Here is a 72089-nt window from a genome sequence, read left to right on the forward strand (position 1 = left end):
AAGATAGAAAATTGTGTGGCACCAGTAACATTTCACCAATTTAAGTCTAGTACGGATATTGCAGCGGACAAACTACTGCGAAAAAAAATTGCTAAGGATTTTCAAATGGAGGTGGCCGAGTTTGTAATAACCCAGACATGTACCAGGCAATTTGTATCACGTCCGAGCATTGTGGTGCACAAATCTGGAAATGAATAAGTGATTGTGGTGTTCTTGAAACAAAACGAGTAAAAGTTTTTTCAGTATTAAAAAATAATAATAATAATAAATAACATGCAATATATTGTGCATTTATGTTATAGAGACTTTAACCAGTAGTGACAGATTTTGTTCGGACAACAGGGGTTGGTCTAACAAAGGTCATAGTTTTTAAGAATAAAAATATTCCCTTGATCCATAATGTAATTTACTATATCGATAATTTTGAAGTGCATATTATTGACACTTAGTATCTGTTGTTTTCACTTCAGAATTTATTACCCCCCCCCCCCCCACTTTGGATTAAAAATTCAGTTTATTGTCTAAATACTGTATAAGCTCAAATTAACACTTTTTTCCTTATTCATAGTAATTCTCCCAGATTATGAAGAACTACTTACAACACATTTGTTTAATAATTCACTTAACACACTTAAAAAAATGTAATATTCTGAAATGTATATTATCACGAATGAAATTCTAAAATTTACGTTTAATTTTGTTGTAAAGTTGTGGTTTCTCTGAATAAAGCTATCTACTTTCTACTTCGTAAGCTTGATGGCAATTCTTCAATTTAACACGCACAAGCAAAGGATTAATGCAAAGCATCTTTCACACGCATTGCATATGACCCAAAATGGAAATGAAATGCTTGACAAGATACAGACGATGAAATAACATATTGTTTTAAATTTCTTGCCAGGTCTTTAAATTTGGTGATTTTTCTTGAGATTTCAGCAGACTTTAAGACCCCATATCTCGAAAACGAGGGGACGAGGGCATGCATTTCATGGGTCAAAAAAATGGCTAAATATTGCCTTTCAAATGCAACCATTTTGAACTTTTTTCATGATTACTGAAGTTGTAATGTTCCCTGATGAGTATAGTAGACCAATTTTTCATTAAATAATGATGTGAAATTGTGTTACATTTATTGTAAACAATTCTATTTAATTTTGTTAAAATACATAGATTTATTGCTTCCTTGGTTAAATATTTGTATAGTTTATAACCCATCTCACATTATCCTGATTTTGGATTGTCCAGCTTGCTTTTGGTCCGAATTAAAGCCCTAGTTCGTAAATTAAGCAGCAACATGTCCACCATCTTGGGGTTAAATGCTACTTTCTTTGTATGTCAGCTATAATAAAGTAGCGTGTTTTGCATGCTACTTCAAGAAAGCATTGTTTATCCCCAAAATGGCAGACGTGTCACTAATTACTCTATGATTCAGGGCCAGGTTCGGATAAACCAGGTTGCACTGTAATAAATTAAAACTGGTACAAATGCTAATGATAACACTAGGCAATAAGTATTACATTTTTATAGGGTTTAGATACTTGTAATGGCAAATTTTAAAATTGTGTTCATATAATATCAAATAATTTAAACTGAGATAAAATTTGGGAAAGTATCAGTAAATTGCAAAATAAATACAGTCTACAAAACATGATAGACAGTAGCCATTGCTGTAGAATAAGAACAACATGCAAGAACATAAAACCTTCTTTTTTTTGAATAAAAATATATTAATGACATGTCATATAACTGATTTAGAAATGTCTACCATCCCTGATTATAGTAGTGTAAAAGCACATCATGTTGAGACTGTCTACTTCAGGGCTACAGTGAAGGTTTTAACTAGCAGTGTAGATTTAAAAATCAGTAATTAGTGTGGATCTAAAAATTGGGTGTTGGTGATTATGAAAGGTTAGATGTAATTCATTGCAAGAGAAGAGGAAGAAATAGGAATGTCTAAAAATAGATTTTTTACTTGTAGGGTTAAAATAAGTGCATTTATCCACACAGTTAATTTTCAGCAATGTTTTTTTTTTTTTTTTAAGTTTGAAAGGTTGCGGATAAGTTGCCTGCATATAATCAGGAGTTTAATGTATTAATGATTCGCAACCCTAATTCATAAAGTATAATAAGTATTCATTCAGAAAGTAAGACATTCCGTAGAAAACCCAGTCCCAGTAGTATGTCTAATATAAGAAAAATACGATGTAACGTTTCTTCGGTTTATCGCACAAAATTGCAGATAACTGTACACACCTGCTTTGGGGTTTCACGGAATCCCTTCTTCAATGTAACTAAGCAGGGATGTAAGACAGAACAGCGTTAGAGGAAGCACAAATTTGCAAATAACAGCAGACACGTGTTTCGGCGTTACAGGGAACGCTTTTTTCAATGCAAAAAATAATGAGCTTATGGATGAAAAGACGGGTATAATGCTTTACACTCTCAAGCATATTTTAGACATACAGCATATACCCTCAAGCTTCAAAAATTTTCATAATTCAGATTCCATCATTGCATTTTAAAATTTTCCTAAAGCAATGAAATGATATAGCTACCAGTTACAATTTTTACCAAAAGGCCCTTATTGCTGCACATAAAGATTAGTTGTTAATTGTTACAGTGGTAGTTAATTAAAATCATTTTTTTAAACAAAAGCAAAATATGAAACTTTAATTTTACCAGCTTTTATTTTTTTCTTATTCCTGGAAAACCCAGAACTTTATCAACCTTGGGTTGTACCCTTAAGAATTTCTGGACACATTATGTATATGATTGCATACACATATGTGCATAATGGATTACTGGGAGTATACACTCAGAAAAACTGATGGGAACATCACTGCAACTAAGTGTAAGTGTTTGAGGTAAAACATTGTTATATTTTATTTTACTTTTCAAGCTCAAAGGTATTTATTTAATTTTTATTCAATTCTTAGTAAGTCTGACTCATAAATATCAAAAAGAAGAGCAGGCAATATCAAATACCTACATTTAATCATGAAATTTACAATGTTAAAGTACATTTACAGAAAGTTGCCTTAGTTGTTACTAACAATTTCATCAACAAGCAAAGTTCATAGGCTCAAAATATCACAAAGAACTTTTGCTTGAGCCAGTTTTATAAAAGCTGCATGGATGCTTAAAAACTTTCCAAGTCTTACAGCATTTAAAACGCAGCACGAAACAATGTCATCAGTAACAGACACCTCAAAAAGTTGATGATTACATTAAACACAAATTCCACGCTATCATTTCTGGAGGAATGGGTTCCACATCCAGGGTCAGAGGTGAAGTTTCATTTTCAAGCTCTACAGTTTGGTCTCTTAGAATTTTCCATGTGTGCAGAATTGCATGGACTCGTGACAGACTTGCTGTATCGCCTAGTCTATCATAAACCCGCATAAGTCCTCTGTAGTCATATTCTAATCCACTATAGCCTTCACCATACAGAGTTATGCCTAGAAGGTACAACATTAAAAATTAATATAACCAAAAAAAGCAAATAAAGTACATTAAACCCCTCAGGATGGTATAGGTTAATCCAGAAGTAAACTTTTCAATTGACAAAAGATGCAACTGTTCTCATTTATAATATTCAAAGACTTTATCAAGACACCATTATTCTCACGCATAAATCAATCTCAATATTTTCAGGTGGAAAATCGGGACAAAATCGAAAACCAGCATTTAAGTCGAGCCCCTACTTACTGAAAATAATCGGGAATATTTTGCCGCGATTTTTGAACATAAAAAAAATTAAATGTAATGAACATTCTTAAGATTGAAAATGTGGGATACTCATACTTTTGTATAAAAAAGGTTTCTGTGATCTCGTCTTTTGTAAAGGATCTCTTTGTGGTTACGACTGTTGCTATTTGATGCTTTTATTTCGAATTAATATCCAAAAAGTTTTGTGCTGTAGTCATATTTCATTCATTTTTTTTATTTAAGTGTTAATTTCTACATGACCAACTATAGGGAAAATAGAGTTTTCACCATGTCTGAGATAAATTGACAACCTCTCAAAGCTTCCTTGAGCAGTCCAAAGAGATGAAAGTCTGAGGGAGCGAGATCTGGCTATAGGGAGAGGGTATTCCAGGGTCTTAAAGCACAACCTGTTGATTGTTTCCACTGTGCGGCGGCGTGTTGTCTTGCAACAACAAAACTTTCTTCGCAAGTAGACCACTGCGTTTGTTTCAAATCACTGGCTTCAGATGTGAAAAAAAATATGACTATTCCTTTTTGCTCTACTTTGGTGCAATCTGATAGTGAAGCTGACATGCTTATGCTGTTGTAGCTAGATGAAAACTGACGCAATCACGATTAAATTCCGCACACATGGCCAAACATGCACCAACTTAACACACGCGCATGCAGCCACCTCCTACCTTAGTTTAATAAAGTTGCAGAATGAAAAGTGTAGGTAATTTTTGGATCTATCCTTGCATGAAAAGTCTGCAGCAAATTGTTCATATTAAAAGTAATCTTTACTAATAATAAAGTTGAAAGACCTGGATGTCTGTGACACGCATAGCGCCTAGACCGTTTGGCCGATTTTCATTAAATTTGGCACACAGTTAGTTTGTAGCATAGGGGTGTGCACCTCGAAGCAATTTTTCGAAAATTCGATTTTGTTCCTTTAATATTCTTATTTTAAGAACATTTTACTGAGCAAATTATCACAACGTGGACAATTAAATTATGAAATTATCTTAACGTGAAACCGTAACATGAGCAAGCAAATGAATACAGCAAATTGGCGAGAAAATCATCATCCAATATTTGTAAATATAGAGGCGAACAAAATGACATTTTAACTTTCTACAACGGGCAAAGCCATGAGGGAACCACTAGTATTTTAATAAATTACTGTTAGAAATATAAAACAGAAAAAATATCTAGCACGTCTTACCAATCTCAATTGATCTTAAATACAGTGCTTCTGCCTCTTCATAAAGTTTCATATCATAGTTATAAAGAGACGCCAAGTGACCAACTGAAAGTGCCACTTCATAATCCTGAGGACCCAATATGGCTTCTTTGATTTCAATTGCTCTTAGATGCATGGCACGAGCTTCCTAAAGTAAAAACAGTAGTTTAGTTTCCATGAAGCACAGGATTCTTTGATCTTTTGACCGAAACAAAACACACTGACCAGGGACATGTAAATTATATTTTTTATTATTTAGTATAAACAAAATCCTCCACAATAGCTTTTAACAAAGTATACTGTAAATATACAGGGTGTTCCGTTTTAACCTGCAAAACCTCTATTTTCGCTACCGTTTGGCCTAGATGCATACTTCCTATTGCAAAAATGTTCAAAATCAGATGCGAAGTTAAGACATTGAAAGTTTGAAACAAAAATAAAAATGAGTCAAAAAATTAAAAAAATTAACTTCTTATACAAGTCCAAGGTCCCCTAACTTACATTTAGAGAAATAATCTCCATTGAAAACTATTACTGACACAAAAAACTTGACATTTGTGCAACGAAAACTCAAGGAGATATTCCAGTTCAAAGTTTTGAGGGACTGTACAGAAGATAAGATTGGAACTTATCGCCCTTTCAGATTTATTGCTATTTAAAAATTCATGCATATGTCATGCCGTGATACACAAAAACACACTACAAAACCTCGAACAATTTGAAACACCACTCTATGCACACATATCATTTTATATAAACACTTGTTAACTGCTATATTTCCCCCCAAAATGTGTTATTGATGGCGAGTGTAAAGTGGTGTTAGTCACAAAACGCTGAGTTTGATATCTCGGTGAATATTGGTTGTATTAATTTCTACGTTTTGCGTTAGAATTGATTTTTGATGGAGATTATTTCCCTAAACATAAGTTAGAGGACTTGTGGCCTGTATAAAAAGTTAAATTTTGTATTTTTTTGCTCATTTTCATTTTTACTTCAAATTTTCAATACCTTAACTCTGCCTCTGAGTTTGAACTTTTTTGCAATTGGAAGTATGCATCTAGGACTAACGGTTGTGAAAACAGAGGTCTTGCAGATTAAAACGGAACAGCCTGTATATTCTTGCTCCTCTTGTAATTTTCACAGCCCATAATGGGCCTTAGCATACTACACAACGATTATCACAGAGGATTACAGGATTGCAGCCCAGGACTATTATTATGAATAAATAAATTATTTTTCTTAATTGTATTATGTGGCAATATACAGCAGTTACACAAGCAGTAAATGCATTTATTAAATATTAGAGCTAATGCTGTACATAACTGCAATTATTTATTATAAAGTATTTTACCTACTTAATATTTAGCAGATACGATTTTCTGAACTACAAAACTATATACAGTCTATTTCGGTTAATTACGCCACATTGGGACAGGACCATTTTGGTCCTAATAATCGGCTGGTCCGTTTAAGCGAACAGATCTTGTGTAGCTTGACCGAACATGCTATACAAACTTTTAAAAGCCCTCATGATTATTGTATATGGTGAGTATACAAAGAAGAAAAATTGCTGTTTACGAAATTTTTTTATTAAAAAATAAATTAAAATAAAGCGAATGTTCTTTTTACACTTGTTTAAGAACTTATCGGACTTAAGAACTAATCGGTCATTTGAATTTACAACGAAATGTAAATTAGGTATTTTACAGTTCAACTTTTTTTTTGAACAAAATTACATATTATTGAGTGTGCTAGCTTAACTGAAGAAATTTGAAACTTCACTGAACTTTTGATCCGTGCTAGAACAGTGCCGAGCAATGGGAGTGCAACGCGAGTTATGTTAAGCTTTTTTTCCTGTAAATATTGCTAGGTTTAATTGAAAGTTTCAAGTAACGATTATTAATTTTTATAGCACTAGCAATTAAGTTCATTGACCCACTTAAAACTCCCTTCAAGTGTGACATTTGAACTTTTTTTCCCCAGTTTTTTCTTGTATTTCCAGGTCAAATTAAACAGATTTTTCGTCCCAATAAGCAAATAATATTAAACTTGTGTAATGGGATTTGATCCGGTCCTTTAAGATTTCGTCCAAATAAGTGGCTCGTTCGACTAACTGTTGGTCCAATTAAACAGGAGTGGAAGATTTTAACTTTTTTTTCCATTTTTTTTTTCTTGTATTTCTATGTCTAATTAAACAGATTTTTGGTCCCAATAAGCAAATAATATTAGACTTGTGTAGTGGGATTTGTTTTGGTTCCTTAATATTTTGTCCAAATAAGTGGCTGGTCCGACTAACCGGTAGTCCAATTAAACAGATTTCACTATAAAGCATACACAATGAATTTACATTAAAATTGCTGCAAGGGGAAGCTTAAGATTAAATTATAGACCCCAAGCTCTAATTTGGCCTAATAGGGTTCTAAGAGGAATAGGTCTCTGACCTCTGTCTTTCAGTGCAAAGTTGCCACTCAACTTTGGGGAAAAAATTCCCTGTTTTCCCTGTATGAAAATAACACATTAAAAATGAGTGAACAGATGTTTGAAAAAGAAAATTAACATCCTGATAATTTCACCACACATGAAATAAAATCAAAACAATAAATATTTTAATAAATAAGGGGAAATAAAAAAGAATTTGTAATAACTGAAATAATAGCATGGTGATTGAATATATTTAACTCTTTATGCAAGGTAAAAAAAAAGCCCTCTTAACCATTCATTACTTGGACCTAAAAGTGCAAAAGTTAAGCAGAACAATGAATATTGACGACTAATTTCATACACTTTAAACGAAATTATCATGAAATTCAAGATACATGTTTAAAAAAAAAATTAAAAGATTGTTTTTATGATCAACATTTTAATATTTACTTTTTAAAAAAAAGAAGCAAAATTACTATTTTTTATTTTACTTACCAATACTGTTATTACTATTTATTTATTTATGTTTTGGTAGTTTATATATTTGTACATTGATTTTTGTAACTTTAAATTTAAAAAAAAAAATCCCTGTATTTTCCAGGTCTTTGAGGAAAATTTCAAAATTCCCTGGATTTTCCCTGTTTTTTTGTTTATTTTTGAATTTCCTGTGTTTTCCCTGTTTCTTCCGGTTTCCTTGTGGCGTGGCAACCCTGAATAGGATAAATCATACCCTTATAGAACATGCTTTCACTATTGAGACTTCTTTGTTTTTTAAGAAGAAAAGGAAGCAACTTTAAAGGTCTGGCATTGCTCAAAATTCGAGAAGGAAATATAGAAAATTGATTTCAAAAAGATGATTTGAATTTTGTTAACACAAAATAATGTATATATAAGCATACTATATCAAATTAGGCAAAAAATTATAACTGTGTGTAAAATTGTTCATACCGTACTGGATATAAAACTACAGTCACAAAAATAAAGTATTTCGGAGCAAAGTATGACAGGCAACCATTTTTTTGAATCTGGCATAGATATGTATTGTATTTATTTGATCATTTGCATTTCATTAATATTTATTCATTTTAATCACGCCAAATTCTGACTATGCTGTATTTTTTAAAAAGCTAAACATTTTTTTATTTGTATCTCATTATACTACCATGCTAAGCACAAATGTTAAATACAGCCGAGTCCAAAATGAGAAATTGCCGTTTAAAGTTTTGCACCTCCATGTATTTGATTCAGATGCAACTTTTTCAGATTTTTAAAAAAAATATTTTCCATTGACAAATGACCATAAAACATTGTATTTAAGTGAAATATGTGACAAAGAATTACTTGGTGACCTTAACTCAATTTTGATGAAAAGTGCAGATACCACTTTTGTGCTTAGCACGGCAGTATACTTGATGTTAAGCTCGGGATTTAATTTGCATAGCAGCTCATAGAACCTTAGCTCCAGTACTTCTTTTTAATTTTATGCTAATTTCAACATTTTAGGCATAATTCAGGCTATCTACAAGTAAAAATATATTGTGGGGACTGCACGGCTCCTGCACTTCTTTCGGTAGAAATTAAGCCCTGGTAGTGTTAAATAAAATCTAAAAATTTTCAATCTCAAACACATTTCAACCTTATACAAATGCAATAATTTTTGCAAATGAGGTGAAAGAAAGCTAATACTTTTCTTTACAGAGTAAAAGAAAGAAAGATGGAAAAGAAATCTTAAACCTCAAATCTATTCATAGATTGATAAAGCCTCCCTAGATTTCCATAATGTTTTGCAGTTTGTATGTTAAGTTCACCAAAGGATTTTCGAGTCAGGCTGAGAGCTGATGTGTGGAGTTCTTCTGCTTCCCGAAGCAAATCTTCAGCCGTTTCTTTGTCATGGGTATCAATGGCGATTTCTTCTAAAATGAGAGCTTTAAAGAGAGCAATACACAAATTTAGCACAGAATAAAAGGGCAATATAGGGAAAAGTGAAATAATAAAATATTTTCACATTTTGTAGTGCCACCTATCTAGCAATATTGTAATTTTGTTTTTAATAATTACGGAAAGGGTCATTTTGACCTCAATCAAACTTTTTTTTGCTAACTACTCGTCTGTAAAGTCAGACCAAACAACGTAAGTAGAAGCACAAATTTGTAAATTACAGCAGACACGTGTTTCGGCGTTACAGGGAACACCTTTTTCAATGCAAAAATAATGAGCTTATGGATGAAAAGACATCCGACAAAAGCTTTTGTCGGATGTCTTTTCATCCATAAGCTCATTATTTTTGCATTGAAAAAGGTGTTCCCTGTAACGCCGAAACACGTGTCTGCTGTAATTTACAAATTTGTGCTTCTACTTACGTTGTTTGGTCTGACTTTACTATTCAGCACAAAGGTATTTATTTATCTTACTCGTCTGTATTTACAGAAAGAGCTTAATCCTTCCTTGACTTTTCCTAAATCATTCTGCTGTGTAATAATAAAATGTTTTCAAGAAAATTGTAATTCTTTTAAACCCAAACTAAAGGGTTACAACTAAAAGTGCGGGCAGGTGTCATTTTGACCCCTTTGAGAAAAAAAGAACTGCAAATACATTTACTGATGCTGAAACAAAGCAGAGACTAAAAAATGTCCCTTAGAACATATCAGTTTAAGAACCTGAAGCATTTATTATATTTTTGTACATAAAAAGAAACATTAGCCGCTAGCTTCTGAAATGCCACTGAAACAGCGCTGGTTTTTTGAAGAGCATTTTAAACTTTTTAAAAATATTTTATTATGTACCCTGAAAATCACTGTATTCTTTAATTAAACTGCACTTATTATAAATATGTTTATTTTAAACTAATTTTTACAAATATTTAACATTATGTAGGGAATTATGAAGATTTCTTCTCAGTGGTTAAAATGGTCCTCATCGTATTTCTAGGTATAAAAAGATCTCCGTAATTCTAGTGTTAAACATATAATTGATTCAAGTCAAGAAACAAATAGCTCTAAAGATAGAGGCATATAATAATGCAAGTTATTTTCAATATTTTGAGGTACATCAAAATTTATATTTGTTATTATAGCATGATAAACTTTTTGTAGTAAACATTTTAAACATTAATTGAGCTTTACTGCTGTTCAGTGCATGACTTATTTTGTTGATATTAGGTATGTTTTGATTTAAAATGATTAATACAATTTGTCAAGTGCATATGAACGAAAATGAAATACAATACGTTTCAAAATTAGCTTCCACTTTATAATTTCAAAAATTTATTTTAAAAAAAGAAATGTGATGACTATTTATTATTAATGGCGCTGTTGATCATTGTTTAATTTAACATTCAATAATCAGTTTTTTTTTTTTTTTTCAATTTAAGACAACATTAATAATTCGCTTAGTCTTGTATAATTGATTTTATTTTCCACTTTTTCGAGGTATCTTTACAAATGAAACCATTCAAAACAAGCATTTAAATCTTTTTAGGAACTAAAAATTTATTCTAATTAATGGGATTTTGTTCCTTTTTTAATTAAAATTTTATAAGTAAAATACCTCTTAGATTAAACTGAGAAATTAAACTGCGCAATATGTTTACCTTTCACCCTTTTGGCAGCTGTGAGCAAAAAATGGTCTTCTTCAAGAAGATGACTCATAATTGATAGAGCTTTATCTGTATGATCTCTGAAATTAAAATCAGTATTAAATGTTCATATTATTTTGTCTTACAAATACAATACCAAAGACAACATTAAAAATCGATGCTTTTTTTTTTTTTTTTTGTGAATGAAGTTTAATTTTAGTTCAAAAGAATCCTCAAATTTTATTTAAATTTCTCCTTTATTGTTGCACATATTATGTATTCAAAATTATTAATATTTTTTCAATTTCTTTAAAGAAAAAATATCTTTCTGAATTTTTCAAAACTTCTAAGTATAAGAAACCCTCTATAAGACGGGTCTTACTTCAGGTATTGGTGATTCTCAAAATAGGAGACTTTTTCAAAAAATAAAATCTTGATGAAAATAATGAGGTTTTATATACATTTTGATTTCCCTACTCTTCATGGCCCCAACATTTACAGAGCAAATACAAATATGGAGAGATACAAATTTTGATTAATGTAGATCATTGAGAAGGGCAGGAATGCAAATATCATTCACTCATATACTTATGGCAGTAAAATACCATAATAAATGATCCGAAAGCAATAAGATTGGTCATAAAAAGTGTTACAGAGTGGCGACAGGAAATGTGAAAAAAAGTTCCCTGACTTTTCCCTGATTTCCCTGATTAAGTTAACCAAATTAGGGGTTAACTTAATCAGGGAACCGAACTTAGACTCACAGGTCTATAATTGCGGGAAATTATAGACCTGTGAGTCTAACTTCGGTGGTTTGCAAAATTTTTGAAACATTGATGAAAATTAAGATAGTAAATTTTCTAGAGACTAATAATCTATTGACTAGTTTTCAGTACGGTTTTAGGAAAGGTAAATCTTGTGCAACTAATTTATTACATTTCTATGACAAAGTTACCATGGCTTTGGACAATAAGAAGCCTGTAGATGTTGTTTACATTGATTTTCAAAAAGCTTTTGATAAGGTACCGCATGTTGCTCTACTTAGCAAATTAGCTGATATAGGAATAGGAGGGAAAACTTTCATTTGGGTAAAAAATTGGCTGACCGGAAGGAAACAAAGAGTAGTTGTAAGGGGAAATTATTCTAACTGGAGTGAGGTCTTAAGCGGGGTTCCTCAAGGATCAGTGTTAGGGCCTGTTTTGTTCATTGTCTTTATGAACGATATTCACAAAAATATTTCTGGGAACATGAACTGTTTTGCTGATGATGTCAAAGTTATGGGGACTGTAGAAAATGAAGAACAAGCAAATCAGCTGCAAGAGGATCTAGATCATATTACGGAGCGGGCTGATAAATGGGGTATGACTGTTAATGTTGGGAAATGTCAAGTGCTACATTTAGGGCATGGAAATAAGTGTACAAGTTATTATTTGCAAGGTTCAGTCATTAGTCAGGCAGACAAAATTACTGATCTGGGGGTCCTAATAAGTCAGGATTTAAAGTTTAGCCAACAGTGCAGCATTGCTAGCAACAAAGCCAATAAGATGCTTGGGTCTTATCTTAAGAAAGACATTAATGTATTGGAAAGGGTTCAAAGGCGGGCTACAAGGCTAATAAGTGGACTTTCCCACTTAGATTATGATTCCAGGCTTAGAAGGCTAAAAATGTACAGTCTTGAGCAAAGAAGAGACCGAGGGGACATGATTCAGCAGTTTAAATTTATTAAAACGAAAGATGTTACGGGGCTAAAGTTTAGCACTGAAAACAGGACAAGGGGTCATTGTTTTAAGCTATTTAAATCTCAGGCTAACATGGATATTAGGAAAAATTATTATTTTAGCAGGGTAGTGGAACCTTGGAACAGCTTACCGGAAGAGGTGGTAATGAGCAAAGGAGTAGACAGTTTTAAGAGGGCCATTGATCTTCACTGGGGATTGTAAATTGACTAGGACCAGTCTAGCTGGGCCCAGAGCCTGTTGCTGGTCGTCACTTTTGTATTTGTATTTATAAATTTCCCTGATTTACGTTACCAATGATGATGGTTTCCTTTCTTTGCTCTACTTGAAATCCATTGTATGTTTGTATAAAATGCAGTATTTTAAATGTTTTAAGTTGTGTAAAGTTGTTGAACTAAAGATATATTTTAAAAAGACGCTACTTTTTGAATAAAATGGTTTAAAAAAAACATATCAAGTCAATTTTTTTTTGAAAAAAAAAACCCCCTACAAAACAGTATAGTAATTTTTTCTACATGGAAAGATTATAGAAAATTAAAAAAAAAAAAAAAAACTTTACTTCCAGAAACCACTTAGCATAAGAATTTTAAGAAAATATTTAAATCACTCTTAAAAATATAAGTGTATTTATCATAGAACTAAAAAGTAATTAAAGTTATTTTGAACTAAATTTTCAAACAGTATAATAATGGTTGCAAGAATAACAAGTAATAGTGAAAGAATAGAAGTAATGTAGTTATTCTTACATAACTAATTGACACATTTATGCAAAACAGATGAAACCATTTGACAACCATTCATAGGGAGCTTTTCTCTAATCAAGAACATAGGTTTTAATGAATGAATACAGCATTTTAACAATAAAAAAATAAAGATATTTACTTAAGTACACAAGTTAACTCTATTTCAAATGATTTCAGTATGTAATGAAAATAAATCTTAGATTGCTTTTGTAACAAACAACTTTAAAATGCAAGGGAAAAAAAAAACAGAAAAAGAAAGCAATTTATTAATTTCAAAATATATAAAAGAATACAATTTGGTTATAAAATAAAAGAATCATTTAAGTCTGAAGAAAAGAAAACCTTTATAATCTGTGGCAACAAAAAATAGTATAAAGGCAAAAAACAAAGTTTTTTTTAATTGAAAGTTCAATTTTAGCAATTAAATTAAAAACGTGAAGAAGTAATAACTTTTAAGCTTCAGGGTGGAGACAGGAACTGTGAAAAAAAGTTGCCTGACTTTTCCCTGATTAAGTTCACCAAATTTCCCTGATTTACGTTACCAATGATAATGGTTTTCTTTCTTTGCTCTACTTGAAATCCATTGTATATCTGTATAAAATCCAGTATTTTTAACGTTTTAAGCTGTGTAAAGTTGTTGAACTAAAGATATATTTTCAAAAGATGTTACTTTTTTTAATAAAATGGTTAAAAAAATATATCAAGTCAATCTTTGGGGGGGGGGGGGACTACAAAACAGTACATTAAATTTTTCTACAATGGAAAAATTATAGAAAATTAAAAAAAAATAAAAATACTTCACTTCCAGAAACCACTTAGCATGAGAATTTTAAGAAACTATTAAAATTACTCTTAAAAACATATGTGTATTTAAGATAGAACTAAAAAGTAATTAAAGTCATTTTGAACTAAGTTTTCAAGTATAATAATTGTTGCAAGAATAACAAGTAATAGTGAAAGAATAGAATATTTATGCAAAACAGATGAAACCATTTGACATCCATTCATAGGGAGCTTTTCTCTAATCAAGAACATAGGTTTTAATGAATGAATACAGCATTTTACGATAAATAAAAAAAATTACTTAAGTACACAAGTTAACTCTATTTAAAATCATTTCAGTATGTAATGAAAAAAAAAACTTAGATTGCTTTTGTAACAAAAAACTATGAAATGCAAGAAAAAAAAAGCAATTAGTTAATTTCAAAACATATAAAAGAATAAAACTTGGTTATAAAATTAAAGAATCAATTAAGTCTGAAGAAAAGAAAACCTTTATAATCTGCGGTGCCAACAAATAGTATAACGGCAAAAAACAAAGTTTTTTTATTGAAAGTTCAGTTTTAGCAATTAAATTGAAAATGCAAAGAAATGATAACTTTCAAGCTTTTATAGTATTAATTCAAAAACCATAGATTTCTTCTTGAGATCGTGATTACAGTACGCTAATCACTTCAAGACAACGAAATAAAGGCAAAGAAGCTAAGGCATTAATGAAGGCTTCCTTTTTGCCTGTATGGTTGTTTATTTTACGTAGCATTGAAAGCGTAAAAGGAAATTTCAAGCTAGGTAAAATAAACAACCTAACAGACACAGAAGCAATCTTAGGAAGTTCATCCTTTGGTTAATAAGTAAGATTCAATACTTTGACGTTGAGGAAAAAAGATGCACAAATATGCGGCAGTGTATAATCACACCTCATTAATTTTACTTTTTTTTTTTAACAGATCATTGGCAGAAAATGCGTAGGGAATCAGAGTACTTAATTTTGTAAAGCAAAAAAAAAAAATTTTTCTTCATAAAATAAATTTTCCCTGATTTTTTGTTATTTTTTCAAAATTCCCTGATATTTCCCTGACTTTTCCCTGATTAATAAAGTTCCCTGACTTTTCCCTGATTTCCCTGATCTGTCGCCACCCTGAGCTTTTATCAGTATTAATTCAAAAACCAAAGATTTCTTCTTGAAATCGTGATTACAGTTTGCTAATTCAAGACAATGGAATAAAGGCAAAGGAGCTAGGCATTAATGAGGGCTTCCTCTTTGCCTGTATGGTTGTTTATTTTACGTAGCATTGAAAGCATGAAAGGAAATTTCAAGCTAGGTAAAATGAACAACTTAACAGACACAGAAGCAACCTTAGGAAGTTCATCCTGCGGTTAATAAGTAAGATTCAATACTTTAACGTTGAGGAAAAAAGATGCACAAATATGCGGCAGTGTATAATCGCAACTCATTAATTTTACTTTTTTTTTTCTTTTTTAAACAGATAATTAGCGGAAAATGCATAGGGAATTAGAGTACTTAAATTTGTAAAGCAAATAAAAAAATAGTTTTCTTCATAAAATTTATTTTCCCTGATTTTTTGTTATTTTTTCGAAATTCCCTGATATTTCCCTGATCTCCCTGATCTGTCGCCACCCTGTGTTACAAATACGAAAGCATTTATTAAAATAAAGAAAAATTGCGGGATTTTCCAAGAATACTAAAAGATCAAAACAAATAAAAGTGGGAGTCTCCGATTAATTGGAAGAGTTGGAAACTCAGATAACCTATCTTTTAATATTTATATTTAAAACTATATAGTTGAGACTATTTTGTTACCTAGCATCCTTGAAACGGCCAGAGGTGTATTCATGAACATAAGAGGCATAAGCTAAATCACCATGGGCTAAGGCTACATGAAGATTTTTGCCACCAAAAAAACTCGCATGCAAATCTAAGGCAGTCTAGAAAATTGGAAAAAAAAAAAACACATAAATAGTTGAATTTTGATCAAATTTAAAGCAACTATAAGAACAACTTCAAATAGGAACTTACTTGGTATACCCGAACAGAATGACTTATGGAATCAATGTTTAAAAGATAAAAACCATAATCACTGAGAGTGTTAGCCATTAGTAAACCTCGATTTCCATATGTTCTCCTGAAATTGAAATATGCAACTTTCATAAGACTTGTTAAATTCTACAAAACACATGAGCTGTCCCCCTCCCTTTTTTTCTCCTTCAATGTAGAAATTCAGCAGAATTAAGAAGAAAAAATCATACAAAACCACCAGCAAGTTTATAATTTTTAGCACTTTTTAGTAATTTTAAGACAAGTATTGCAATGGAGAAAAAAAAAGTTCAGGTGAACTTATTTGCTTTCTTTAATTTTATCTCTGCTCAAAAAGTAAATGTATTAGCATGCAAAAGTATGGGCAGGATTGAAATTGCTCATTCTGAGCAAGTTTTGCAAGGGGAGCCTGTGACATACTAGGCTAAGACTAAGGCTCCGTGTGATCACAAGATACTTCCATAATTGACAAGTACTAAGGTTCTTTGTGATGTCAAGACACTAATAACACTAATAGACCAAGAGCTGAGCCCCCAAAACGCGATTTATCTCTTTTATGGCTTGTGGCCGGTTAAAATAATAAAAAAATGCAATTAAAAATTTTGACTCGAATCCCCCCCCCCCCCCCACTAATTTTGGGTCACACAGCTGCGTGGGTGGATGAAAGGTCAAAAAAAAAAAAAGAAAAATATTAAAGTGATGAGTTAAATGGCTAAAAATTATATAATATTAAATTAATAAGAAAAAACACGTAGCGAATTTCTCCCCCAGCTATGTTGGGACGAATGTGGTGGCCCCCAGGGGTAAAGTATCGCTTATAAAACTTTTAAAAAAATGATCACTTTTGTGGGGGGGAATTTTACAGGGTATTAGTTTCATTATTTTGATTGCCAAAAAAAAATTTTTTTGTTCCTCTTTATTTGGTCCACGTCAAGTATTATTGGAACTTACCCATGACTGTTTAAATTGCAACCCCCCCCCCCCCCCAAAGTTTGAACGTTTATTCGATAAAAAAAAACTCGTAGCAATCACCCTCCACACCTATGGAGGGGGTTGCTACATGATGCGCGGTTTTACAATGTGGTGCCCCCCCCCAGGGGTGAATTATCGATTGATTAAATTAAAAATAAATGATTACTTTCGTGGAGGGAATTTTACAAAGCATACATTTAATTGTTTTAATTGCAAAACAAAATTTCTACTCCCCAGCAATAATGAGTCGACTAGTTGCATTGCCAGGCATTGCACGGTCCACCTCAAAAATGTACGTGCATTCGGCGTTCCAAGCATTTTATACAATTATATATATTTTCCCGTTTTCATTACATTTCTTATTGCTGCTCCACTCCTATTAGTCAAAGCGCAATGTTATATGAGCCGCTCAGAAGCCAATGCGGTTAAGTCCATTTTTGGATATTTTCTGATTTTTGGAAATTTTGATAAAATAAATGTTAATCTTCATAGTTATTAAAGGATTTACTCGTTGGTTATTTTTTTCTAGGTTAGACAGCCCTTTTTTTAATAGCTTCTGAACATGTTGTATAATAATTTCAGAAGCCATTGTGAATAAGTCCACCTTTTATTAATATTTTTTTACATAAACTTTGAAATAAAAATTAAATTATTCTTCTTTCGATAACCGTTGGCAACACTGAAAAACAAGAAATTCATTATACAAGAAGTCATAATCCCAGTGGCAGATACTTGAATTCAGATTTTTCTATTGCAAAAATGTATAACCTGTATGTCGAACAATGTAATGTAGAGCAAATTGTACCAGTAAAGGAAAAGTTTTATTACCATATATTTTCGACAAAATTTAACTTACATTTTAAGCAACCTTCAAAAGATACTTGTGCAACATCCGAATATTTTGTAATAAAAAAGCAATCTACAATAGATGAAGAAAAAAATGCAGCTGAAGTTGAACATGACGAACACTTGCGAGATGCAGAAATTGCCCGCAATAGTATGGCTAATGATCGACTAAGAGCTTCAGACGCAATATGCATGTTCAGTTTTGATTTCGAAAAAGCATTACCATTTCCGAAACTATCAACATCAGTGGCTTATTACAAGAGAAACTTATTTGTATACAATCTTCGTTGCCATGATTTAAAGACTAACGAGGGCTACATGTATGTTTGGCCTATAACCCAAGCATCGCGGGGTTCATAAGAAGTGTCATCGTGTTTATCTAAACACATTAAATTGTACGCAAAGGATTTTCAAAAAATCATAATGTATTCAGATTTATGTTCAGGACAGAATCGAAATATAAAAACTGTGTTAAGTTTAATGAAATTGGTTCAGAGTGAAGATATAAAGGCTGAATCAATTGAGCTTAAATTTTTATTAAGTGGGCACAGTTATTTGCCCAATGATGCTGATTTTGCAGTTATAGAAGCTTATGCAAAAAAATTCTGTATATTTATAACCCTAGTGACTGGTATCATAATACAAAATAGTAAAAGGAAGAACCCTTTCAGAGTTGTCGAAAAGAATCCATGAGAATTTCTTTTCACAAGACCATTGGAAGAAGCTGTTACCAACAGAAAAAAAAATCAACAAGTGGATTAACAGTCAATTGGCTTAATATGATATGCATAAAATTGGAACCCAAGCAGCATTAAGTTCAAACATAATTTTGACGAGGATGATACCTTTCATGTAATTGATTTTAAATAAATAAATAAAAAAAAGGTAGGCCAGTGAATTTAAAAAATGTAACTCAACCTATATTCAGAATAATTTCAAAAGAAACAAAAAAAGACATCATATGTTCAGTAAAGTATATACCTCCAATTAAACACTACTTTTACAGGACATTAAGGACAACACATGGAGATCAAGATTTACATTTAAATAACTTGTAAGAAGATGGTTTTTGTTATGATGAATAAACATAAAACTTATGACAATAAATGTTATTTTATTATTTTTACATAAATTTCTTATATTTTTCATCTGCCAAAAGGTATAAGTCCTAAAATTTTTAAGATGCTGTCATTATTTCAATAAGTACTTACGTTTTTATTTACACATCGTGTACATATCTTGTTTTTTTGCAGAGTTTACATTTCGAAAAAAGATTTTATACACTTTTCTAATTAAATTAATAAACCAAGAATTTTAATAACTAATGTATCAAAAAACATTAATTTTCTCAATTTTTGTGTTTTGGACTTAACCGCATTGGCTTCTGAGCGGCTCATATAGCCTATAGCCTTCTCAATAAATGGACTATTCAACACAAAATGAATTTTTCAGTTCGAACCCGTCGTCCCTGTAGACCAAGAGCTGAGCCCCCAACACACGGTTTATCTGTTTTATGGCGGGTGGCCGGTTAAAATAATAAAAAAATGTAATTAAAAATTTTGGCTCTAATCCCCCCCTCCCCTCCGCCCACTATTTTTGGGTCACACGCTGCATGGGTGGATGAAAGGTCAAAATAAAAGAAAAATATTAACATGATAAGTGAAATGGCTAAACATTATATAATAACATTAAATTAATAAAAAAAACACGTAACAAATCCCCTCTCCAGCTATGTTGGGGCCGAATGTGGGAGCTCCCCCCCCCCCAGAAGTGAATATCGATTGTTAAAATTTAAAAAAAAAAAGATCACTTTCGTGGGGTTGGGGATGGGGAACTTTACAGGGTATTTGTTTCATTATTTTGATTTCCAAAAAATCTCTCTCCCCCCCCCCCCCCAGTAACTATGGGTCAATTTGTCAAAAAAAAAGTTTTTTGTTTCTCTTTATTTGGTCCGAGTCGAGTACTATTCGAACTTTCGCATGACCTCTTAAATTGTAAAAAACAATTGCAATTATTTATTCGGTAAAAAAAACACGTAGAAAATCCCCCCCCCCAGCTATGTTAGGGCGAACTTGTTGCCCCCCCAGGAGTGAATTATCGATTGATTAAATAAAAAAAAAGATTACTTTCGTAGAGAGGGGAGATTTTCTCAGAGTTTACATTTGATTGTAGCAGGAAAAAAAATCCCCCCCGCCAAAAAAAATGTTTTTAATTTAAATTAGAAATTTTTAAATATTTTTCAAAATGAAAGGAAGCAATTCAGCGTCCGTACACCTGATTCTACCATTGTGTGCTCAGCATGAAAAAAAGGAAGGGGAAAGTATACGCCTATGATGATTTCTTCTTGCTGTTTCGAGGGCAGTTTCGTCAGTGATCAACTGTAGCCAACACAGTGAAGTCGTTATAACTGTTGGTTTTTCTTTTCGGAGCACGCTGTACCGCATTCTTAAACTGAAAACTTGAAAAATCCTTTTTTCAAAAATATATTTTGATGTTTTTATATATGAGTGTTTTAAAGGGTAATTTTAAGTGTAGCCAGCCACCGGATAAAAGATGATGTTTTGACAGAAAGTTTATTTAAAGGATTAAAAGTTTCAAAGATTTGAAAACACTGAAAACTGAAATTCCGTGATTTAGATTTTTCCGAGTTCTTAACAGAAGCAGATTTATATCATCGAGATTGCAGGAACATTTTTATCAAACTAGATAGACACTATCACAACCAATATGCCGAAGGTAAATAAATCTATATGAATTTCCAAATTATTATTTTAAATATTCATTTAATGCATTGGATTAACGCATTAACATTTACAAGTAAAAAAATCGTTATTGCAATTTTAACATAAAATCACTTTTATTTGTGAAATAAACTCATAATTACTGGGGTAGGGGGAGATTTTTTTTCTTTTTTGCAATTAAAACAATCAAATGTACACTCTGTAAAATTCCCTGACGACAGTTATTTGTTTTTTATTTAATCAATCGTTAGTTCACCCCTGAGGGGCACCACATTGTAAAACTGCGCACCGCCTAGCAACCCCCCCCCCCCAAATAGATGGGGGGGGGGGAATTTGCTACGAGTTTTTTTAACGAATAAACATTCAAACTTTGTTTTTTGCAATTTAAGCGGTCAGGCTAAAGTGCGAATAGTACTCGACTCGGACCAAATAAAGAGGAACAAAAAAAAAATTTTTTTTTTGACAAATTGATCCATAGTTACTGGAGGGGGAGGGGGGATTTTTTTTTTTTTTTTTTTGCAATTAAAACAATTAAATGTATGCTCTGTAAAATTTCCTCCACGAAAGTGATCATTTATTTTTAATTTAATCAATCGATAATTTACCCCAAGGGGGGGGGGGGCACCACGTTGTAAAACCGCGCACCTCGTCGCAACCCCTTCCATAGGTTTGGAGGGGGGATTGCTACGAGTTTTTTTTATTGAATAAACGTTCAAACTTGGGGTTTTTTTTTGCAATTTAAACAGTCATACGTAAGTTCGAATAATACTCGACGTGGACCAAATAAAGAGGAACAAAAGAAATATTTTTTTGACAAATTGACCCATAGTTACTGGGGGGGAATTTTTTTTGGCAATCCAAATAATGAAACTAATACCCTGTAAAATTCCCCCCCCCATGAAAGTGATAATTTTTTTTTAAGTTTTATAATCGATACTTTAACCCCTGGGGGTCACCACGTTCGCCCCAACATAGCTGGGGGAGAAATTGGCTACGTGTTTTTTCTTATTAATTTAATGTTATTATATAATTTTTAGCCATTTAACTCATCACTTTAATATTTTTCTTTTTTTTTGACCTTTCATCCACCCACGCAGCCGTGTGACCCAAAATTAGTGGGGGGATTCCAGCCAAAGTTTTTAATTGCATTTTTTTATTATTTTAACCGGCCACAAGCCATAAAAGAGATAAATCACGTTTTGGGGGCTCAGCTCTTGGTCTATAGAGATGGTTTCACAATATTTTTATGCAACTTAGTCTGAGCAAGCAAGGGCATCCATATGGAGGGCGGGGGGGGGGGGGGGGGGGGGGGGGGGCAAGGGGGCTCAAGCCCCCCCCCCTTTTAAAATTAGAACTTCCTTGCTTTTAGTACTTTTTTTTGGCAAAAATGTAAAAACGTTTCTTGTCCAGCAATTAATGAATAAGTTATTAAAAATGTCAAATTTTAATAACTCTAATATGTACTGAAATCGGTTTCTATGAGGAAAATATCTGAGCCCCCCCCCCCCTTAAAATTTTGCATATGAGTGCCCTTGTGAGCAAGTACTTGATTCAATAACAAGTATGACAACAGATACTACTGATAGAAGCTGTTGTACTTTATAATGACTTCAAATTGACTTCAAAGTAGAGAACATTATCGTAGTGAATTATGCCAAAGTCGTGACTAGTTACAGAACTAAACTTGCACATATTAGTTTTGCTTTTACCAAGAAGGAAATTGAATGCAGCTGTAAAAGCAATTAAAATCCCTTCCAGTGACCTCAGAAGGGAGCAAATTTATAGATGAAAAATTGAGACAAGCTATTTTGAAGTTGATCCCAAAGTAATGGTTTCATTCCACACTTTTGCTACCCTCAGGCCAAAGGATGAAAAACATTTAGTATGTCATATTTAAACCTAAAACTTTCTACAATGTAGTTTCAGGTGTATCTAAAACTGCATCTGAAAAGTACACTTCTAAACAATTTGTCGAAGCTCAAGTTAGGAGTTAAAAGGCAACATTAGTAGTTGTCGCTGGTCAGATGGCGACTAAATGGGAAGAAATGGCGAGTGAAAAATTTGCTGTCAATCACAATTTCAAAAAAGCAATTTAATACCTCAAAGTGCACACAAAGTATGAAGTACAATTTTTTGAACCTAATTTATTTCAAAAAAAAAAAAAAAACATTATTGGAGATAATAAATTTTACAAAATTAAATATATATAGCATTGTACACTTTCAGTACAAAAATGGGCTGCTATTTCACAAAAATGGGTAATAATGGAATTGTTACTACTGGCCACTGGCAACAAAAGAACCTTGCTTGTTTTGCCCTCTATGGGGAACACAAGTGTACTTCAACAACCTTGGCAACAACATTACGTATCTACATATTATACAAATACTAATACAGCTCTGAGAAAATATTTTACAAACCCAAAATTTATCACAATTTTACAACTATTCACTTGTCCCAAGAAATTTATTTAAAGCAATACAATTTCTTTTCATTTTTACGCACTGAGGCAATTTCTTTTTTTTTTTTTTTGAACATGACATAAAGTCAAAGTAGGTCTTTAACAAGAATTCCAGCAGTTGGCATTGCAAATCAGAGGCAAGAAGTTGGGAAAACCTTTTTTCTTCTATTGTAATTTCATCTTCCCCTGCTATTGCTTTTATTTGATATAAAATAATGAATTAGTTTAAAATGGTCAGTGGACCTTACAATTTGAATTTTTGGATGTTTGTGCCTCTTTTATTTAGAGCAAAGCAAAAATGAAATGCATGTTAGTATTGATAAAATGAAATAAAATATCCTTCAAACACTATCTAAGCAAACTTAAACTTAAGATTACTTCAAAGTGATTGCTTAAATCATTTCGTTATCTTTAGAAGGCACATGGAAATCTTACCTCATATGAATTAAAATAATTCTGAAAGTAAATTAAGTGAAAATTAAATTATTAAAATCATAAACTAAAGCCATTTTTAATAAATCATTCACTAATGACTATGTTGAAATGTTTTTATATTTATGCTCGAAATTTAAATAAAAAAACTAGTAGTGCTATCCAGAGGGGGTCTTGAGCCTCCCCTTGGGTGCCCTTATGGGCACCCATGGCATTACAGTAGAAATTTAAGCAATATATGTAGTACAGTGAAACCTGTGTAAGTTGACCACTTGCGGGGAACTACTTTAGTGGTCAACTTAAACAGGTGGTCAACTTACAAAGGTTGATTTATATGATAAGGGCTAATTCCGTGCCTGAAAATAGCGGTCAACTTAAACAGGTGGTAAACTTCACAGGTTTTACTGTATAATTAATTTTATTTACAGGAGATATGCATTATCTCAGAGGCGTTTGGATGAGTGGACGTTCGGATTACAAAGGTTAGAGTTAAAGAGGTTCTACTCTAATATAGTATTTTAATTTTATGCACTTTTTATCTGGTAGCATACAATATACATTCAATTTATGCAGCTCAAAACTTTGCTTTCAATCAGACCTAGATAATATAGATGAACAGGTGAACGCTGTTCGCAGAAAATTTTCAAAGATTTCAGACAATTTTACAATGTTTTAACACATTTCTGTATTACTACTTTTTTTGGTGAGCGACAAATGTTGGTCGCAAATTTTGAAGTTCCATCAATTAATAATATTGAAAAAGGAGCAAATAACATACTGATATCATTGTAGTTCTCTATTTTCTTTCACCTTGATATTTTTGCTATTGGCCATGATATAAGACTAGGGAGAAGTACAGCGGTTTTTGCAGAAAACTTTAAAGAAACTATTTGAGTTCACAGACAGTTTTGAATTTTATCTAGGTTTGCTTTCAATATAGCTCACTATGGAAATATACATATCATATACAGTACCTAGTTTTTAATGCTTTTTGATTTTATGAACTCACACTTTACTTTTTTCACGGTCTCAAAGTTTATAAAAAAATTTTGAAAAAAAAATAGAACCGACTTCAAAATTGCTCTAAAAAGTGAAAAATAATTTTATTCTTTAAACACCTTCGATAATACTTTTAAACATAATTTTTGAAGTTGGCGCAAAAACGATCGATAAAATCATTCACAGCCATAACTCAACTACAAGTATAAATTTAACCAGGTCCAGTTTCTTCACTACCACATGCATTACGCATTGATGACAGCATATTTGAGTAACGATATAAATGTTTCGTTCCTAACTTTGGATGATTTTTTGATAAAAATATGAACGAAGCATGGTTACAATGGATTTTACTTTTTGTTTTTGCGCCAACTTCAAAAATTATGTTTAAAAGTATTATCGAAGGTGTTTAAAGAATAAAATTATTTTTCACTTTTTAGAGCAATTTTGAAGTCGGTTCTATTTTTTTTTCAAAATTTTTTTATTTCATTCTTTTTAGTGTAAATGTAGATATTTCAGTAAAAGTAAGAAGTTACCTAGTAAGAAGTGCGGCTCTATATCACTGTATTGCTTTAGAAAAGCCTTTATTCAAAATTATCATTACAATTACTATTAATGTTACAGTTATATGGCACCAAACTTTTATAACAATGAGTTTCATTTTGTCGCGTAGATGAAGATAGCGAAGACAATGTGAAAGCCAAATGAAGCGAATACTCATTAGTCTCGACTCGAGATCTTTATTCAGAACCACGAATGAACGTTACATCTCCTTATATACAACTTGAAAAAGTGCTGGAACTTTCCAGACTTGAAAAGATACAGAAATTAATAGAACATTCGAGAAAATACGGGAAACAGTAGAAACGAAATTTTAGTAAAATTCACTTTGTCCTAGTCGGGATTTGAACCCGGGTTGCTCGTGTGGGAGACGAGAATTCTACCACTGAGCCACCGTTATCCACGGATGAAAAGAGCGAACTTCGCTACAATATGATTTTAATCATTTAATAGGGAAATTTACTGTTTTTTGCCCATAACTTTTTATCTAAAGAGCAAATATGGTCAAACAAAGTAATGGGACCTAAGTTGAGCCATCCTCTATCCATTAAAAAAAGAATCATCAAAATCGGTTCACTAGGTGAGACGCTATGAGTGGACAAACAAAAAAAAAAAAACATACATACGGTATGAACTGATAACCGCCTCCTTTTTGAAGTCGGTTAAAAATGGAGCATCAACTGTGTTTCCACCTTTTTACTTTACATTATTAATTTGATTAAGGAAACTGGATTGGACAATGAATGAACAAAATTACATTGATTACTATTAAGTAGTACAAAAATTGATTCACTGATTATAAAGAAACTACTAAAACGAAAAAAACAACTATTACCTAACTAATAACATTGCTTGTTTTATTAATACCCCAGCTTTCTTAAACTGTCGCTTCAACACACAAGCCTGCAATTCAAACAGAACATGAGTCAAGTAAACAATACAATTACAATAAGGAATAATAAAAAAAATTCATCACATAGGTCTAACATTAACAGAAGAAAGCTTGCATTGAAAATACAGCAAATCATGAGCATTCGGATCAACCCTAGTTATATGGTTGACACAGAGCTGTTTTAAAAGTATATAATTAAAACTAAGTTTTGAAAAACAAAATCTATGCTTGGGATTAGTTATTCCTTTTTCTCTTCATCTTCTGTTAAAAATAATTATGTAGACACTAACATTTTTGTAAGTAATTAACAATTTAATTTGTGCTATCCCTTGTAACAAAATACCAATAAGTACATGATGACATAATGAATACAGTACCTGCCACTAATAAAATCGCTGGTTTATAAAATTAGCCGCTTTTTAAAATCTTATCTGTAAAAACAGAAGCATTGCACTATCAAAACCTGTTAAAACCATCCTTTAATAAAATCCCTGTCGCCGTTTTATAAAGTCATTTTTGGACATCATACTTTTTTAAAAAATGATAAAGAAGCACCAAGAAGTGAAGGAATTCATCTCAGAAGATGAGAAAATCTTGATGCCAAATTTCCCCTCTTCAATAGATGTTAGAAAAACGCTTGATGTTACATGATGTACATTAGAGTAAAGAGGAAAATATAATGCTGAAAGTTACAAAGCATTTTTCTCACTTTCAAACGATTTTGAATCTTTACACTCCAATTCTGTTGAAATATTGGCATATTGTTAAATATTGGTGTGAACCATATGAAAAACAAAAATATGTTAACTCATGTTTAAAACATCAACTGTATTTTGAAACACTTAAAACAAAAATAAATGAAGTATATGGTTTCGTTTTTAGAGTATTTAAACTTCAAAACCTTTTATTTTTTAGACGAGTGTAGGCATGCTGGTTTACAAAATCAGTCGCTTTATAAACTCAAATGTCCTCAGAATGAATTCGATTTTAATAAGCCACAGGCACTGTACAGGCTTATATTCAAAAACTGAGAAAATGACTCAGAATCAAAATCAAATTATTTAAGTTTCAATAAATTGATTTATATACACCATTTAGCAAATAAGACAAGTGAAAAAATTAAATTTACAGCTATGTTTGAAATAATGTGATACAATTTACACACAAGAGGAAAAAGGAAAATATACTTACTTTGGAAGCTTGTCGTAAAACATTAATTATTTCCTGAAAAGAAATTATTTTTCTAATTAATGGTTAAATAACTAAAATCACCTTTAAAAGTCAACAAGGTGAAGAATTTTATTTTTCTGTATCATAAAGGGAATATTCTGTTAATTTAAAAAACTCAATTATTTCAATTAAGCCAGAAGTTTTGATACATGGGAACTAATGACACATTTCTCACTTAACACAGTTGAACTCTTTTAATAGAACTACATTTAATAGGAAATCACAGTTTAAATGAACATTTTAATTGCTGAGTTTTGTTTGCTATTTAATTCGCTCAAAAATTTAAAGTCTTGGTTAAGAGATACTGTAACTTTCTCTTCCAGAAATTTCTTTTAGAATTATATTCATCATTTTGTGAAGTTGTAGAAGGCCCACTGTGTTTAGAGAAGAAAATGTTAAATCTTTTGTATATAAACTAAAGCTCATACACTTGCTAATCAGAAGACATTTCAATTTGCTTGGAGATGCGAATGTCTATCTTTCGATGTGGATTACAATGTGTCCGTAACTGCTGATTGTTATCTTGTTTTTTTTAATGTTTTCCAAAGACATCAAATTTTTAGAAATAAGGTAAATGTTTCTCAATGGAGTAATAATTAGATTACAAGGTAAGTTATAATAATAATTAGATTACAGTAATAATTAGAAGTCCTAAGTGCATATTAGCAATAATAAATATAAGTAATCAATTTTTAAAAGTATTTCTCCATTCACTCAAAGCATCACTTATTTACAGTTATAAATAACAGCTACTGCGAGCAAATTTGTGGAGCTTTGAAATTCATATTAACTGAGTTCAAATGTATAATAATAGAACACTTTTGGCAAATCAACAAATAACTTTATTCTACTTCCAGTGATAATAGTAAAGAATTCTCTTAAAACTGCCACTGATTTTCAACTAAAAGAACAAATAAATAGGTAGTATGGATCAAGTTTTCCATCAAAAGCTGATGTCCCTCAACATCACAATATGAATAACATGCACTGCAGCAAACTGATGCAGTATGTGGTTCAAATCTTATTGATATACATTGTCACAAACTTTTTAAATGGATCAGAATCAAAAAGATTTAAAACTGTTCCACTTTAGGTACTGAAATATTTTAATACTTTCATTTCATAAAACACATAATTACAGAAATTCATTCTTTTCAGAAATAAATGGATATTTTTCCATTTTGGCATCTCTAAAAATGGAATGAAAGTAACAGCTTAAATGGACTATCTCTTGGCATTAAATCACCAAGTTGATGACAAATTTGGCCTTGAAGAAGAGATGCCTGATGCAGAATCATTTTGGCAATATTCATTTAGCCTCAAATTAGCCACTGACAAGGGGCACCTCCAAACTTAAATTTTGAATAGGGACTAATTCTAATTTTTCCGAATGAAACTGAATTTTACCAAAAGATAAAAAAGGAGACTGCAGAAGAACCTATATCTTTTGAGAAGAGGGGTTAGGCATCATTGAAAAGAAATGCAATGCTGTCCTCAATTTTGTCAAATTGTCAAACAAATTAGCTGAATAAGAAAATTTTTTGCGATGTCACAGTGGCTTCCTGGAACCTCCCATGAACCCTCTCAATGAGTTTGAGTATATATCTCTAAGTTAGAGACAAAAAATTACTAATGTTATTTTCCCATCTATTAATGTTTTATAGGAGTTTTTTCACCGGGAACTTCTCTAGTTCAGATAATGTGTACATTTTTTCATTTCATGGTTTGCGGCTCCCAAGGGTTTGAAGAGGGACAGGCAGATATTGTCTCTGACAGAGTTTTTAGCAGAGTAACAATTGCAACATTAATCCTAGGATTGTACTAAGATTAGAAATTGGTGATTTCCTGTACATTTAAAGCAATAGAATTCAGAGTGAAATAATATTTTTTGGAAGGGAAAGTGCTTCACGAAAAAAACAAAAAGTATGTTGAAAAGCAAAAAAAAAATCCTCCAAGTATAATGCAATATAATAATGGTACTTACTACAGGATCTAACGAAGAATTCAAAGCTTTTAAAGCTTGCAAACTCCAATTATGAGCCTAAAATACAACATTTAATAAAATTAATGGCCATAAGTAATGCAGAGAATCTAAATGAAAACAAGCTTATTTTTTACTCACTTCATCAAAGTTACTCTGCCCAAAAAAGAAGGCAGAAAATTCCCCATAAATGCTTGCCAAATTCACTGGTACATTTAGTCTCTGAATTTCCTTAATGCCTCGTAGAGCTTCGTGAAAAGTTTCCTTGCCACTTTTAAAATCACAATATAGTGTCGTAACTCGAAGCAATCTAAAATACACATGAAAATTTCATTGCACAAAACCTTTGCTTTTAATATCTAATTTATATTAATAAAATAATATCAAATATACTGCCGTGGGAAGGTAAAGCACAGTATCTGCAATTTTTTTCTTTTTTTGTCATCTATCGTACCGTAGCTTTACTGTACAAGCTTGCTCATTTGGTATCTGTTGAAAATAAAGCAGGAAAAAACGTTAAATTACAAAAAATTTCTTTACTGTTGGTATTAAATACAAAACGTGTTTCTTTAAATATCTCGATAACTCATTTTTGCAGATACCTGCCCACAGCAGTATGACACTATTGTTGGGGCAAACCTAACCTGGCAGCATTGTGAAGGCTATGTAGATCCTAATCTCAGCATTGCGATGCTGCCAGGTTGGGTTTTCCATGACTATAGGGACTAATAAGTTAAATATTATAGAAATCACAAATGTGCTTGAAACATTTGTACCATAGAACCATAAATAACTATGAGTCAAGAGATAAAAACATAGATGAAAACACAAAAAGATAGTTAAGTAAGATAAAAATTATACAGTGAAATCCCGCTATAATGAATAAGAATACAACGAAATTTCTATTTCAATGAAGTGAATTTTTAGTCCCAATTTAATTGCTATTACATTGACTGGATTCCATTACAACAAACAAAAGTTATGGCCCTTTAAAATTCGTTTTAACGAGATTTCACTGTATATATAAACCATGAAACAAAACATAAGTTAGAAAGACAGTATCTCTCTCAACTTTTTATACATACAAAATGTAAATCATTTACAGACAATCATTAACTTAAACTTAAGTTTTTACAAAATGAAGAAATAAGTTTTGCAACAAAGTAACAGCAATAACCAATTTAGACACAGCCAAAATGGCACATTGACTGCAGACGTGTTTTGAAGTTTCAAGGAACCCCTTTCGCAATGCAAAGAAGTATAAGCTTTTGGATGAAAAGTCATCAGATATCTGCAATCAACTTGCTAATTTGTGCCGCATCTACGCTGGTTACTACGGTTACTTAAAGTTTTTGAAGTAAATTGAAACAAAAAAGTTATATTATACTTTTGAATTTTAGAAAAAAAAAATAAGAAGAATTTTATAAGAATACAAACCTAACATAACATTCTAAAGTGATCGTCCAGCAATCATCTTGTTTACATAACTCCAAACAGGAAGAAAAAACTACCCTACTTTCCGAAAACCATCCAGCATCCATTAAAAAACCACCTGCAACAAAAAAAAAAAATCAAATGAGGGGGCATAATCATTTCCAACAAAGAAAAAATATTTACGTTTGTACAGCTTATAATATAATTTGCATTTGTATCGCTAAGTCATGACTAATATGATATTCTAAAATCCAAAGGTATCAGAAGGTAAACCTTATATTACCACTCAAATAAAAATGCTTTGTTAAAGCAGAGAAACGCTTTAGATTTACAGTGGTATATGTAACATATTGAAGCTAATCAGGTAAAGTTATTACGAAGTTTGTCATTCTGTGTTATGATGTATGTTCAAAAAAATGTGATTTGTAAAAAATAAACAAGCTAATACAGTGAAACCTGTGTAAGTTGACCACTTGCAGTGCACTACTTTAGAGGTCAACTTACAAGGGTGGTCAACTTCACAGGTTTTACTATAACAGCTTTTCAGATAGCTGAAAGGTTAATTTTACTGAATTTGTTCATTCATGATTGTTTGAAATAGGTTCAATTCATGGGCACCCATATGCAAAATTGTAAGGGGGGGCTCAGATATTTTAACCATGGGTTTAGCATGATATTTTCCCCATGAAAACCAATTTCAGGACAAATTAGAGTCATTAAAATTGGACATTTTTAATTACTTATTCATTAATGGCTGGGGAAGAAATATTTTTACATTTTTGCAAAGAAAAAAATACTAAAAACAAGAAAGTTCTAATATCTGAGGGGGGCTCGAGCCCCCCCCCCCTTGCCCCCCTACATGGGCGCCCTTGGTTCAATTTCATCATGCATGGACTCCTCAGGTTCTTATCGAAAAAAATGTGTGCTACCGAATCAGCATCCATGGTTCGCTTCTCAAATGTGAAAAAAAAATCCATTTCTTAAGGTGTCGAGAAGAAATGGGAGGTCAACAACAATGTTGAATGGAGAAAGATCATGGGGTAAAATAGAAGAACCAGATCAAAGCACTTTCAAAACTGAAATTCATCAAAAAAAAAAAAAAAAAAATGGTGCTATTCGTCAGCTTTTACTGAATAATAAAAAGATCAGTAACGCTAAAATGTGCCATATAAAATGGGAGAATTGAATTGTTCATGAAAAAATCAAAGGCCAGAACTGATCAATAGAAAAGGTGTAGTGTTCTACCAAGATAATGAGAAATTTCACACAAGCTTGTTAAATCACTAAAGCTTTCACAGCTTGGATGGGATACACTACTACACCCACCATATACTCCAGATTTGGCACCTTCTGATTTTTACTCTCTCAGTCTTTACAAAAAAGTTGTAAACAGTAAAATCTTTACATTAAATGTATCAGTTTTTAGCCAGCAAAGAACAAACATTTCATGAGTGGAATGATACTTCCATATTTTCCTGTATATTTTTTGTGGCGGCGTATAATCCGCAGGACTTAAAATCAACCTGAAGAAAAAAACAACCTTTGTATAATCCGCGGCTGCGTTTAATAATGATGCAATGCAAAAAATGAAGTTTTGACTTAACATACAATTTTAAGAACTAAATTTAAAACGTAAAGAAGTAATAAATTTTGAGGTATATTCAATATTAAAAAACAAAAAAATCTAAAAAATAAAGATTTCTTCACAAAATTCTCATTATAGTATGCTAATTACTTGAAGACAAAGAGTCAAAAAAGGAACAAACAGTCTAATCTTGTGCAGAAGACTTCGTCGTTTACTGTATGTTGTTTATTTTACATAGCCTGAACCATGTAAGAACATTCAAGCTGTGTAAAATAACCAACATACTGGCAGGGCTTACGATCTCTAATGGCGAATCCTGCCGGAAATATTAAGGTTCAATACGTTGGTGTTGAGAAAAAAAATGCACAGGTAATCTGTGGCAGCATATAATCCACACCTCATTAATTGTACACTTTTATAACAGATAATCCGTGGATTATATACAGCAAAAAATGTGGTGCAACACGAAAGATAGCAAAAAATACTGAACAAGAATGGGCAACATGCAATTCGATAAAATATTTATTAACTGAAAAAAAAAGGATTTTATTTTCATTACAAAAGCAAAATTAATTTCTAAACAACCTAATAAAATCACAGACAGATTAAATGTAGTTAAAAATAAATCAATAAAACTATAAAAAATATTTCGTTGAGGACAAACATACCTAATTGTAAACCAAATTTAATATTATCCTTTCTGGAAGAAGGCTGATTTTGAGCTGTAGCACAATGTTCTCTATAAGCTTGAGCAAGTTCAGCAGCCGTCCTGCGACGATAATCCATTAATGCTTGGAAACAGTTGTGTAGTAAACCCCTAGTAAAGTACAATATCATTGATTATTCTACATGAAAAAGAGTGGAAATTTTTATAAATTAGACAATATGTGCAAATAAAATCCATAATATACACGTATGTTCCCTATCATAAGGCGCAGCGAAGGGGTTGGGGGGTGTTTTCACCCCCAAAACCAGGGGGTGTAAAAAAAGAGCAGGGATGTAGTTTTGGCCAGACGAAACTCAGTTTGGCCATGCCCACTGGCCAAAACCTATTAAAACCGGTCAAAACTGGATTTAACCACCATAGAGCTGGCCAAAACTGTATTATATAAAAGCAGACTAATATGTGTATACATACAGCTTGCATGCATAATATTGCACATTTTAATGCATGATTAAAAGAAATAGGATGCGTTTTTATCATAATTGAAATAATTTTTAATACTGATTTATTGATTAAATACAACTTTTCTTTAACAATAAAAATTATTCACAACAAAGATAAAGGGACACTCATGTAGTAGGAATACTAAACAGCCTACAGTATAAGCTAATAGCTATTCTTCACAAAACTTGTAACATGTATTCAGTGTATTAAAAAATAAGTAATTTACTTTGGTTAAATTTGAAATTCATTTTGTGTGCATAAAACTTTGAAACAAGAATTTATTGCGCTATTTACACAGTTTGAAACTTATGATCTGATTAACCATTTGGAACAGTCATTTATTACTTGCATAGGGTGTAAAATGAACTGTTTGCTGAAATAATGATTAGTGACTAGCTATAGGATTCATGTTTCATATTTCTTTTACTTACTTACTCATTTATTTTTATTTTAAATTTTATTATTTCCTATATCCACCTCTAGTGGCCAAAACTGGGAAAACTAATTTTATCCAAGCTGGTTTTAACCGGTTTTATCCGTGGTTAAAACCACCACTGGCCGAAACTCTGACAACCCTACCCCAGAACTATTTTTTCATTTTATATTCATGCTATTTTTTGTATCAACCTACTTCCTACCTTTTCCAAGGCATCATATTTCATGCCACTTGGCAAGTGTTATCGACATAAACATTTCAATATATATTTATTGCTTGGGGACAAAATGTCGCCACCGAAATGTCGCGGGACAAAATGTCGCCTGCCCAAAATGTCGCCGGGCTAAAATGTCGCCGAGCTAAAATGTCGGCTGTCCAAAATGTCGCCGATCCAAAATGTCGTTGTGCCAAAATGTCGCCGTGTCAAAATGTCGCCGGTCCAAAATGTCGCCGTGCCAAAATGTTGCCGGTCCAAAATGTCGCCGGGCCAAAATGTCGCCAGCCAAAATATCGTAGATCCAAAATTTGCTCATTCAGTTGATAAGAAAAATGCAAATGTACAAAAATGCTGTTTAACACCAAATTTGCGAATAAATGATAACTGCCTTTAATGAATGCCTCTGTTAAATATGGGACTGGACTAATTGAGTTTCTTGATAAATTCTAAAAAAATTATTCCGTTTTGATTCGCAACTCTCGGCTGTTTTTCGACAAGCAAATAAAATACAAGCGTTACGTTATCTTATTTCTTGTGACTCGCTATCTACCAACTGTAAAACGTTCTGGCGGCGTTTAGTTCTGACGTTCGCTAAATTATTTTAAACTTTTCTTCAAGAATAGTGTGCGTTTGTATGTGACCGATTTTTTGGGGCCATTCTACTTCAAAACCTGTAGTAAGAATTCGAACGATAACCGCAAGTACCCATATATGATTTAGGGCTGAGTGGTTTTTTGCGTCAATTCGTTCAAGCTGGTGGAGTAGTAACTGAACGTTTTCATCAATATGCGTGACTGTCATTGCTCAAAAAATGATGAACGGAATCAAATAAAATGTTTGGAAGCAGCAGGGGGATAGATTTAGGGGCCAATAACATCAGAGGGTGGAGCAATCGAATGTTTTTTTTTCCTTTCCTTTATATTATCTGTGACTGATATATTTCAAAAAGTAATACAGTAGACCCTCGTTTTAAGCGAGTTTATTTTACGCGGTTCAAGATTTGACACCTTTATTTTAATTTACGCGGATCAGTTTCGGTTTTACGCAGATGCGGCAATGTAAACAGGTAACAGTTTCTTCTTTTTCAAAACCCAAGCTCCTAAAGATTGCAGATTACACGTAACAAACTGCATTTTGGCGTGCTAATAATCGAACTTGGGTCCTTGGAGACATTTCGTGTGATTGGTTCCAGAGCTTTTTCCAGAAGTAAAGTATTAAGCTCACACAGTTCAGAACTCACTGGAAGCAGAGCTTTTAGGAGTAACAAAGGAGGTCAAAACTAAGAGGATACCGACTCCGGTGACACACAACCAAAAACGCTCACATTGAAAATTTTGAACCATTCGTAGACAATAGAAATGATCTTTCTGATTTGTTAGTGAAGGAAGATTCTATCAAGGAAATGACGCAAGTGATCATGGATGCGTTAATGCTAACCCCTATTTTGACACTAATATTAGGTCTCAATTTACGTGGTTTCGATTTACGCAGCATTTCCGTGGAACATAACCCCCGCGTAAAACGAGGGTGTACTGTACAAGGGTTAAGACAAAAAGTTTTTCTACAGGTATATCTTAAAGGGCGAGTTGCTCATTTATTTTTGGCTTCAGTCATCCCAAAAGGATGGCTCACCGAATAATTTTTATCTTTTTATGTGACTGCTATATCTCAAGAAGTAATGCGAGGATTCATACAAAAAATGTAGTATACAAGTGAAATTAAACGAAAACAAGCCTTATTTTCGTTCTAAGTTGAGTTTCGTAATCGTTTACGTGAGTCAGTGTAATTAAATAAACAATGAAAAATAAACTAAATTTAAATATAAGAGGTTGAGCAAGATATCAATAAAATCTAAATTAGCCCTGTATTCCACTCATTTTTGTAGCACTTTAACTAGCGGGGGTGTTAAATAAAAACTGAGTTTGCATTCTTGTACAATTTTCGTAGTAAACATTCAGTAATTCAAACAGCTATTTTTTTCTGAGAGAGAACAACTTATTAGTTTATTATTATTATCAATACTAGCTGAGTTGTCCGGCTTTGCCCGGTCTACCTTGAAAATAAAAATTGTGTCAAGTGACGTATGTTCAACAATCAGGCGTAAAAAATAAATTTAAAAAAAAACATCCTGATTTCCCTTCCAAATAATGACGACAGATATTAAAATACTTTTAAGAAATTAAATCCAGAAAGATAGATTTAAAATGCGTAACCATGGAAACACAAAATAAAATAAGTTTAAGGAATAAAATGCGAAAGAAAATGGTTCACAATTTGAATGGAATCGAGATTTTTTAAACTTGATTTAAAAAGGCTTGTAACTTTTTTTCCTTTCGAGATAAAAGCTTATTTTTTCGACCATAAGTCCAGTTAGATCTGGAGTAAAAAAGGTCGCTTTTTCCAATGGCGTCAAAAAGAAAGCTGTGAGACAATTCCTTCACTTTTTTTTTTTTTTTTTTTTTTGATTTATTTGATGAAGAAAGTAGTACCTAAATTTCAGCTAAACCTAAAAAAATTCGAGCTAAAAACGCAAATAACTCCCGCTGTAATAAAGTTAGAGCATTGAAACAAATTGCGTAGAGCGCGGAAAAGTCTACCCTTTCTAACAATGTGTAATACTAATCTATGCAAGTAATTTTTCACCCCCATATTTGAGAATTTATGTGAAAATTGGATGTAAATTGGAATAAAAAAAAGAAATATTCATCGAATTTTATTCGAACTGGTCTGCAAACCTTTTTAGGACTTAAAGGAACAAATTGTGAGAATTTCAGCGCAATCGGCCGGGTAGTTCTCGAGTTTTGCGAGTTCAAACACACAGACGCTTTTTGTGGACTTCATTTTATGCTATGTAGAGATTCTTTTCTTTCTGAATTACCAAGCTATATTGAACTGCAACTATTACTTTTTGAAACTCATTTTTAAAGTCTAGGTCAAAATTCATCTGAATAATCTCATTGATATCAGTTATTTCACCCTAAATTATGACATTTTTTCTTTTCTATTTAAAATTGGAAAATGTGATTCAGCTGACAAGCGCTACTTCGCAAGTATGAAAGTATCCTCTTGAAAACCTTTAATAAAATAGCTGTTCTGAAATTGTCCCTTGATGTCCTATCGAATATTTAAATTTCATGAATGTTGAGAATTGAAAATTTTCGTCATCGCGTAAGAGTCGCTTTTCCAAAATCTGAATGAAAGACACCTGTTTTAGCAGTTATGGATTTCATTGATTTCAAAAGATTTGACGGTGAACATTTTGACGTAATTTCAGAATTTTACTCATAAGAGATGGGAGTTCCCACGGCAATATTTTGTGATCTTTGTAAAACATTTATTTTACTGTCCCAAAATCCCGGTCGCAAAGGACATACAAATGTCCTCTCAGAGGAAGGTCTCGAGCAGTCCTGTTAAACTTCTCCAGTTTCATTTCCAGAAAAAGTCTCAGAACAGTTTTGATCTTAATTTGACCAACGTATATCTCACTAAAAGCGTACAGTTTTTTTAACAGTTTTTAGAGTGATGTTGAAAATCTATGAGAAAATTAAATTTCATTAAGATACTTTTCTACTTTACTTTCACGCCTGACCCGTGATTTCGAATTTTTCCAGTGGGAGGGGAGAGGGAGGATAACAGACGTATAACCAATGCAAAATTCATAGGATTGCTATAAAAAACACTTCCACTTATATAAAAAAAAAATTCAAAGTCGGGGGTCATTCCGCCTGATCCCCTAAATGACTGACCTGTAGCTACCGTAACTATATGCTAGAGTTAAGGAGTTATTTCATTTTACTTGATTATGCCAAAAAATACAAACCGCCTATTCTCTTGCAATATTCACATTGCGCCTCACTATTCTTTCATTCGCATTTAGAACAGTTTAGTTTTACTTCCATACCAATTTTTTGTCTGAATCCTTGCGTTACATCTTGAGATATAGTATTATTATTAATCATATTAAACGAGAAAGAGAATTCCGTTGCAGCAGCCTTTCGCATGTTTACGTTTGTAATAGTATACAGAAAAACTTATGTTTTTCTGAAAACTATTAATTTTCTGGAATTAGTCTGATGTTTACGAATTAAGACAGGAGAAAACGTTTAGAATTTTTGAAGGAACTTACTTTGAAAGGCAATTAATATTCTTTCGCAACTTTTATGCTGAAAAGCATCGACATACATTTAAATTTTTCGTACCAATTGAACTAGCGAATTTTGGGCCGGCGACATTTTGGGCCAGCGACATTTCGGACCAGCGACATTTTGGACTGGCGACATTTTGGACTGGTGACATTTTGGGACGGCGACATTTTGGACCGGCGACATTTTCAACTGGCGACATTTTGGGCTGGCGACATTTTCTCCGCGACATTTTGGGCGTATACCATACTTATTATCTTATTGTATGTTGTTAGGAAAGTTTTACATAGCAAAATATTTCAATTTTCAAATTAAAACATTTTTTGTTTGTAAAAAGTATACCTTTCAAATATCAAAAAAACCCTCGAATTAACAAGAAGCTTGGATTTTTGAGACTCGGATTTTCAAGGCTCTACTGTAGTTTCAAAATTCTGCACAAAGGTACAATAAAAAAGTAGTAGATGCAAAGATAGATAACAACTTGTGAAGAACAGTTTTACCTTTTGCTCCGGACTTTCAACAATTTGTGGAAGATTTCCAGACTTTTAAATTCATATCCAAGTTGGAGTAAAAAACCTTCTTTATATATCTAGAAAAAAAATTAATGAATTAACTCTTTAAAAATGAAAAACAGTATAAGGGGCATTCCACGGTATTTTTGACATTATGTAGAGTCCGTAACGTGACCTTTTTTTGCCATAACTTTTTAATTTACCGTTTGATTTGCAAATTATTTTAATTTGAGCTTATGTGTTGGTATGAAAAGATCAAAATAAAATAATATGCTAAACAAACAGTAAATTAAAAAGTTATGGCAAAAAAGGTCATGTTACGGACTCTACATAAATGTCAAAAATACCGTGGAATGCCCCATAAATATTTTAAAAGAAAGTACATTAATATACTTCGGGCTGTGGGATAAGAGATAGAACTCCGATGGTCTTGGGTTCGGAGCTCTATGCCCCTAAATGCAAATGAAATACAGTACAATATCTTTGCCATGAATCCTAATACAACAAAATAAATGTTTAGTCTAGATTTAATAGCAATTAAGATAACCTTTAAAAAAATCTCATTTTACCAAATGTTGGTTTCTCAAAAACCTGCTATGCTGAAATAATTTGATGAGACAAAAAATTTTAGCTGTAATTTTTCTAGAACTCATTAAAAGAAATGATGTTTTAGGGATGAAAAATGTTAACCTGACAAAAAATTTTAACTGCAGATGACAGCATTTTAACTTCTTATGCATTAACAGAAACTGTTGGTGAAAATTAGTGGCTGCCACTCACTACATGGTGATTAATGTAATACGTAAACATGGTGATTAAAAAATGTCATTGAAAGCCACCTGATGCCATACATTGCAAAAATATGATTATTTCATTATAACTATTTGTGATGCTTCATTACAAAGCACATAAACAAAATTTACTTTTATTTATGTTAAACACTGAGTTAATAAACACTTAACAACACTTGAGATTCTATTATCTATACTTTTATATGGTGTTAACACATATTTAAAATGGATTAACATAGTTACATTACGTGAAATACACCGCTAGCTCAGTCATTTCCAGCCGAGGACTGCAGTTTCGTGCTTATTAGCACTCATCAGCCCGGAATAGGAAAGAGCTGGAGATGGAAAACCTCTTAAGGAAGCCAAGAGTACGAAACAAACTGGTATAGCTAATATAGAATTAGCAGACCAGACGAGTGACCGAAGCAATGGTTCGGTTCAACTCGAAGATTGAACGCGAGGCAAGGTATATTCAGTAAGTTACCGCCCATTAGCCAGGGCTAAAGCAGTTGACTTCCTTAAGAGGTTTTCCATCTCCAGCTCAGTCACTTTCCTATGCCGGGCTGTTGAGTGCTAATAACAAGTTAGCCAGACAGCCGCCGTAGGTGGCTGCTTGCATAAAAAGGCGAATGGCATAAGAAGGCGAACCAGCTGGTCGCCGCAGGTGGCTAGTAAATAAATAAAATAAAAAATGAACCATCAATTCAGCATTTAAATTTTTAACTCATAAAAGAAAATGGAATTCAGCTTTAAAAAACTTAAAATAAGACATTGTTCGTTTTGAAATTGTTACAAAAATAAGGAGACTTTTCATTTATTTGCATCCTAATAAAGCGCAGTTAACTTGAAAAAAGAATAACATATGATTCCCCTACCGAATGTAAAGATTCCCCTTTTCAAAATGTAGGTATCTTAAGAAAAAAAGATAAATAAAAGAGTTTATTTCAAATTGATTATCCTTTTTAGTATCGAAAAATCAAACCCATATAACTTTCTCCCAAAAAACCAATTAAACATCACCCCTCCAGATGCTAAGTGGTGATAAACAGTTAAACATTGCACCCGCCAGACGCTAAGTAGTGATAAGTTTAAAGTTGGTAACCCTATCTGAAGCGATCACCCCCCCCCCCCCGCCCCCTATCCCTACTATCCTTTGCAGTTCTAAGTTCATTTTGCTTTATATTATTGTTTATTAAATCATGAGAGGGGAGAAAAGTGCTTACGATTGACTGAAGGTACTGACTGAAGGTTGACGCTTTTTCGGAGAAGTTTACAACAACATCGCTTGCATAAAACAAACAAGCAAAATTATAAACCAAACTGGCTTTCAGCTGTTAATTTCTTTCAAAGAAACCAACAACAAGCATTATATTTATTTGGCTTTAGTAGTTATTTATCGCTTACAGGAGCATCACAAGAGTGCCGATTTTTTTTTCTTATACAAAATTAGCAGTTTTGTATAAGTTGATCCCTTTAATTTAACTTTAAAAAGGTTCCAAACATTATCGTTTTTATGCACGGAAATATGCTGCGTTATTTGGATTTGAGATTTGCTCTTCTAATAAACAATTTGTGAAAGATCCGTTTTTGTTTATCAGAATTTTGTGAAGGGTCCGTTTTGGTTGGTCGGGATTTTGTGAAAGGACCGTTTTGGTTGATCGGATTTTTGTGAAGGGTCCGTTAACGGACCCAAAATTTCCTCTGGCCAGACCCCTGAAAATATGATGGTATTTTTCCAATTTACTGAATTTATGTTTAAAAACATACACAAAAGACACTTCAAAGACTTGTTTACATAGAAGAAGTAAGAAATGTCTAACATCTTCAAACTCATGATGCAGCATATCATAAATTGTCAATGACAGAATACTAACATCACATATTTATAACATGTCACCATCGATCATCCTACTTACTTTGTACAAAATGTCAAATAGTAGATGTCCATGAAACGTTCGTATGTCTTTCTGGTATGATGAATAACTACTAACAACAGCAGCAATAGAATAATTATACAAAGAATCAGGAATCCAATGCAACGCAGAAGCCATGTTGATGTTTCGATGGTCGTAAATCAACAACTTGTTGCCAAGTATTTTGTACGTAAATTCATGATCCGAGCTTCATAAGTGGAGTGATATTTGATGCGAATGGAAGAGAAAAAACATTCGCTCCGTTCCTCCCCCCCCCCCCTATTGGGAACGGAAAGTAACTACCAGGGAGGCTACTCCCTGTTAACTACGATGGTCGCCGCTTATTTGAATCACGTTTGTTCTAAACAGTTTCGATTCCATAAAGCTACTTAATCAATAAAGCAGCAAATTAAATAAAGCTGGATTTTGTTCTATTTTTGACAATTTGATTCATTAAAGCGGTTGACTCAATTAACCACTGATTCAATTAAACGGCATCCACTGTACTGGTAGCATGGGGGGCTCTAGGGTAGCATAGTCAACAGGCAAGAATAGAAACCCAGTCGTCTGCTACTAGAGTCCCTATATCAAAACACTTTTTGCTACCATCTTCTTCTATGTTATTAAGCTACTACTATGAATCATTACTTTTCGTTTTTAGCAATATTCCTGCTTTTTTTTTTTTTTTTTCTTTTTTTCCCCCCACATTTTGTGCTTGGTTTGTTAGGATTTGGGTAGTATCTAAATGCATTAATAATTCAAAAACTGTAAATTTATTAATTTCCTTTTCATATTTTGATTCCTTGCATTGGTATGTGATTGCACGTTCATTCTTTTGTTCTTTTACTGTTAACAATCATTTGATATATTTTTACTATTTATAACCTTGACTTTAAATTATGGCCTATCATATTTCCTCTTGCTCTGATATTGTTTATTTCTAAACAGGAATATTTTCAAATTATTATCGGTATTTTTAATTAAAGAGTCGCGATTGTTGACGCACACCCACTTTAGGCAGTTCCTTCAGTTTGTTAAAGAATTGCTACGCAGAAATTTTTTTTTGAGCGATCAATAAATTGCTTATTGATCTTTACTTCAACCACAACTGTTTTCTTTTTGATTGGTCAGCAGTTTCTTGACTCTGTCGAGTTTATTGAACAATCAAAAAAATTGCTTGTTGATCTCACTCCGACTAGATAGTGAGATAACTGACGACTTATTGTCTATGTAATTGGTCATAATTCCTTTCAATTTAGTTTAATATCCAACGTACTATAATAATCACATAACCTGGATCGTCGCCGGGGGGGGGGGGGGAGTCTAAACTCCTTCAGTTTTTCAGAAATGGGACCGCCAATTTCATTTACTGATGGGGCAAAAAAGAAAACCTAATCTTAAAAGATATTAAACCATGATAATAAATGAATAAATCGAATAAAAAAGTAATAGATTGTATTTCTCTGCAACTTTTAAAAGAAAATGCTATTTTTACTAATATTTGGGAACATCCAAGATTCTACACTAAAATTTACCTAAGAGCAACCGGAATGCACGTTAATTATTTTTTAATGAAAAAAAAGTATTATGCGTATAGTACAAAGCTTTGCCAAGGTTCAGTTTAAAAAAAAAAAGAATACATATGTAAAGCTGATAGCTTCATAGGGGCCACCGACATATTTACATTTCTATTTTCTAAATTTTTTTCAATATCGTCATAAAAATCACAGCTTAGTGGAGAAAACTGCATGGGCTGCTGAAATATGTTTAAATAGAAAATAAACTGATAAACAATGAGCGAGATTTAAAATATTGAAATTAATAGTCACACAACTAGCTCTAAGTTTTTGAAAGTAAAATGCGAAAGCAAACCTCAAGAGATTCAGAAAGCAGAATATTTGAAACGATTTTTTTTTTTTTTTTAAGAAGACCTTGGCTATTAAAAAGTACCGTATCAATCAAAATTTTTAAAAATGTTTTACAGGGGCCACAAACGCTTGAATTTCAAAGAAATAAAAATATCAGGCTGGAAATTGAAAAAGAAAACCAAAGCACTCAAATTCTTTTCCACAACAGCATTTTTATCAATAGTTTAATCAAATTAAAAGAAGATAGGGAAGAAAGAGGTAATAAGGAGAGAATTGTCCGAACCCAGTATCCCTTCATTTGCGCCACTTTTTTGAAAATTTAATTTTAAAAACAAAACCGGAGACGTAGTCTCGAACCCTATCCCTTCCCGTATCGCCTATCCCTATACTGGAAAAAAAATCCGAAACGTCGCAGATTATTTCCGGGTAACGTTCCAGGATTTCACGGGTTTCAACTAGTTTCCAGTGAAAAATAAGCATCTTAAGTGAGTAATAAGCGAAGAAGTTTTCTGAATTCCTACTAGCTGTAGCTGCATGAATGAAGACTACTTACTGTAGGGATAGTCGTGAAAATAAATTATAGCTGAGTGTCAAAATTTACTCCGCGTTTTCATTTAGTCTCCTTACGGCCAGTGCAGATTGACGCAGTTCCGAATGAAGGCAAATTACAGTTTCTGGTTACTGTACTGTAGCCTTGTAAGAATTGCAGGCAAAAGTGCTACGTATTTGCTTCCTTTTGTGGTTTTTCTGAAAAATTAAAGATGAAAACCAAAATTAAAATATTGCTTTATAAAACCATCACTAGGCCAATTCTGACTTATGGTTCAGAGGCATGGGCAATGGACCAAAAACACGTCTCTTTTTGTAATCTCCAAAAGAAAAATTCTACGTAGCATTTTTGAGGGAGTGGAAATAAATGGAGTATGGAGGAAAAAAAGTATAACTTTGAGCTGTACAAATGCTATAAAGATAAGGACGTCGTAAAATATATTGAATTGCAAAGAATGAGATGCGCAGGTCATGATTATCCGCATATCCCCTGAATTTATCCCACTTAAGATCCTAAATGCAAGACCAACTGGCAAACGTCCGAGAGGAAGTCCAAAAATTCGATGCCTGGATTGCTTGGAAAGAGACTTCAAAACTATTGCGTCCCCAAATTAGAGAAGTCAAGCAAAAAAAAAAAAAAAAACAACTGGAAGAAACTTATGATGATGACTTGCTAAAACTAAAAAGATATTCAAGTTTTCTCGGACTGTCTCTAATTAATTACAAAAACACGACTGACTTTAATTGGGAAGATTTCTGAATTTTTCAGGGAGATTACAGAGTAATTTCGTGAAGGTTACTGACTTTTGACGTTCATTACATTAATGTTTTAGCATCAAACATTAGTGTTTTTTGCCAAATATGTAACTGAGAGAATTTAGACACATTAGCTGACTGTTATTTTTCAGGAACGTCTCTGAATTTCCCTTTTAGTGTACATGTTTTTTTTTCTTGAAGTAACAAACATATTGCAATCCACAGATAAAATTCAAATATGTTTATCTAAAAATCCGATAACTTTAGAAATAAAGTTTCGCACCAAAATTAAGAAAAAAAGAGCAAATAATATGATTCTAAACTTAATGTATCGTCCATGAAGTAAAATAAAAATCTTTACTAAAAGATTATTATTTTATTCAAAAGCTCAAAGTTTGTACGGATATCTCTCGAGACATCTCTCCGGATGCCTTTCGGGATATCTGTCCGGATGTCTCTCTGTGACGTGCATAGCGCCTAAACCGTTCAGCCGATTTTCATGAAATTTGGCACAAAATTAGTTTGTAGCATGGGAGTGTGCACCTCAAAGCGATTTTTCGAAAATTCGATTTTGTTCTTTTTCTATTTCAATTTTAGGAACATTTTACCGAGCAAATTATCATAACGTGGACGAGTAAATTTCCAAATCATCATAACGTGAAACCGTAACATGTGCGAGCACTTGAACATAGCAAATTGGCGAGAAATTCATCATCCATTATTTGTAAATATACAGGCGAACCAGTGACCTTTTAATTTTCTACTACGGGCAAAGTCGTGCGGGTACCGCTAATAATAATAATAATGAGCAAAAAGCAAAGCAAATCCTTAATAAACTTAACACTGATAATAAGCAAAATGCCAAATTCAAATTCAGTATCTTGTATTAAATGAACCTTTTGTGTTTCGTGACGAAATCAAGCTACAAATAAAACTCTTTTCGGATAAACGGTTGATAAAATGTATAGGATGATTCAAAGGTCAATAGACTTTTCGAAGTTTTCACAATAAAACGAAATAGTGTGCACGGAAAAGTTCAGAAACACACACAGGAGATTTTTATATTAACTTTTTTTGCATATTATGTATGTATTGTAATAAAAATATATTAGTTACATTTTTGAACAAGTGCGGCACTAGAGTTGAAATGATGGCTCTTTTTTATTCGAGGAGCTATATGTCAAAGCATTTAAAACGATTTCAGTCACAGTTGACCGATACGAAGTGCCAAAAAATTAAAAAAACATTTTCTATTTACAAAAGAGGCAAGCATTTCATTTAATGAAACTAGCGCAGAATGGAGCGCCTCGGCACATTGGTTCTTCTCTTATGACACTTCTGACATCGACATTTGGAGTTAGTCATGTCCTTAGTCGATGTTTTCTGCTTGAATGTTCTCCAGATCTTACGCTTTCTGACTTCTGGTTGTAAGTTTGAATTCACGTGTGCACAGAGATTGGCCAATTTCGTTGGCCCAGTTAAAAAAAGCAACAAGCGATCATTTGTCAGCTTTTCTGGGGTGCCCACCTAGTGGGGGTTATGGCGCAGACTGTGCCATTGAAATTTTTAGGGAGTTGCATTAAGGTGTATTTTTCTAATTTTTAGGGGCAGCTCTTGCTTTTGGGGGTCTTTGCTATATTTAGGGGATGAGCCCTTACTGTTAGGGGGGAGGGTGGACATCCCCTGGCTTTTTAACACCGTGCAGGATGTTTTCCATTGTCTGATGGCTATAATATACAATGTTGGGAAACACATTGAGTATCTGTTGTATTAAAAAACTTTTATTGATAAAAATGACATGTATTATAATATTATTCCATTAGGTGATCACTAGTGCTACCTTATAGTCAATAATGTAACTAATATAAAATGATTTTGTTTCATTACGAACAAATCCCCTAAGCCGCTCCTTATTTATGTGCAAACCATAACATTTTATTGTGAATAATTCAATAATTATAAAATTTTAAAAAGTCTATTGACTTTTGGATCATTTTGTAAATCTTTTGCTTCATTCCTAACTTTTGATTTATTTGACGACAAGTAAAAAATCAGTTCGTTTTTTTTACTAAACGAACGACTATAACAGTACTTTCAATCAAGTGCCGGACAAAAGATATTTGTATTAAAATTGGTTTTACCTTACTTTTCTTTCCCTTCAAAGAATTTAGATTTTTATAATTTAAACATTTTTATGGTAATTAAACCTTATGTTTCCTATTTGCCAATTTTACATGTTTTTGTATTGAAAAGTTGCGTTTCAATCTATTTAAATTTTCTAGTAAAACGATGATGATTTTTCAAAACGTAACCTCTAGTAATTTGGTCGTAACAGGATCTAGTAGTGTTTCTTAAACATAAAAATGTTTGTTCTTTCACATTTGAAAAAAAAAAAATCCTTCTGACAACCAACGTTATAAAACCTACATTAGTAAGATAGAAAGCAGGCTCGTTTAGTTCTAGGTGAACTGCTTGTTGTGAACAGTTGTAATACGATTTGCCATAAGACCAAATTTTCTCTGAAGATGAAGAATTTAGATGTTATCTTTCTTACTTACTTTTTAACCCCCAACGCACAAAGGAAGCAGGGTGTTGTAAGTTTGACGCATATATGTGTATCACTGTGTATGTGTATCTGTCTGTATCACTTTAACGCCTAAAACAGATAGACCGACTTTGAAAAGAAAAAAAAATGTCCGAAAGGATAGTTGATCGAGAGCGTTCTTAACTAGGTTGCGTCTTTGGATAACGTTAATTAACGAAGATATTAAAAAAAAACCTCTAAACGGTTTTTCGCGATGTCATAGAATTTAAACAACGGCAACCCGGCTTGCGTCTCAAAGTGTCAACCAGCACAGAGTGCAAAGCCGAATCGAAAAAAAAAAAAAAATTTTTTTTTTTTTGGAAGCAAGAAATTTCACAATGCCGCAGAGCTGCCAACTGCTACGAAAAAATCGTAGTTTCTACGAATTACGAAAGCGGCACAATGTCAAACTATGAATGTTTACAGAGGCCACAAACGCTTGAATTTCAAAGAAATAAAAATATCAGGCTGGAAATTGAAAAAGAAAACCAAAGCACTCAAATTCTTTTCCACAACAGCATTTTTATCAATAGTTTAATCAAATTAAAAGAAGATAGGGAAGAAAGAGGTAATAAGGAGAGAATTGTCCGAACCCAGTATCCCTTCATTTGCGCCACTTTTTTGAAAATTTAATTTTAAAAACAAAACCGGAGACGTAGTCTCGAACCCTATCCCTTCCCGTATCGCCTATCCCTATACTGGAAAAAAAATCCGAAACGTCGCAGATTATTTCCGGGTAACGTTCCAGGATTTCACGGGTTTCAACTAGTTTCCAGTGAAAAATAAGCATCTTAAGTGAGTAATAAGCGAAGAAGTTTTCTGAATTCCTACTAGCTGTAGCTGCATGAATGAAGACTACTTACTGTAGGGATAGTCGTGAAAATAAATTATAGCTGAGAGTGTCTCAGCTATAATTTTGACGATGAAACTTTCTTGTAACTCGTTCACGAATTACAGCTTTAAACTACGACGCTAAGAAAGCGGGTCCAAAAATTACGATTTTTTGCTTTTTTTAATTTAGAATCCCAAAAACGAAAAAAAAAAAAAAAAAAAAATCAAAACTAAACCGTTAAGTTCAGAAAATTAAACTTCTACACATGTGCTGACGGGCTGTGCGCAACAAGCATCGTTCTTCGAAAGTTGCATGGTGTAAAGATGGATCGGTTTTTAGATCGCGACGCTGATCCAGTCATAGAATCTTCGCCAAAAAAGCGGAAAAACTGCCAAAAATTCCGTGAAGATTATAAATTTTTTTATTCCGTATTAATATTTTCTGTATCATATTTGAAATCCGTTAAGTATCATTGGTTTTGTTCTCTATACTGTTGACAATTCATCACTGTTTAAATCTGAGGCAGCGGTCACGCCCCTCCCGATTGAAAAATGCTGCTACGATTTTGAATTTTCAAAAGTTGGAAACTCTGTATGCCCCTAGAGCCTCACATGTACCACAAAAGATATTTATCCGGATTAAATAAACATTTAAATGTCCAGCAGGAGGACTAAAATTTATAATTTTCTTTTTAAAAAAATGATTTTTTTTTTCTGTTTATCTTCGTAAAAAATTACACATAAATTTAAATAAAGTATCAAGTTCAAAAACTATTAGCGAACCCATTTTCAAATCAACATTTGCAAATGCATAATAAACAAGTATTGGGGCCGTGGTAGCCTGATCGGTAAGGCATTGGACTCGGGACCGGAGGGCCCCGGGTTCGATCCTCGCTGGTCGAAGACCCACCGTCGTCATTAATGGGGACTGGGCGACGTTAAATATGCTCGTGGTCTCAATGTCCTCCAAGTGAAACGATACCTCTGGGGGTGCTAGTACTAGGTAGCTATTAGCTCCTGGGCTAGTTCAAAATTCTCACTAACTGTTCGATCCGGTGATGGTGCTGCCATCTATCGGTATATAAAAATAATAGAGGCAAGGCACATAGTATGCAGTCCTCGACATAAATACAGTTGAAGTCAGTTGTGACTCTTGAATAGAATAGAATAGAATAGAAACAAGTATTGTATTTAAAATGAAAAATTAAACTCAAACTTGAAAAAAAAAAAGCATATTGTAACGGACTCGGTGCGACTTCCACTTTCTTGAAATGAAGACACAGTTCTTGATAAAAACACGGGAAATTTATTTACACTATGTACAGGAAAGATCGTCAACAACTGCTAAATTATTCATCAGCAATTAAGCAATTATCACACAACACCGTAAACTCAACGTTTGCACACATATTTACTTCCAAATACGAAAAAAACACAGCGAAATGCCTCGCAATAAACAGAGCAAATACGCTCTCAGTTCGAAATCTCAATCGAAACTCCCTTTTTATCCATCGCTAACGGTTTATATACACACCGAAAAGAAATCTCTCAAATATTCCACACGCTTCTGGAACATAGTAGACCGTTATCACATTTTATCAATGAACAAAAAGGAAATAGGGGGATCGTATACTTTAGCCATATGAAAAGGGGTTGTATATTCATTACGGGAAACTATTTACAGGTTACGTTACTACAATAATTACTATTTACAGGATTTGCAACATTGCCCCCTTCCTAAGGACTGCACGTCCCGGGCAGTACAATCCCCAGAAAGGGTGCCAAACTTCTATCACAAGTTCACAATTACACACATTAAATAATAACTAACAGATACAGAAAACACAATAATAACAAGAAATATTACTGAACATTAAAAGCAAAAATTATCTACAACTTTTATGTTATCAACCATGGTTGTTTACGTAATACTCATGAACTATGGCCATAGTATGGGGCTAACCGATCATAATGTACAACCCTAGGTTTTGCATTAGGTGATTTTTGGATCCTCACTACGACGTCATTTAGTCGGTTAAGGACTTTGTAGGGTCCATCCCAATGCGACTGCAATTTGGGTGACAGACCTTTCCGTCGGATGGGATCCCATAACCAAACCTTGTCGCCTTCGTTGAATTCATGTCCAGTAGACCTTGTGTCGTATCGGGTCTTCATCTTCTCCGCCGCGATGTTGATTCGCTCTCGTGCGAAGTTATGAACGTCTTCCAACCGGGCCTGGAGATCTTGGATGTACTCCTCAGGCGATGCAGGCGCATCCGGAGGACGACCGAAGACGAGATCACAAGGTAGCCGAAGCTCTCGTCCGAAGAGCATCTGAGATGGGGCATATCCGGTAGTCTCGTGGACAGCACTGCGGTAGGCCAGCAGGAACAAAGGTAGCTTCTTGTCCCAATCCTGTTGATTTCTGGAGACCATAAGTGAGAGATTATTCAGGATTGTGCGGTTAAATCTCTCCACCATGCCGTCCGATTGTAGGTGTAGTGGTGTTGTCCTAGTTTTCTAAATTCCGAGAATTTGACATAGGCCCTTAAACACAGCAGAGATGAAATTCTTCTCTTGATCGGAATGAATCTGCAAAGGTGTTCCGTATCTCGAGATCCAATGTTGGACTAGAGTCTCTGCTACGGTGGTAGCCTCTTGATCTGGAATGGGATATGCTTCCGGCCATTTGGTGAAGTAGTCGATGGAAACAAGAATGTATTTGTTTTCATCAGCACTTCTTGGTAGAGGACCCAGGATGTCGATCCCAATTCGTTCGAAAGGAGCTCCAACGTTGTACAGGTGTAGCTTCCCTCTGCTTCTTTTCTTCGGTCCTTTACGAGCAGAACAGGCGTCACAAGAATGGCACCACTTCTCCACGTCATCCTTCGCCTTGCTCCAGAAGAAGCGCTCCCGAACTTTATTGAGGGTTTTCAACACATCAAAATGTCCTCCAGTCGCACTACTATGTATTTCTTTCAGAACATCTGAAATCCTTGATCGGGGAAGTAGTAACTGCCACCTAGACGTTTTGCCGTCATCAGATTCCCATTTTCGGTACAGTACGCCGTTCCGTAAATGGAGTGAATTCCATAAAGCCCAGTATCTTTTTGTTGCAGGACTAAAGATGGAAACGTCCTGCCAGCTAGGTCGCCGACTGTCACTCTCCATGAACTCCAAAATTGGTTTTATGTCGGGGTCTTCAAGTTGATCTTTTCGAACTTGGTCGTCACTCCATGGATCAGGTTCTGAAGATGTTGGAGTCACTGTCACCTGATAGGCAGTAGGGCTAGTGGTTCCATACTGTTTCTCGATTCGGGAACAATAATTGCATTTCTCAGGACAGGGTCTCCTTGATAAAGCGTCTGCATTGCCGTGAGACAACCCTTTTCGGTGCTTGATCTCCATGTCATATTCCTGGAGCCGCTGTATCCACCTGGCTATCTGGCCTTCTGGATTCCTGAAGTTCAAAAGCCAAGTTAACGAGGCATGATCTGTCCGAAGCAGAAATTTTCGGCCGTAGAGGTAATGATGGAAGTGTTCTACAGCTTTCACTAAGGCCAGTAACTCCTTTCTGGTGACGCAGTAATTTCGCTCCGACTTTGATAAGCATTTGCTCCAGTAAGCGATGACATGTTCATTGCCGTCAATTTATTGGGATAAAACAGCTCCGATGCCCTCGTGGCTCGCATCAGTGTCCAGGATGAAGGATTTTTCAGGCTGAGGGTAGGCGAGGATAGGCGTTGATGTTAAAGCCTCCTTCAGTCGTAGAAATGCATCTTCGCATTCTTTGGACCGTTCAAACTTTTGCTTGCTCTCCGTCAGCTTATGCAAAGGTCGTGCAATGTTGGAAAAACCCTTTACAAACTTCCTGTAGTACGTGCAGAGCCCCAGGAAACTTCGCAGCTGATGGATGTTTTCGGGACGACTCCAACTCTTGACCGCAGATACCTTTTCTGGATCGGTTTGTACACCTTCAGAAGAGATGATGTGACCAAGGTAGTTCACTTCCCGGCGGAACAAATTACATTTGGACGGGCTTAACTTCAGATTGGCCTCCTTAAGCTTTTGCAGCACCTTCCTAAGGTTTGCCAGATGTTCTTCGAAACTGCATCCCACGATGATGATATCGTGTAAGTAAACCAGACAGCATTCGTAGGAAAGTCCTCTTAACACTGTCTCCATAAGACGCTCGAACGTAGCTGGTGCATTGCAGAGGCCGAAGGGCATCACTTTAAACTGCCATAAGCCTTGTCCAATTGTAAACGCTGTCTTCTCTCGGTCATCAGGGTGTATCTCAACCTGCCAGTAGCCGCTCTTCAAGTCCAGGGTCGAAAACCACTTGTGTCCGGAAAGAGTGTCCAAGGTGTCGTCTATCCGTGGAAGAGGGTAGCTGTCTTTCTTGGTGATTTCATTCAGCCGTCGGTAATCGACACAAAATCTGGCGAAGCCATCTTTCTTTCGGACCAAGACGATGGGAGAGGCCCAAGGACTGGATGAAGGTTCGATTACATCATTCTCCTTCATCTCTTTCAGGAGGGTCTCAACCTCTTCCTTCTTGGCGAACGGTAGTCGTCTTGGATGCTGTTTAATAGGAGGGTGTTCTCCAGTGTAGATCCTATGCTGCGTTAAATTCGTACGGCCAACATCCTCCGATGTAGATGAAAACAGATGCTTGAAGTCATCCACCAATTGCTCCGCAGCACTTCTTTGATCTTTCGATAAGGGTGACTCACAATTAACTTCGATTTTAAGGACTCAGAAGACACAGTCTCGTGGGAATTGATTCTTCTAATGATGCAGTTTACTGGAGTACAAGTTGCCAGCACTTCACCCTTCCGGATATTCCTTGGCCTTTCACTCACGTTGACGACTCGCACAGGAATTACATCTTTAGAAAGGTCCAACAGCGTAGATGCTACCAGCACTCCTTTTGGGCTATTGCTTAAGTCGGGGTATTCAATGAGTCCAAATCGAAAACTATTGCTTTCTTCGATGGAGCCAGGTATTAATGATTCTGACCTTGAGGGAATCGATAAATCTGTTTGGGCTATTATTTGATGAGCGGATTTTACATCACTTTCTGCGGGGAAAACGGCTATGTCTTCTCTCATCGAGTGCAGCTCATTTGTCTTGAAGTCGAGGTTGAAGTCATACTTCTTTAAAAAGTCCAGTCCGAGAATGAAGGGGTCTGTGATAGCAGCAACGAATGCCGTATGATGGTAAGTGGCATTTCCAAACACAATTTCTAAGTTTACTTTACCTTCAATCTCGATCTTGTCACCTGTCACAGTTTGGAGGGTAACGCAGGGCGGCGTCCATAGAATGTTGAGTCCAAATTGACGAGCCACATCTGTTCTAATGATTGTAACATTGGCTCCAGTGTCAATAATCAGTTCGCAGGGAAACCCGTTTACGTATGCGTAAACAAACAGTCCATTACTGCCGCCACTCGTCGATGAAATCTGGAAAACTTTAAGATGGGGCTCATTCCAATTTGGCGACCTCCGCCCCGCGAGATTGCCATGGCTTAGTTTTCCTGGACCTGAGAGGGAGAGGCGCTCTTCCCTCCGGTTTCTTGGCGAGCTTCGCAGTTTCTTCGCAAGTGACCCTCGCCGCCATATTTCCAGCACTTAAGTGGTTGTCGATTTTGGTCCTTGGGAGCCGAAATCCTTTTGAGGGTTCCTGCAATTTCTTTTATTTGCTTTTCCAGTTCAGCAAAGCGTGACGAAACCGGATCAGGCGCATCAGTTTTCACGCCGCGGATTGAATGGCGATCCTTGCGGGTTGCTTGCTGGGCGGCCTCCAACTTCATCGCATACACAACAGCAGAATTCAGGTCTTTGACATCCGCCATCCGTAGAGCTTTCTGGATTTCCGGATCTCGAACCCCGTCGATGTAGTAGTTGAGTGCCAGGTTGTCTCGAACATCCGCAGGACAGTCGCAAAAAGCAAGATGAGACAGTCTCTCGACGTCAGCCGCTAGCTCTTGCAGGGTTTCCCCGGTTTTCTGGAAACGGGACTTCAACTGGAGTCGGCTGAAATCTTTCTGGCACTTCTCACCGAAGCGAAGCTCCAACGCAGATGTGAGGGCGGCGAAATCCAGGCGCTGGCTGTCCGGAAGGGTCTGGAGAATGTCCGCTGCGTCGCCTCTCAGGGATGTTGCAAGATGACAGGCCTTGGTAGCAGAGTCCCATCCGTTCGCTTCCGCCACTATCATGAATTGGGTCTTTTACACCTGCCACGAACTTTTCCCATCAAATGTGGCCAGTTTAATGGACGGTCGAGCAACAGATGTGGGAGCGCCAAACTGTACAGAGCTGCTTTCCGCGGTCGCCAATCTCCTTCCCACGTCCTTAATTATTTCTTCCTTAAATGAAGTCAATTTCTTGTCTTCTTCTTCCAACTTATTTTCCATATTGGCGATGCGCTCTTCCACAGTATCAAATTTTTCTTCCAGAGCATCGACTTTATCTCCCATGGCGGTTAGTTGATTCTCCATCATGGTTTTCATCGACGTTAGGTCACTTTTCATTTCATCGTGACTTGTAGTAATTTTAGCAGTTAACTCACTATTTAACAGTTCTTGGTTAGTCGCTAATTCATTTTTCAATTGTTCTTGATTTGCTGTAAAACTTGCAGTCAAATCACTTTTCACAGAGGTGATTGCGTCAAGAAGTTGTTTTAATTGTTCATCCATTGCGCGAGTAATCACCATAAAAACAAAGTCCAAATTTAAAAAGGCTTTATGAAAAAAATGTCCAAAGTCACACTTACTCCAAGAAAGTCCAGAAGTAGCCCCACGTTGGGCGCCAAATTGTAACGGATTCGGTGCGACTTCCACTTTCTTGAAATGAAGACACAGTTCTTGATAAAAGCACAGGAAATTTATTTACACTATGTACAGGAAAGATCGTCAACAACTGCTAAATTATTCATCAGCAATTAAGCAATTATCACACAACACCGTAAACTCAACGTTTGCACACATATTTACTTCCAAATACGAAAAAAACACAGCGAAATGCCTCGCAATAAACAGAGCAAATACGCTCTCAGTTCGAAATCTCAATCGAAACTCCCTTTTTATCCATCGCTAACGGTTTATATACACACCGAAAAGAAATCTCTCAAATATTCCACACGCTTCTGGAACATAGTAGACCGTTATCAAATTTTATCAATGAACAAAAAGGAAATAGGGGGTCGTATACTTTAGCCACATGAAAAGGGGTTGTATATTCATTACGGGAAACTATTTACAGGTTACGTTACTACAATAATTACTATTTACAGGATTTGTAACAATATCTTTGGGTACTTGTGGGCGATTTAATATTTTAGAAAAGCAAAAATTTCTATCTAAAGCTAAATACTGCTAGTATTTTTTGTTTAGTGCGGGATACCTAAATGTTTTTAATGTGAATAAATGTTTTTTTGTATACATGTGGGGTATAAAGGCAACGTTTTATCAACATAAAATGTCAAGTTTCTAAAAAAAAAAGTATTTTTTCGATTCGACCTATTATACAAGTGTGGCAACTTAAGCCACAGGATAAAGAATAATACCTACGCAGGAAATCTGAAGGGCATCTTCCCTATCCGAAGGGGAATTCCAATCAGATGCAACGGACACTGGCTCGGATCAAATAAGGATCCGAGTGGAATTCTGGCAATTAAACCAAATATTTGTAAATAGTTTAGTAGTATGTAATAGTAGTGTTTTGTGTTGTAGCATGTAATAGTAGTGTTGTGATTGTAAATAAATGGACAAAATGAAATTAGTCGAAATCATTGGACTTGTTGGAAAACACGCAACAAGTCATAACATGAGTGTTGCGACAACAAGTGTTGGTTTACACTTTCCGACGCAAGTCGGCACGTGTTGCCGTTGTTCAAATTGTATGAAACTTTATTTGTAATTGTTTGGACATAAAAGGAAAAATTTAAGAGTGTATGCGACTTGCAAAATCGACTTTCTTTTTTTTTGGAAGGGAGGGGGGGGGGGGGCATGGCGGATTTACGGGGGTGCCAGGAAGTGCACCGTACCCCCAACATTTTAGGTCGGATTTTCAAAATAAATTTTAATTAAATATATTTTATAAGGATCAGGAAGTTTGTAACACAATTTATACTTTTCTACAACTACAATGAAAGTAAATTTACTTGAAAGCAAACCCAAAAATACAACAATATGCAGTTTATTATGTGATCCGGTCACTACACACCGCCAGTGAGAGAAATTGTGCTAAGTATTAAGAAGTACTATTTTATCCATTTAAAAAAGAACACATTAACACATTTCTTAAATGATTTATTATTCAGTGCTGTATTATACAATCATTCTATTATATACTCTGTAATTGGGTATTTATTGGTAAATCATTACAATTTCTTCTTATTTCAAATCATGGCTAATAAAGTCAAAAAATGTGACTGTTGTAATGCGCTTCCTCATAAACGATATAAACTGTTTCGAGTCAAGTCCTTACACATCATTCCAATCAACAGTGTTATAAAATCGCTTTGAAATCAACTAAAAATCAGCATTTTTACTGTAAATTTTCAAAGATTTCCCAAAGAAAGCCCCTCTCCCCCAGACCTTAGATCAATGGTCTAAGCCCCAGACCCCCTGTTTGTCCTGGGGAATACTCTCCAGGGTTGCCACTGAGTTCCTGCACTAAAAATAGTTGCTTTAGTAGCCTATGAAAAATAGTCCCCAAAATAGTTATCAGATGCAGAAAATAGTTTCTAAAATAATCTCCCGCGTATTAAAAAAATATCATTTGTATCGTATTAATGCAATGAAACTTCAAAAAATAGACACCACTCACTGCAGTAGGATAGGCCTATACGTGGGGCAAATGTTTCCTAAACAACTCTTGAAAAAGAAAACTTTAAAAGACCTTTCCCAAACTTCAGCAACTTAGCTCTTTTGAATGAACAGTAGAGAAACCAGTATTGATATATTCAGGTATAATTTCTGATTATCTGACTGTTAATTAAATACAACAGTAAAAGACTGGCTGTATAAAAAGAGCTAGAAGCACCGCATTCGTGATATTTCTGATAGAGAGAAGATTATCTTTCGTTTTCAAAAAATGAAAGTATAATACGGGAACAAATTAAAAACCAAAAATCAGTTAGAAAAGAAGTAGTAGTGGAGACAAACTTTTTTCAGAAATCGCGTTTGCAAAAACTAACCCTTTGCAAAAATTGCACTCGTAAAAACAATACATTAAAATAAATCGTGATCGCAAAAACGAAACTTTTTGTACAAAACTATGAACGTGACATTTCTGGTCGTGAATGTTTATTACATTTCCTTTTCCCTCATTTTAAAACGATTGTTTTAAAAAATTAAACGCTGTAAAACTTTCCCCCTCCCCTCGGTAACTAGGGGGTACACTTGTAAGCTACTTTTCATTTTTGTTCAATATTTTTTTCTCATAGTAAGAAAAAGAAAAAGAAAGATACAGTTACTAAAATAGTCGCCGTTTTTTACGATTGATTACAAAATAGTCGTTTATGCCTATATTTTGACTAGAGTAGTCGCTTTAATAGCCTTTGCCGTCAAATTAGAAGCTTTAATCGCCATTTGCAGCACTGTACTCCCCCCCTCCTTCGATATTGTTGCACCCCCAGAATTCACAGCCTAAATCCGCCTATGGGGGGGGGGGGAGAGGTGACACCCTATTGATGACATCTTTATCTAAATTATTTTCTCAGTTACAAATGCCATGATGTTCAACTTTGATTTTAATAATTCAGAACCTTAATAAAACTGTCAGGCATCGAACGTAACATTAACATATAGATATGAAGTTATCACTACTTCAAGAAGCCTTTTTTCGCCTATAATAGAGACCGTGATGCTTTATATTTCTTAAATACGGTGCTGTTTACAAAATCCAAGAAGAATATTGTTCGAATGCGTCTTTCAAATCGTCTACGCCTCAGACCATGTAATAAGCGAGAACTATCTTGAAGTTTGACGATGGCTTGAGCAATCTTGATATTTTTTATTCAGCTCCGTACCAACGACTTCATGAAAAGGTCAAAAGAGGGATTCATTTCAAAGCTGATGATCGCATAAGGGACACAATAATTAAACGCTCAGGAACAAGTTCATTTGTAACATCATCTCCAGGACGGCACAAAAATTCAAGGGCGTTGTCATTTCATGAAATAGAGGAATCTTGTCTTCCGCATGGAAGACAAAGGTAATAGGAAGAATATCGTTTGTTGATGCGTCTAATGAGATAGCTTGTAGTTGTTCTACTGACCTTTGGAACGTTTTGCTCACTTCATGTGAAGAATCGCGCCGCTTGAAAGGTCCCCTGAAGAACAAATGGACTCTCGCTTCGCTTCAGTTCCATTGCGAATCTTTTATTTACCTCGGTCTATAAAGAAACCCCGCGATGACCAGTGGTATTCGTAATGTAAATCGCATAGCAAGATGACGACTTCAGTACTTGGTAAGTGTTTGCTTCTTTTCTTAACTTTAAAAGTTTGATTCTGATATGCAATCAGGTATAGCTTTCAGAAATGTAGTAACTTGCAATATTTTAAAATATTTTGTACCAACACTATCAGCTTCTAATATACAGGGTGAGTACAAATAATGTAAACCCAATATCAAAAAATCATTTTTTTCCTTCTTCTTCTTCTTCTTCTTCTTTTTTTTTTTTTTTTTTTTTTGAAACTACTCTACTTATTACAATAAGTGATACAAAACTTAAAAGGAAATGTGCCAATTTTTTTTATTCCAATAACGTTGAATTATACAAATATGGAATGTACACATTGTGCAAAATTTTCAATTATAAATGCTCATGTTCGGAGAATTTTGTTGCGCATGATATCACACATTCAATCTGGAATCCAATTCGTTGCGAACATTTTTGGAGTGCGAGGGTAAGGTGAAAAGTTCTCCGCCTGACACAGAAATGATGTTCTAAACAGCAACAATGTATATGTTTTCTCCTTGAGTGCACGTGTCAGCACTAGTACGTATGAAATGTTTTAACTTGTTCTCTCGAGTAGTTTATTTACACGAATTTTTAAAGTAGACGTCGCGCGTGTTTCTCTTTAAAATGGAAAAACTTAAATATCGTGCGTCGTAAAATTCTTCGTTTTGGATTTATTAACCCCTTAGGAAATTCATCTCGAGTTGAAAAACGTTTACTTGACTATACACCTTCCATGTGAACAGCTAAAAAGTGAGCAGTTGTCCCCCGTCCCCCGAAGATGGCCCATATGTGAGGTTTTACCCACGGTTCGCTCGGGCTAATCTCCCCTAACCTGTCACCATGAATAGGAAGGGTAGGGGATTAAGAGTGGACAATAGCTGCTGGAAGAGCAAACTGAACACCTGCTGTTTGGAGGGAATTTAGGGAAAATTGGTAGGGGAAACATTTTGGAATAGGGATTTTTCGCAGGACTTGGTTTATGTAGCGCACAGGATATTCTACTATTTTAACTTGAATTACTGATGTTTGTTCCAAAGGGGCGATGGATAAGTTGTTTTATGCCGATGCAGATTGCATTCATGTAGGAGAATAACTGAAATAAATTACAAAAAGAAATAAAATTCAAATTTTGATAATCTCGAAAATTCAATTAGTTTGTTCCAGAAGTCTTTGATTTTATGACTTTTCTAAAAAGCATTTTGGAGTTTTTTTCTTCTCCATTCATCCTACAGTTATTATTATTTATGCTACTACATTATAATTCAGCAATTTTTCGGAATTGAGTGGTTTTTTGTATCGGATTTTTTTCCAATATTTTTACATTCTGTAGTGAAGTTGAATACTTCAAACTTTGAATTTCACTTAAGTACAGATTCTAAATATGTTTCTGATAGAAATTATTAAATATTTTTCTTAGTTTAAGTATAAACACTTTATTCTAATTTTTTTAAGGCGTTTTTTTGCTTTGGGAAACTTAAAAACTTTTTAAGGCATGAAAATACAATTTTTTGAAACACATACGAAAATATCCTATACACTAACTTATTTTTAGAAGAAACGATTAATAAGAGCAATTCATTCAATTACGTGTTCTATCCTTTTGTTAAAACTAAGTTTGCACTGATAAGCTAATTGGTCGATTACCGATTAATTGGCAGCCGGTGACTTGATCCGATTAATTATAACACAAAAGCGAATTAATTGCAAATAGATATTTTTAAAAGATAATGTGCGCATTTGATTTCTGTTACAATAAGTTGTTTAAATGAGGGGACGTTGTTTTAAGAGCGTAAAACATGATTAAATATAAATGCTGATCTATCTATTAAATTTAAAAAAAATACTAATGAGTGCACTACATCACTTCAGCCGTGTTGAGTATTCAATGTCTTTTCAATAACTTAGATGCATGCACTCATACGCGCAATGGAAGTGATATTCTTTGGTAATACTTCTAAAGTTCATATTTTATCTATCGTCCTTCGGGGGTGATGTCGCTCAGAAAACGGTAGTTCTGAGGGAAGAACTTCTTCCTCAGAAATGTTCCGAAATGAAGTCCGGAATTCGATATTTGTCATAAAAACGAAAACTGAGACGATTGTAATATTACTTTTGGCGTAGTGAGGAGTTTGGAGTCGCTTGTCAGGAATGTGATGAGGTTTCAAAAATTAAATGTTTGTTGATCTTCATTGATATGGGGAATGAGGTGTTTGGGAGTTCTCTTCTAAATTTTTTTGTAAATTAATTCCTAAATTCGTAACTGTTCACTGTCCTCAATAACTTCAGGGGAAACGATGGAGCTCAAGCATCCTCCACTAAAAATGTTTCGAAAACATTTGACAATTTAAATAATCTAGGGAAAGAATCTAGTCGGGGGCAAACTCGAAGAAATCTTACAATATTGAAAACCTGAATACATCCTCTCTGGCCATCTTTAACGATTTTAAGCCTCTTTCTCCTCATTTATTTAGAAGCTAAACAGCTTCCACCACCGAGCCACGGAGGCCCCACGGTCTCGTTTTAATTATCCCCTTTTCAACGTTTTTTACGATATCGTAAGTCTTTATAAGCCCTACGCATACTCATCGTGCACATTAAGTGCTGTGGATACATTGCTTGGGTAATGGTGGTCTTGTTTCGGCTCGAGCTCTATACATTGGACCTTCCTCTGTTTTTCTGTTTGGCAGACATGCAGTACTTTCAACAGATACAGCAAACTTTACTAATTCTTCTCTGAAACATTAAATGAGTTTAAATAAATTGAAATATTTAAAACGTCTTTTATTGAGATTTTCAATAGAGATGGCATGGAGCACAGCTTGGCCAAAGCGTCGAATACTGAAGCTTTTAAAAGATATTTTAAAAAGATGCTCCTTATTTTAGTAAAAATAGTACATTAAATTATGTACTGAGAAATATTATAGGAAATCTAAAATAAATACTTTACTTACAGTAACTAGTTAACATAATAATTCTAAGAAATTATTAAAACCATCTTAAAGCCATATCTAATCATGATAAAACTGCAAAGTTTTTATGGAAATAATTTTAACTGAAATTTCAAGCAGTGTAATTGTTGCTGCGAGAATAACAAGTTAGGGAAAACATAGAAAAAATGTAGTTTTACCTACCTAAAAAAAGACGCGGAACATCTTGCACATAGAATTGGGGATGCGAAATCTCTGCGCAAGATGGGTACCGGATTTGCTGAATGCTAATCAAAAGCATATGCAAAAACAATTTTCGGGCTATGTTTGGACCATTTCAATAGGGATCAGAGCATTTTTGTGCAGCAATTTGCCACCATGGAGAAGACATGTTTTCAATACATGCCAGAAGCGAAACAGCAATCGAAACAGCGGGGGGAAGCTAATGTTCATCGCCAAAAGAGAGAAGTCGATCCACCTGTCGGAACGGTTTTGGACAGCATGTTTTGGGGTGCGAAAGAGGTTCTGTAGATTGATGATTGATTGCCTTAAAATGGGCAGCAAAGCAATTACAGACAAATAATACTTTATCCTTCTTGACCAGCTAGATACCAAAATTCTGGAGGAAAATAAATCACCTTTCTCCAGGATAGCGCACCAACTCGCAAGGGCGCATTGGTGATGGCTGATGATTACACGGCGGAATTTGAAGTACAATTTTCAGGGCTCCTCAAAATTCCATCTCTTCCCAAACTAAAAGAAGTTTGAGAGATTAATAAGATATTTTTAGCATTTAATAAAAAGATGCGAACAGGTCAGACAAGGATCCTTTGTGTTCCAGGCGTCTCAGGTTCAATGAGACTTCCAAATCGTTTCATGAAACCGTAAAAATTAATAGTTTGAAACGATCGTTCGAGTTAACGATATTTAATTCGAACTTCTTCTGAAAAACTTTAATTCTGGCATGTTATATTTTAGTGGAGGTAATAGCAACTTCGTAAGAAAGAAAAATACAGTAGACCCTCGTTTTACGCGGGGGTAACATTCCATGGAAATGCCGCGTAAATCAAAACAGCGTAAATTAAGACGTAAATTAAGATTAATTCCATAGATGGAAACAAACATCATTTTAGTGATAGGTGAATACATATAAAAAGTTTAATGTGTACTTATTCCAATTCCGATACACACGCATAACTTTCGCAAAGAAAACGTGAATTAATTTAGTGTTTTTGAAAAAGAGAATGTAAAAATTAATTATTAAAAACAAAAAACCCGACTGCGTAAAAACCAAAAAAACTAAAAAGAAAAATGTATAAGCCCATAGAATGTTATTAAGTACTACTGAATAACTACACTGTTGAAATAGTTTTATAACCGTACACAGATAAGACAAACTCAAAAGCAGAATAGAAGGATCAACAGTCGGGGCTCATTCCATTCTGATTCAAGGAACCCCGTAAAATTTGAATGAGCCCCGACTGTTGATCCTTCTGTTCTGCTTTTGAATTTATGATTTGTCTTATCTGTGTACGGTTATAAAACTATTTCAACCGTGTAGTTATTAAGTAGTAGTTAATAACATTCTAAACTACTGAGCTTATACATTTTTCTTTTTAGTTTTTTTGGTTTTTACGCAGTCGGGTTTTTTATTTTTATTTAATAATTTTTTATTTTACACTTTTTACTTAATTTTCATTGACTTAGTTATTATGATTATAAGACGGTACATTTCGCGATCTTGTCATTTCATTGAGAGAGTTTGTTTGTATCGTGAGGTTTATTAAGTAACTTGCGGGGGTCTAAACTATTGATAATTAGTCCCTCTAGGGACCTAACTGGCTTAAAGCTACATGTGTTTAACCTTTGGCAAAAATGCGCGAACTTGAGTCAACCACAGCACGGCTATATAAACAGTCTGTATAACTCATGATAAAGCGAAATCGGAAACGTCGTCAGTCAAATCTTTCTCGCAAAACTAAAAAAACCTGTCAGGAAAGTACACGTCGTGAAACTCAGTCTCTTGAATCAAGGCAAAAACAAATGCAACATGTTAGAGATGAAAATCGAATTAGTAGACTTTCTTTCTTTTAGTGCTTATTGCACGGCTTTATTTTGATGAGGATTACAATCTGAATGTCTTGCCTTCGTTGCGCATAATATATTTTTTATTACAATACAGAATATATATAAAGAACACATGAAAGAATTTACATCAGAATAAGAGAGGAAAGTACATCCGGAGCGAGGGTGTCTTGACTCACCGCCTCAAGTGGGAGAAGTAATCGTTTAGACCACTCGGCCATTGAGACCGCAGTTAGTGGACTTAGTAGACAAAACAAAAAAAAAAAAAAAAAAAATCAGGCAGCGAAAACTACCTGCATTTGGCTACCTACCTTGCACAGTGTGCAACACCCAACGTGCGCCGATCCCGAACTGACAAAATATGGCAACTGGTTGTGAATATGATGAATTTTGATTACTGTCATGTGTTTAGTGACACTCTCAAGGTTAAGACAAATCGATTGACGTAAGAATTACGAAATTGGCCAAGGCGTTTAGCCCCTAGAACGCCGCATAGGAACAAACATACATAGACTTATAAACACATTACCCTCCTTTGCGTCACGCACGCGCAGTCGGGTAAAATGAGCCGGTTATGATGTTATTTTGGCAGTCATTAATTATTTTGCTCTGTAGTTTCTTTGTAGGGTATTGACGCATCCATAAACACTCGCGTTATTTTCATGACGGGATCTTCCTTCACTAACAAAAATCAGAAAGATTATTTGCCATTGTCAAGGAATGGCTCAACATTTTTAATGTGAAAGGCTTTCGGTCGTGTCTAATTGATGTCAGTATCCTCGTTGGTTTCGTTCGCATTTGTCACTTCTAAAAGCTCTTCTTCCAGTGAGCTCTGAATCGTGGGGGTTTAATGACTTTTACTTCTGGATCTGGATCAAGCTCTGGAACCAATCGCAAAAATGTCTCCAGTGGCAAAAGCTTGCTTGCTAGCACGCCGTAATGAAATTTATTATGTGTTATCTGGCAATCTCAGGAGTTTTGATTTCGAAAGAGGGGAGAATTTTATCGATTTACAATGCCATATCCACGTAAACTCAAAACTCCTTCACGTAAAATAAAATAAAAGTGTCAAAGCTTAAACCGCGTGTAATCAAATCAGCCTAAAGTAAACCCGCGTAAAATGAGGGTATACAGTATGCTACTTTTTTTTTTTTTTTTTTTTGAAGGAAGAGCTCTGATTTATTCATTTACATGAACGTATCTTATTCTTAGGGTTTAATTTCCATGGCAGTTAAACGGGACTTAGCTCTTGTACTTCTATTCAATTTTATGAGACTCAATCCCTCCTTGGGTCGTTTGCTAGCAGTTGCCTTGGATACAGGGTACATCATCGCATCATCCATATTCGGCTCGTACCAGGAGGCAAGCGAGAGGGGGGGGGGTGAGGAATTGCCTCCTAACTTCCAAAGAGAAAGGGTTGTTGTCCCCCACTTTTCTTACCTCAATATTAGCATTAGATTAAAAAATGGTAACAGAAATAAATTTACGGGTTTAAAGAAAGATGAATTCACTTAATAGGTGTGTGTTTGATGCTTTCCTTGTGTTATTTCATTAAAACTACGATTTTGTTTTCAATTGAAAGAAGGAAGTCTGTTGTGGCTATCTGTCCAAACTTTTGGAGAAGGTCATTTAATCAATAAAGACGTTAAAAACCAGTAATATAGCCCAATTTTCCAAAGAAAAGTCTGCTCTAGGGGTGCCTCCCCCCCCCTTCTTTTGTACACCAGCCGCCTATGGCATCATTTTTACACTCCATGGCCCTCCATTCCTACCACTATATGTTGCTTAACCAGCTGGATGGGGCACTGAAGACAGCTCTGTTTTTTGATCCCGACCAGGAGTCGAGCAAAACCTAAAAGGGTTAATTTGGAATGGGAACTTGGAGGACTTTGTGACGACGAACATATTTTACGTGCCCCAGTCACCATAAACAAACAAGGATCTTCGGCCAACTGGTATTGAACTCGGAACCCTTCAGTTTTTAATTACGCATCAGAATTTAGAAAGCTTTATGACTTTTTGATTTTTTATTATTTATTTATTTTATTTCATAAATATTTTCAAGAAATATGAAAATTATGTACTAATAAATACAGATGTAAAAGCATATTTCAAAAACTTGCAGTCTACCAATAACATTCCAAATTTGTTTATTGAACTGTACATTTTCCCCATGACGTGGCACATTTTTTGCAGCAATAATTCTGTCAAGCTTAGTATGTTGCATTAGTCAAACGTTCGTGCATATCCTTCTAAAATCTTATTTATTAAAAACTGAGTGCATCTTTATATGTATGTATCGATGACATCGCTATTCCTGGTGAACAATAGAAAACTGAACATCGAACCAGAGATTCGTAATTTTCTTGGCTACATGTTTAGCCTATGTGGCATAGCTGTGCGACTTTAGTTAGCGGAGATAATAATTTAAAACGGAACTTTTCTCCTCTTGGTTCTTCTTTTGGAATCACTTTTCTCCATAAATTTCCTCAACATTCTGACAAGTGGTCAAAGCGGAAGTGACTCGTAGACCGAAGGTTTTTCTTTCTCAAGGATACGTTGATCCTGCGTTCAAAATTTTGACTTCTTTTTCTGCTTAAAGCGGAAATGATTGAATAGTTCAAGTTAATGGTTTAGTTCCAAGGTGCGCGGAACGGAATCCAATGATCCTAGAGCTACGCCGCTCAAAAACTTAATGCTAAAAAAAGAATAATAAATTAAAATAAATAGGTAGCAATCGAAAGAGTACATTGAAACATTCTTTTTTTTTTTGGAATCAAAAAATTATTAGCCTTCGTGCTTTCGTTATCGAGATATAATAAGGTCTTAAAGTCCCGAAGTTGGAAGAAAAGGGCTAAATTTAAAGACTTGGCGAGAAATTGAAGCTATCACGTGGTTTCACCGTCTGCATGTAGCAGGACATTAGTCTGTAAAGCATGAGATATAGATGTCTTCCATTTTCCACGAAACTCGTAAAATTTGGCGACTTTTCTTGAAATTTCGGCAGACTTTATATCTCGATAATGGGGACACGTGGGAAAATAATCTATGCGTCATGAAACAGGTTTTAATATGCTCATTCGATCGCTACATATTGAAACTTTTTTTTTCATAAAAACACTATCATATCTAGTGAGCCTAGATGTAAGATATCTAAATCATGTTTTATTGCCGGATATACCTCATATCCTCCGCGTCGTTTGTGTATTTACATTAATACGGAATTTATTTCTCCTATCATGTCATGCAACGTCGATGGGGAATTTGGGAAAGTTATAAAAGATTTTGCCTCCTCTCACAGCAGCGCTCTTAACGACTAGCTTCATGTTTACTTGTCGAATTATAGGTAAATGTCACGGACCAGATTGCTTCTTTTATGAAGCTTGAGGCTGTCTATAGCCTGAAAGCAAAATCTTTTATGCGGTACTTCTTTAGAAATGAAGGGCATCAGGTCTGTAGTTAAAATAGTTATAGCTTCGATCTTAAACGGATTTTCAATCAACTGAGCTGTGCCAGATCGAGAAAGCTGTTGCAATTGATGTAAGGTAGCTCATAAAGCTAAAAATGAAAATAGAAGCTAAAGTTACAAAAGTACTTTTTTAAAATTTATTTTATATTTATTATCATTATGGTTTCAGTCATTATCTCTTTATGTATACTTAGCAAAATGTAATACAGTATACCCTCGTTTTCCGCGGGTTTATTTTGCGCGGTTTCGATTATACGCGGTTTATGATTTGACACCTTTATTTTATTTTACACGGATGAGTTTCGGTTTCACGCGAATGCAAACAGATAAAATTTTCCCCTCTTTCAAAATCCAAACTCCTAAAGATAGCAGATTGCGCTTAATCAACTGCATTTTGGCGTGCTAAAAAATCGAGCTTGGGCCACTGGAGGCATTTTATGCGATTGGTTCCAGAGCTCTTTCCAGAAGAAAAATTATTAAACTCACATAGTTCAGAACTCACTGGAAGAAGAGCTTTTAGGAGTGACAAAGGAGATCAAAACCAACGAGGACACCGTCGTCGATGAAGCACAACCAAAAACGTTCACATTGAAAATTTTGAGTCATTCCTAGACAATAGAAATGATCTCTCTGATTTGTTAGTGAAGGAAGATTCTATCATGGAAATGACGCAATTGATCATGGATGCATTAATGCTCGGCAAAAAATTACAGAGAAAAATTCTTAATGACTGCCAAAAAAACTATCATAGCCAACTCCTCTTTATAAACAGAACATAAAATTAATTTATGTTTTCTTTATGCATGTTGTGCATAAAAGTCAATATAAGTACACATTAAACTTATTATACAATTAATCATCACTAGATTGAAGTATTTTGTTATCTGCGGAACCAAACCGCTATTTTAACACTAGCATTAGGTCTCAATTTACGCGGTTTTGATTTACGCGGCATTTCCGGAGAACGTAACCCCTGCGTAAAACGAGGATCTACTGTACTATTAAATTCTCGTCTAATAACTTGTGTGATCAAATGTATAGAGGCGAACTTCAACATTTCAAATTTTGCAATTTTGTTTCAACTTTTAGAATTTTCTGTTCCAGTTTTTGGAGAGAAAATTATTAAGATAAATATTAAGTTAAAGAAGGTCCAATTACGAAAATATTCACATTGATTTGATTTTTTAATTTTTTATTTTCATCATCATTTCTGCTGTTACTTTTCGGTTTGTTCAGTGCAAAATTTAATTCTCCTGCATACTCAATGCAAATTTTATCGGAAAACAACAAAAACCACCCCCACCTTTTTTGCAAATATATATATTTTTCAAAGCCAGAGAGACCCTTCCTCCTGCAACCCCCCTCCCCCCCCCCCAAACGATGGGCCTGGTTGACAAGGATTTTAGATAGTACACTGTGTATAAAACAAGTAGGATTATACTACAGCATATAGTCTGTAGCACTTAATTATTTTTGCATTATCGTAACTATTATGTTGTATAATTACTTGCTCTAAAAGTCATCATCTTTTAGTTTTTCAGGTTTTATCTGCTATGGTCATTGGTTGCAGCTTAGCTCTTAATGCCACAGAAAACAAAGCATCTTTCACGCAATTCCCAAGATATCCTGCAGGTAGAGTTTTCAGTACGGAAAACCTATTATCCTATATAGCGTAACATAATCTAGTCTTAAAACAGTTAATTGATAATACTGCAATCCAAGTGTTATTAAAGTCAAATCTAGTGCAGATTTTACTTTCTTCTATATCTATATATATATAAAGGTGTTAGGTGTCTAATATATAGAAGAAAGTATTAGATTCGCAAAAATTTTCGGATTTGTAATTTCGACAGATTAGCAAGTTTTGAGGTGGGTACATTTTGACCATTTTTGGAATATGCCTTTCGTCTGTTTGTCTGCCTCTCTTTCTGTGCGAGCGTGTGTGTGACCGGTTTTTTGTGGTTGCTCTAGAACAAAAACTACTGCACGATACCGAACGAAATTTGGTATGCATATGTATCCCCATGGTGCCCATTGGATTTTGTCGAAATTCCTCCAAGGGGGGCGGAGTGGAGCAATCGAACGTTATATTCGTTATGCGTGACTGTTATATCTCAAAAAGTAACGGACGGAATGAAACGAAAAATGGTTCTCAGGTAGATCTTAAAGAGTGCGATGCTGTTTCAATTTTTTGGTCTATCTCAAAGAGGGTTCAGCAATACAACGTTTTTCTCGTTACTTGTAACTACTATATCTCAAGAAGTGATGAACGGAATCAAGCAAAAATTGATCCACAAGTAGAACTTAAAGGGTTCAAGAGCTAGTTCGATTTTGGCGCCAATAGCTCAAAGGGGGTAGTGCACTCGAACGTTCTTTCTTGTTCATTGCGACTGCAATATCTCAAAAAGTAATGCTACGATTTCGATGACATTTGGAAAACGAAAACGGGAGTTGATTCAATTTTTGCACCGATCTTTTCAAGATAGGCTGATTTTTGCGATAAAAAATAGCTTAACTAATACAACAATGGGAAAGATAAATCAAATTAAAATGTTTTTCCTTCGCCTGTGTGTCAGAAAGCCTTTCATGCAATTTAATTGTTGTCAAATGATCGGAAAAATCTTCAATGATTTAACATTTTTATCTGTTGCTATCTTCTATTCAATAGTTGGGATATTGGCGTGATCATCAAACTTTTGAATGAGTAATTTTTTTTGGCAACTCTGTTGTTTTATGATCACCCACTGAAAGTAGATATTTCCCACCTCTTTGTTCACATTTGCAAAGGAAAAACATTTCTCACTTGGGCATTGGTGCCAAAAACTTAACATCAATGAATTAAGATCACCAATTCCTCAATTATTGAAATCTTTCTTTTTTTTTGGGAATAGCAGAATTTAGTACGACCGATTAAATGTGGGATTTTGTTTTAGATCCAAGAATTCATAGTTTTGAAAAAGAAGAAAGTTTCGTGATGGCCACAACATACTGATTTTCTAGGGGTTTGCTACACAATTTGCTCGCTGATATTTCTGTGTGAAACCAAAGTATCAGACTCGCTGCTATGAACACCATGTCCAAAAAATTTTTCACGCTGTAAATTTTTTTTCTTTTAATCTGGGAAGCACTGTATGTAATGTTGCATACGGGTCGCACCACGTTAAATTCACGGATATAATTTATGATCAGAACTATTGAGTTCTATTCTATACTATTGAAATCTGTGTGCGTCTGTATCTTTTTCTACCTGTCTGTTTGAAGCCTCCTCTCCTGGAGAATCAATGGGAGTTGACAGTCGAACAAGGTGCCGATTAATTCAAAATTTTACGAAATACTCATTCCACCCCCCCAATCTCATATTTGTACGATTTTAACTAGCAGACATGTTATTTAAAATCGTCTTTTTAATTAATGCGTTCTATTTTTCTCGTTTCTTTCTTCGTGGATTCTGCTAATGGCAAACTGCAAATAATTTCTTTCTCTTCTGCTTAAAGCGGAAATGACTCGGTAGCCGGGAAGGTCAGGCGGGTAAAACCCCGAATGTCTCGATAAAAAGTTTCCGTACTTAGGCGCGTTTTTTTTTTTTTTTTTTTGATGCGATGTTTTTTCATCTTTTCCTTTAAAGGAATGCAATTTACGTTGACGGGTTTTGCAAGTCGCCGCAGGCGGCAAGACAGAGGCTAGCGCCGTGCCGCAAGCACCAAAAAGGGGGCGAGGCCCTCGAAAGACACAGCCGAAGGTGATGTTCACCAACCCGTCTTTGACGGCAAGGTCGGGGTGGGCGTCGAAGGCGGCTAATCTAACCGCCTTGACGGCTAGCTAGGATCAAAAGCAAAATTAAGTAGGTTTATAATTTAGTATTTATGTATGTTTATATTTATGGGTTTGCACCGCCCCACATTGTTTATCACTTCTTAATATTGCGATTGATGCTAGCAACTTAGAATGACTTTTTTTTTTTACTTTTTTGCCGCAGGGTCACCTTTCACAAAAGGTATACCACCTGGACTGGAACACATTCTTGGGGTCATGGGTCCATTAGCCCTCGCCGCAATGGTGTCCTTACCGTTTGTGGCCCCGGCTGCAGCTGCATTGATACCACTAGCGTCGTTGTCCTCAGTATTTGGAAGGCGGAGGAGGCACCTTGAAGACTTTAAGCTCCCGAGTATGCCTGATGATTCTGATGGATTGCTGCGTCGAATACACGCTGCAGCAACAAGAAGAAATATATATTGAAGATATCACAGTCTACCGTTGATGATTATTTAATTGATGCTGAATAGTTATAACTAAGATTTGAAAGATTTTTTACTTCTTCAGGAAACATTTATAATCTGTTTGTCATGCACATTTTTTTGACACCAATAGGGAAGTTTCGACCAGGCATACAATGTGTTTTGAAAAGAATGAGGTGATTTGAAACGCTTATGAAAAATATTGAACACAAATACTTCAGATTCTTTCACGTTGCATGGACGATAATTTTTTATTATTTTTTTAATCAAATTAAAGCTGTTTAATATGTCCGCATTTGCATTGACGGCAGTGTAAAAATATTGTGTAACCCCATTCCGTAAAATTGGCGGCAGCTAGCTGCCTTTACAGCAATGGAGTAACTTAACTGATAAAACTGGTGTAACGTTACGCATCGCTCATAACGTTAAACCAGTTGTATCAGTTACATTGCTCCATTGCTATGGAGGAAGCTAGTAGTTGCCGGAATAAGGTTACACAAAAGCCACGTTCACAATACACTTTCGTACCTCGCCAATCCCCGCTCAGAATCCAAAAAATAAAAATTTAAAAAAAAAAAAAAAACGGTCGGAAAATTCCCTGTTTACATGTAAAAAGAATTTGTCCATTGTACCAGAGAAAGTGGTTTTTACCCAGCATCCTTACCGGCTATACCCAGCAGTGTTTCGCGTGATGGATTCTGGGTAAAAACTCATCATTTACTCCAGAAGGAAGCAGGATGAAAAAAAATCCACATTTCCC

At 34.4% G+C, this 72089-nt stretch overlaps 1 protein-coding gene across 2 annotated transcripts; it reads right to left on the minus strand.

Moving 5' to 3' along the window:
- Window positions 1-2818: 2818 nt before the first annotated feature.
- LOC129217623 (amyloid protein-binding protein 2-like) lies at window positions 2819-41713 on the minus strand. 2 transcript variants are annotated; one of them, XM_054851952.1, is made up of 14 exons: window positions 41557-41713; window positions 38838-38926; window positions 33043-33191; window positions 30793-30907; window positions 29497-29665; window positions 29359-29415; window positions 27336-27368; window positions 26088-26155; window positions 16223-16328; window positions 16007-16131; window positions 10941-11026; window positions 9086-9264; window positions 4913-5078; window positions 2819-3458 (listed from the first exon to the last, which is right to left on the minus strand). In XM_054851952.1, exons 1-14 carry the CDS (start codon window positions 41689-41691, stop codon window positions 3223-3225), a joined length of 1713 nt encoding a protein of 570 aa, XP_054707927.1. In that variant the 5' UTR covers window positions 41692-41713; the 3' UTR covers window positions 2819-3222. The 2 variants fall into 2 exon arrangements, with proteins under 2 accessions (XP_054707927.1, XP_054707926.1); XM_054851951.1 differs by having other exon boundaries at window positions 2820-3458; window positions 9086-9276.
- Window positions 41714-72089: the final 30376 nt, after the last annotated feature.

The sequence above is a fragment of the Uloborus diversus genome, chromosome 2 (genome assembly GCF_026930045.1).
Source record: "Uloborus diversus isolate 005 chromosome 2, Udiv.v.3.1, whole genome shotgun sequence".
Classification (NCBI taxonomy): domain Eukaryota; kingdom Metazoa; phylum Arthropoda; class Arachnida; order Araneae; family Uloboridae; genus Uloborus; species Uloborus diversus.

Bases quoted from the DNA above. Each gene is read 5' to 3' on its own strand.
- LOC129217623 (XM_054851951.1), bottom strand. From the start codon at position 41,691: ATGGCTTCTGCGTTGCATTGGATTCCTGATTCTTTGTATAATTATTCT. The intron at 38,927-41,556 runs GTAAGTAGGATG...TTTTTTTTCTAG, and splicing joins TATTTGACATTTTGTACAAA to ATATATAAAGAAGGTTTTTT. The intron at 16,132-16,222 runs GTAAGTTCCTAT...CCAATTTTCTAG, and splicing joins ATTCTGTTCGGGTATACCAA to ACTGCCTTAGATTTGCATGC.